Here is a 72,089-nt window from a genome sequence, read left to right as displayed (position 1 = left end):
CCAACTCTTAGTTTTATTAATCAATTCAATAGTTTTTTTACTTTCAATTTTATTGATCTCACCTTTTACTTTTAGAATTTCAAGTTTAATGTTTGACTGGGGGTTTTTAATTTGTTCCTTTTCTAGCATTTTTAATTGCAAACCCAATTCATTGACCTTCTCTTTCTCTATTTTATACAAATAGGCCTCTAGAGATATGAAATTTCCCCTTATTACCGCTTTGGCTGCATCCCATACATTTTGGTATGATGTCTCATTATTATCGTTTTCTTGGGTGAAGTTATTAATTATGTCTATGATTTGCTGTTTCACCCAATCATTCTTTAGTATGAGATTATTTAGTTTCCACTTATTTTTTGGTCTACTTCCCCCTGCTTTTTTGTTGAATGTAATTTTCATTGCATCGTGGTCTGAAAAGGATGCATTTACTATTTCTGCCTTACTACATTTGAGTTTGAGGTTTTTATGTCCTAATATATGGTCAATTTTTGTATAGGTTCCATGAACTGCTGAAAAGAAAGTGTATTCCTTTCTGTCTCCATTACATTTTCTCCAGAGATCTATCATATCTAACTTTTCTAGTATTCTATTTACCTCTTTGACTTCCTTCTTATTTATTTTGTGGTTTGATTTATCTAATTCTGAGAGTGCAAGGTTAAGATCTCCCACTATTATAGTTTTACTGTCTATTTCTTCTTGCAGCTCTCTTAGTTTCTCTTTTAAGAATTTAGATGCTACACTACTTGGTGCATATATATTTAATATAGATACTTCTTCATTATTCATTCTACCCTTTAGCAAGATATAGTGTCCTTCCTTATCTCTTTTAATTAGATCAATTTTTGCTTTAGCTTGATCTGAGATCAGGATGGCTACCCCTGCTTTTTTGACTTCACCTGAAGCATAGTAGATTTTGCTCCAACCTTTTACCTTTAACCTGCATGTATCTCCCCGCTTCAGGTGTGTTTCCTGTAAACAACATATTGTAGGATTCTGGCTTTTAATCCATTCTGCTAACCGCTTCCTCTTTATGGGGGAGTTTACCCCGTTCACGTTTATGGTTAGAATGACCAATTCTGTATTACTTGCCATCTTGTTAACCCCGGTTTATGCTTTCCTCCCTTCTTTCCCCTTTCCCCCCCTTCCAAGTATTAAGGATATTTATTATCTTACATTACCTTGAAATATCAAAATGTGAATATTTAATATTATGTTGTTTGATACATAGCTAAGTAAAACAATATTCAATAAATGAGTTGATGCCTTGATAAATAGTCTTATAAAAATTAGTTTCATCTCTATTGTTTCTTTGTTGAAGAGTATATTTAAGAAATATAGTAAAATTTTAGAATTATATGAAAAAGATGTTCTCCAATTTATATCCTCTGATTCAGGGACCATGCTATGAGGTTTATGCCACAAGGAAGTTAATGAAAAAAAAACTATATATGCCAAAATATTAAAAGCATCACCATTTCAAAAGCAAAATGTGAGAAAAAAACAAAATAAAATTCAATGATTAAGGAATAGCAAGATTAATTGTGACACACAACTATAATAACATGTTAGAAATACATTTGACACTGAAATTCTGGTATCACAGAAAATTTATTAAAGAAAAATCTCAAGGAATCATCTTAATGTTTCTGGCCAAAAGTAGGCTTTGCTCCTCTTTCAAAAGAGGATGTACTGAGCACAGAAGCAAGGGAAGCTTTAGACCTGTTAGCTCTGGTGCAATCTCCTCCTTTCATACAATGGATTGGTCCATTCTTTCCTGGTTTATAATCTTCCTGTTATACCCACTGTATGTTTCCTCCTAAATATGTATAAACATGTCCCCCTTCCTCTTTATACATCCCATGTCCAAAAATGGTGGAAAACTCTTCCTATGGAGTGTGTTGTATAATATTAGATTATCCTATTAAGCAGGTGCAGTAGAGATTTGGTCTCATCTGGTCACTGACCCCAACTAGTTTGAGTTAGATTGGCTATTATTTTAAACTTGTGATTTACTCAAAACCACAAGCCTCTTTCTGATTGGCGGAGTCCATCTGTGCCTTTCTAGTTCCTGAATTCCTGATGTTGCTCAAAGTTTCTGAGAAATTGACAATTGTTTTATGGAAACTTGATCTTCCTTAATTTCTCACATTCTGAAAACTCTTTGGTCAGTGATATTTATTATCTTACATTACCTTGAAGTATGCAACATTCTGTGGAAACCTAACTTCTCAGTATTTTTCACATAATATATTACAACACTGTAAGCCAAAATACATATCTTTTTTTTCAGACTTTCTACTAATCCATATGCAGTAATTTCATGGACAAGAGGATCAGTGAGTATTGCAAGGAGATATCAACATTTCTTAAGAGAGCTGTCAGAGTCAAACTAAATTATCATTTCATATATAAAGATAATTAAATAATATTAAATAACACAATTAAATAGTGCCAAGATCCCTACTTAGTTTATAACTATAGAAAGGTTCTTCCAGCCTTCAACTTTTTCTCTTCTCTCAGTCACCAACTTATATCTTATAGATTTACCTAGTTACCAGTCATATAATTTATTAAACCCATAATGTAAAGACATAACTACAGGTGGCTATATAGATATATAGAAATATAAATAGCTATATCTATATTTGTGGCACAATCAGACAATTCTTATATGAGCCTGTGGGAGCTGAAAGTTCTCCCTGTAAACAGCAAGAAGCCCTCAAGGTTAACAGAGACCAGAGTCAAACAAAATCATAAGTCATGGATGAAGAGACTATATGGCAATGAGATTAAGGCCCTTTTATTCCTCCTTTTTTCTTGATTTCAAGGGGAAAAAAAAACAAAACAGAAGAGAGGTCTTATTTGTTGGTCATATAAAACCTTTTGTATAAAGTTAAAAGCTTTTAAACTTTCCACTCTTCCCCATTTGCAATCTAGTTTTTCCTACACATCTCAAAGTTCCAAATATAGCATAGTTTTTATCTCTATTTCTGCATGAATTAACTTTTAAACCCCATCAAGATGCAAAAAATTGTAAGAATTGGGAAAAATGAAATTTAAAATACTAGCAAGTTCTCTCCTTACCTTTTCCAGCAAAATACGAAGATCACTAAAATGACTGTACTTTAATATAATAAAAATCATATAGTTTTTGTTTTTTTGTCATTGTATAATCAGACCTCTTCAATGTGTTGGCACAATAATCTTATCTCATTACAAGTCTGTATAAGGTATTCAATCTTAGCAGATGAATATTTTGAACTGTGGTTGTAACTTTCTCTGTGTTGCTAGCTGAGCACAAACTTCACTCTTGAATATATTACCCTCCAATGTAACCATGTAAGACTTTGTGCAGTCTCATTTATCAATTACAATAAATTTATTGTAAACTAAGGGGATAAAACATCAAAAAAACTGCAGAATCATAGTTCCACAGCAATTAAGTTTTTCCAAGTTGATACTTCAAGTCTGTATTTCAGGATGCATTCTTTATAGACTGTTTTCTACTTAAAATAAGAGCCAAAGTTATTTCTCTCTAAAATATTTCCCCAGATGTTCAAAGATGACAGTTAATTCTAGTAATCTTTTTATACAGTTTTTCAGTATCTTCAGAAAAGAAATTCTCTTAGTTCCCTCTTGGAGACACCAAAAATTATTCCAAATTATCCAGACAAATATTAATAAACTGACTTGGTCTCAGTTTTAAAACCACAGCTCAAAATATTTATTTCCTATTTCCTGTTTGCTTTTTATAGACTTGCCATGAGACAATCCTTTACAAAATAACATATAACATAACTTCTAAAATTCTATTGCATTTCTTTGAAAAATATATTGGTAACATTCTGTATAATGGGGTTTTTTGTTTGTTTTGGTCAGGTTACATGAAGTATTCAGAGAAACATGGGAAGACTTTCATGAATACATGCACCTAACAAATACAGAGCCAAAATAATATATGATCATGACAGCAATGTAAATACATTTATCATCAAAAGGAAAAAAATTGTTGGAGACTATAAACAAGTTAAATCTTTTATTTTTACTTTTTTTCTTTTTTTTTGCTAGGAAACAATGAACTACAAAAAGGAAGATAGGAAGAACACAAGATCTCTGGATGAGCCTGAGTCCTTGTTCTTAGTGGAGAAGTGATGAAAGCCAGAGTCTCAAGAGGATGATCAAAGATGGAGTCTGGAGTCCGGAGTCGGGAGTCTGAAATCTGGAATCTGCAGTCTGAAATCTGGAGTCTGGAGTCTGGAGTCTGGAGTCTGAGCTCCAGCTCACATACCCTGGAGTCTGCTTATTTCAAATTCTCTCAACCCTAAAATATCTTAGAACAATTACATCACTACAGCACACTGAGCATGTGCCAATTGTAGAATCATTACATTACCATACTAAGTACTAAGTATATGTGAACTAGAGAACTATTATTTCATAAATCACACTGAGTAAACACCCTGCTGTTTCTTCAGGTATGCTTTTCTCAGAGTTCCCCAATATCTGCAGTCCTCTACAGATAGGTACTCCTGTTACCATTTCTCTATTTAAAACTTTTGCTTAGGTTTTCTCTTTATGAGAAGTTATTTAGGGCGATTTTGTTTTGTTGGCCAATCTATCAAATATAAGTACTATAAATACATAAGTGATGTATAGTTTAGCAAGTTATTTAAAATAATATTGCTTTATAATATGCACATGCTCTCAAAAGTGTTATTTCTATTCCTAGAATATATTTAAATGAAATATTACTGGAAATGAGCCAACCATGAGACACTTAATCATTATTTGAATCTGAGCTTAAATGTGACATGCTCTTGTAAAAAGTTCTAATAGGCTCATCCTGCCAGAATTACTTATATGTGAACAGATGATGAGTTATTAGGAAATAGCAGGGTGCAATTTTAACTTGTTTTCTAAAATGCCCACTTCATCTGTGTGTGTGTGTAGACATTTACTAGAAATTTGTCATTTAAGTGGGAAATTTTAAATCATATAATAAACGGAATTGTATTCTGAATGGTAACAAATGGCAATACTTATTTTACTATATACTTAGAAATCAAGCTACATTTATTCTGGATTACTTTCCATAATAAATTGCAGAGGTAATTGCTCACTGAGATAATGAAACAAAACAAAACATAAAATACTAATAAGCAATAAATATTCAGCCATTGAACATTATATGTAGTAAATTTCTTTACTTCCTTTGCATTGGTTCAAAGATCAAAAATAGATATACAAATTAAAATATAGTAGATTTTCAGAAAATTTTCAAAAATGAAACTGTGAGATCAGGACAGATAGTTGATAGAAGATACTCCTAACAAGTAGGAAGGAATAGGAATCATAAGCTTGTTTATAATAGATCTCTCTCCAAGGTCTCTACTCTCTTCTCTTTGATAGAGCAGTTATTATGTGGGACTTTGTTTATGGTCTTTGATCAGCTATTGAAACATGACCTTAGGTAAGTCAATTCTGTTCTTTATATCTCAATTTCCTTATTGAAAAATGAAAATGTCTGATTAGGTCTCAGAGATCTCTTTCCACTCTAAGAGTTGATGAATTAAAGATCAAAAAATACATCACTACATTTCACAATATTCATTGCTTATGCATATCAAAACTATAGTCGCTACAACCCCTTTCGTATCTTTGGCCAATATTTGGCCATCACCTGAGAAGAAAAGTGAAAAGTGTGTGTGTGTGTGTGTGTGTGTGTGTGTGTGTGTGTGTGTGTGTGTGGTGTGTAAAACAATGAGCTGTTCAGATGCTTTCTGTACTTTAAAAATATAATAGGATCATTCTTTCAATTTATATTTAAAAATTATGTATAACTCACTCAATCATTAAATTTACAGATGAGGAAAGTGAGATCCTGAAATATCAATTATTTCCCCCAGATCACACTGATAGAGAAGAAGGGATTTGAAACCAGCTTCTTTAACTGGAATATCCAGAACTTTTTTCATTAAACTACATTATCCTCCAATAGCAATTTCATTGTAATTTTATTTATAAAAAATGAAATTCCATTAATTGAAAAACATCTTTTTTTTTTTTTTGGTGGAGGAAGAAAAAGTTTTTTTTTTTTTCTTAAATTAAGATAGCTTCAAAAATATTTACACTCATTAGTATGTGCTTAGGCAGCATACAGTTATCTTAAAGATATTAAATTGAACGAATTGCCTTACAATAATGACTCAGAATATATATTCTGCTCTAGTAAGTTTGGAGGCAAACATTTCTATTGCATACCAGATGGTATATACTCAGCCCCATGACAGTAATTATGGATGCCTTTTCTACCATTATGTGTAAGCAAACAAGTTTTAAGCAGCTTCAACAATACATTAATGACAGGAAAAAAAACACAAAAAACATTTCTGTGCTAATGTGTCAGCTATTACACACAGAGCTCATTGCATTTAACAATAACATTTCAGATTGATAGAATCCCATAATGTGACAAAACACATCGGAATGCTACCACTCGTTAATCATATGTAATGGTTGAATTCTAAGTAAGGGAGCAATCTAGTGTTCACAGTTTGTTCTGAATAATAAGTTGCTGAGGACAATCTAACTTCAATGTATTCTGTACACCAAGCTGAAAAGACAAGCAACTATACTTTCCATCATGTCTTATCTACTGCTTTTTCTGCAACTGAAATCGATTTTGTTAAGCTAGCTGAAAGGGTAGTTTAATGATATATAGTATAATATGTATCAAGCAAATCACAGAGAGATTGGGGGAGAAGCTGCATTGGATGTAGGGTTTTTCAAGATCTAGAAACCTATTATATTTATGTCACCCTCCATCCTCAATATACTCCAGTGCCTTCCTATCTCAATTACAAAATCATCTGTTTGGCATTCAACGCCTTTCATAGACTAGCTCCTTCCTTACTCCCTGACAGATAATCTGTGATAGAGTGATACAATCTTTCTGATTATTCCATGAACTAGCTATTTTATTTTAATTCTAAGAATTTTCTCTGACTGTTATTCTTTATATATACCCATGAGCTTTCTTAGCTTCATTTAAATCTCACTGAAAATCCCAGCAAGATTTTCCCAACCCCTCTTTATTCAGTACTTTCTCTCTCTTAATTATTTCCTCTTTATCTTGTAGATACTTTGTTTAATTTGTTGGTTGTTTCATCCATTAGATTGCGAATTCCTTGAGGGGAGGGATTGTTTTGCTTCTTTTTGTGTACACCACAAACAGTACTGAACCTGGCATATAGTAGGTGCTTAATAAATACTATTGATTATTGATTGTAGGCCTTCTCTGTATAAGGGTTAGGATGAAGGTTACAGAGGAAGAGTAATCAAGTAATCATTCAAAAAATCAGAAATTATATACAATATGTACTATACGTTGGTACATATATTGAAGCAACAAGCTGTTTGTTCCTTTGCTTATTTCTATGAAGTCATAAATCATTCATTCATTATTGTTTGAGTTACTACTAACAGAGAACACTTTGTTAGGTGTTGTGGAGCATGCAAAATGGAAAAAAAAAATATCCTATTACTATAAAAGCCCTTAAATTAGTGTATTGGGATAAGAAATATAGGCAATTTCCCACAATATGAAGTAAAATATAATGAATGCACATAAAAAAGGATTATCAAAATTCTATAGAAATTCAGAAAAGGAAAGAACCTCAGAAATGGTTATGATTGAAGCAAAAAACTACTTTGGAGCATATTACTAGACAATGGGGAGGAGAACATAGCAAAAAGAGGTAGTAAGGCCTGAGAAGAAGGGATTAATGAAGAGTAGGAATTTAATTATGAGGCACCTGCTGACAAAAATTTCCATTCTTCAATTGTATTTAAAATTACACTTTTTTGACAGGGTCTAGGTTAATGGAAAGTTAGATGTTAAAAGATTCTTTCATATTGACTTCCTAAAATTCTGTTTTTCACTTCTAAAGTATAAGGAAGGACCAATATAAACTGAAATAAGATTTAAATGAACCACATCATTGGAAGACCATTCATGGATGAAAGTGGCAGGAGGACAACAAATGAATAATGGAATACATTTGTTTATAATGATCTGTTTTCAACAGCCACTAAATTTGGACTCCCTAACATATCAGCCCTTGATGTGCTACTCAAAGAAGTAAAAATGGCACTGAGGAAGATGAAACTGGAGAGAGTGGGTGGAAGAAAGCAAATGTACAATCTGAGAATCTGTTAGAAGGCAAAACAAAACTTTGTTCGATAACATTCCATTATATCCGTGAAGGATATTTTGTTAAGGAAGAGATTCCAAAAGAAATGGATGAAAAATTGTGATTCAGATTGATATTCCACAAAAGGAAATGAAGGAATATTTTTATTATTAACTCTTAGGTTTTTTTTTCCCCCAGCTTTATAAAATCTTCATAAAATGAGCTTTATAAAATACGTACTGAGGTTTTCCTCAGTATAAATATGAGAAGGGAACACGTAGATTATTATGAGCAATTTTTAATATTGACAATATTTTTATCATTACATAATTTCCTAAAAGTTGTTGAAATTAAACTATTAGACTGCATTAATAGTATTTTTGCTAAAAAAACAAAAACACACATACAAAAAATAAAAAGCAAAGGAAAAATAGCTATTTTCCTAAAGAGTATCTCCTCTATGAAATCATTCAAGTTTTCTTGATAAAGATAATCATATATTTTAGTTCTCCTTTATTGTTGCTATCAAGCAAAGCATAAAATCAGTAGAAATATCTGCATTTATAGTCTTGGAAAGATGATGTAAGTCATTGATTTCTATAAATGTATCAAAAATAATTCCTCCAAAAAAAGTTATGTTCCAGGCACTGAATATTTATTAAAGTTGAAACTACAAAATTAAAAAAAAAAAAACAACTGAAACACACTGTATAAGGTTAAAAAGATCTATGAAATCAAATTGAGAAGTCCTGAAAGCTATTATATGCTTCCTTAACAACCTGAATAAACCAAATGGGTTCTATGAGTTTAAACAACCTCATAAACATTTACTTCAGGTTATAAATATGTCAGCTAGATGACACACTTGATAAGATACTGGAGCTATAGTCTAGAAATCCTTTCTTTTTGAGTTCAAATTAGACTTTAGACATTTATAAGTTTTGTGAATCTGGGCAAGCCATTTAACTCTGTTTGCTTCAGTTTCCGCACCTATAAAATGGGCTAGAGAAGGAAATAGAATTGTGCGAAGTATTAGAAATGTCAATTGTTTGGAAAGTGAAATAACATATTGTGTTACATGTTTGTAATGAGATCATCTTGTGCCTGAGGAAAACAAAAGGAAATAAATTGCAATTACTGCTACTTATAGTCTTAGAGGTTTGCATGAGGACACTGAGCAGGTAAAACAGTTGGGAACATAACTTATTCAGATACTAAAGCAGGTGATCTGGAAATCTTAGTTGGAGTTCCCTTGAATTCAAATAAAATGTATAAACATGCAAAATGTGAATTCTCAAATGAATGAATCCCATTCCCTCATAATAGCATGGAAATGACACCTTGCTCCTTGAAATTTATTTCATCAGAATACATCTGATGATAGGCCCTCCCAAACCATAGAAACTTTTTTACATAGGTCTAGTATTTCTATCTGAGGATTGGCCTAAATTCAGTGAAGACTGTCAACAGGATTTAAAAAAAAAATACAATGGAATCTATTAAAAAGAAAATCTAGTGATATCAATAGGGTTTGATCTGAGTACTTAGAAGTAATAAATACCTCAAATGAATCCTTGAAATATTTTATTATAAGCCAATTAGAAGTATTTTATTATAAATCAATTGAGAAGTCACTTGTCAAAAAAGATTCTTTAAAACTACAACAATCTGCTTCTGACTTTTTTAATTTCACATATATATTTTATTGATCACAAAGGTAATGGCTGAGAAAGTGTAGATAAATTACTACCACAGGAAAAACACATCAAGACCACATTTTCCTAGAGATTGCCAACCAGTATCATAATGTTTCCCTGTTTATGAGCCTATTCTTTTTCATTATATAACAGATTAGTTGTTCAGTTTACTAACATCACTAACAGTAAAAGGGAACAAACAGATGAGATATAGAGAGAATAAATGAAAAAGCTAAAAGCAACATCAATATTCTAGTAGTTGATAGAATACTGCCTCAAAAATCAGAGGATATATGTTCAAATCCCACCTCTAATGAAATATTAAACAAGTCAGTTAACCACTCTGATGAAACTCAATTTAATCATGTATAAAATGAGGAGGTAAGATTACATAATTTCTGGCATGCCTTCAAGCTTTATTTCTCTGATCCTGTGTTAATATCTAAGTTTCATTATTCTCCTTTTCTGATGCTGCTATTTTTGCTACATTCACAAGAATTTTATGCTGTGAGATTGTGTGGCATGATAAAAATAAATCACAATTTAGCATAAAGATATGATAATAAATTACCAGATATCACCTAATTGCAAAATCTAAGGGTCTTTTCTTAGCCCTCATTCTTTTTGATCTCACTAACATTTGATACCATTGATTGTTATGATATTTAGAAGTGAGCTCCTTACGAGCAAGTTCTGTGTTTCTGTCTGTCTTTAGATTATTAGCTCTTAGAACAGAGTAAGTGCTTAATAAAATGCTCATTGATTGAATAAATGACTAGAGCATTGAAAAATTAAGTGACTTGATTAAGTCCCATCACTGTTGTTTCATAAGTTGATATATTGGCTAGTGTATTGGATTTAAAGTCAGGAAGATATGAGTTTGAATCCTCTCTTAGAAACTTAAGAGCTGTATAACACTGGGGAAATCTTTTAACCTCTCTCAGGTGGTTTATCCATCTGAATATTTTTGAAAGATAATAAAGATACCTATCTCCAAAACTGTGTTGCAATGAGCCCTCTAACAAGCAGATTATTAATTTTTAATGTGAGCATTTATACCTCAGATATCAGAAAATGGTTACAAATAAATCTGGGCTTGATATATTGCTTTCTTGATTGTTGGTACTTAAGAAAGCCATGGGGGAAAAACAATAATATAAAGTAAAAGTAAAGTCTTGGATACTTTTTCTGAGATCTTGTTGCTAGCACAGCCTTGACTACTTCACAAGATTCTTGTGATGTGATGTGAAGATCACATCAAATAATATATATAAGGTGTTTTGAAAAACTTGAAGTTCAATTATGATGACTACTACAACTACTATTACTGCCACAGCTACTTCTAGTGCAAATGCTAGTACTACTGCTATTGTTGCGGCTGCTGCTAAATTATTACTACCATTATCAACTACTTCTACTATTCCTATTGACTTAAACTCTAATAAATTGGCTTTCAGCACTTTTCAAATAGGCATATGATTTGGTACTGCTTAATTTATTGCTATTATCATTCTCTGAACTCAGAGATTATTTCTTCAAAGCACTCTACAATATGAGAGATAGACTAATAAGTCAAATTAGTTAATAATCTAATAACATTTTTAATAGTGCATCTTGGGGATTTCTTTCTACTACATAATACCCTAAAACTAATTTTGCTATGTAAAAACATTAATTTTTACATCTCAAAAGGTAGAGAAAAAGTACATTGAAATACATTGTTATACATGTTACATATTTAAAGACTGTAATTACCACTACAAACATGACTACTTTCTACATGTCAAGGCAATGAATTTATTTGCTTTTGTTTACCTGGAAGAAAAGTTAAAAAATACAACAAAACAAAACCACTTTTGAGATGGAAATTTTGTAATGTGGTTGTTCTAAATTCCATTCAAATTATATTAGTCTTTAGAACTCAAGTACTTTAATTAAATCCAGGTATGTGTCAGTTTACTTAAGATTTATTTTTAATTACACATGATCACTTTTTAATTATTGAAACAAGATTTGGATCTTTCTCTTGTGATTCCTAATAGGATGTGATATCTTAGATGATATTTAAAATTCTCAAAATGACAGGGTTTAATCATTTTTGTCCAACCAGAAATATTAATGAAATAAAGTCTATACACCAGAGAGAAACTATATAGTATATGCTTTTAAATCATAGATCAAAAATGTATTGCAGATAGCAATACATATAGCAATTATATCATTTGGGAAAAAAAGGATATATTCTTTTGTTCAAAGAGAAATGAATTTTGTGGTGGAAAATACATCAACAAACAAAATTATAGCAAGGAAGATTTTGTTATAAAATAATTTCCTTACCAGAAGAGTGAATCAACATAGGATTAAATTAAGAAAGACAACAGAATTTTAAAATACAATGTAATCCACTCTATACAATAGCCTTCATTTTTTTTGGAGGTAAGAGAAAGGGATTGTTAACATATAAAATCAACATATGTATAATAGAATTCTGGTGAGATTGCAGTGAATGAACTATATGGATGGAGAGGTTTCTTTTTTATATCATTTATGAGGAAAGCTAAGCCAGTCAGTGACAGAGGAGGCAAGAGTAAGTAGTACTGGAAACAAGCCAGACTTCTGGGAAAGGATAGCAAATTGTTGTCCAGAGTTCCTGAGCCAGGCCTGAGCTGCAGAGCTACTCTAAATGGAAGCAAACTAGGAATTCAAAGTAGGTCAAGAAATTATATGAACTATAATAAAAGTATCTCACCTGAACTGCTTTGGGATCTCCAAAACTGGTCCACTTAGCAACTGGGACTTTGCTTTTTGGTTCTATGAGTCTATTGTGAAAACATGATCTAAATTGAATCATACTTTTTTCTTATTCTTTAAATGTCACACGAGTTCAAAACTTTTGGTACCTTTAAGGTGATTTTTCGAAGAAAGTAAATATCCTCAGAAGAGAACAAAAAAGGAGAAAAAACAAACAAATATTTCATGAAATATACTGAGTCAACCGCTTATCCAGAGTGTTATATAAAATACAAAACAAAACCCAACAAAACTTCCGAGGTAGAATTTTGAGATTGAAAGTCCAGAAGTCATTGAATCACAGTACCTTAGATAATACATTTCTAAAATCAGAAGAAAACAAAACAAAACTGAAAATCCATACCTGACTATCATTTCTGGTTAATTGGCAATTTCCTAGTGCATGAAAGTCAACCAAAAATATGTTCAGTCTGTGACCATTAGAGAAGAAAAGAATATGAAAGTCAGAGTAAATTTAAGAAACATTTATTAATTACCTGTTGATTGCAATGTTCTTGTATTGGGTATTGGAAATAAAAATGAAATTAAATTGCCTTGAGGGATTTATAATTAAGCTAGAACATACACACAAATACACACATGTATAATGTGTGTATGTGCATATATGAATGTATGTATAGGTATATGTACTTATACAAGTATAAATACACATAATTATAAAATTATTATAATTATAAAATTATAATTTTAATTATAATTATAAAATCATAATTATAAATTATAAAATCATAAATAAGATTAAAAGAAAATAGTATGACAAATTGGATCATGAAACATGAGTTTTAAAATATTTATCAATCACTTAGTATATACCAATTATTATACCAAAGGCTCAGAATACAAAAGTAAAACTGGGATAATCCTTTTCCTTAAGGAGCTTTTATTATATCCTGGAATGGTAGTCAATGAAGTAGAGGTTTTGTGTTCTGGCAAATCACAGGAAACTGAGTGGAGTTAATTGATCTTTCCTATACTGAGAAGCTATTTTTAACTAGATAGTCAGGAAGGATGTATGCAAAACATAATGTTAATGTGAGATGTCAACTTAATGTAGGATTTCAACAAGTCTAAAGGAGATTATTCATTCTAACCCATGATGACATTATACCAAAAAGGACAGATTTGGAAAAGGGCAGGAAAAGATCAGAGGAAGGCAAATTTGACTGAGATTTCTCATCAGTAGTATTATGAGAAGTATTATTAGATAAGACTGGAAGGATAAATGAAAGGCAAACTGTAAAAGACCTTAGATTAAAGGAACACAGAAAAACATGAAGGTCAGGAGATTATATTTTAGTCAGGAAACCAAAGGTTATCCACTAAATGTTTTTGAGCATGAAAATGATGTGATCAAGTAAGATATTAAGAAAATTATTCTAGTATATTTGAGAGCAATGGATTAGAAGACAGAGAGAAAAGTTATCACTGCTTTACAACAGTCAATGAATGAAGCAATTAGAGGCTAAAGTAGAGTGGTTATATCGAGTGTAGAAAAGAGAACACAGATAAGAAAGGTATTCTGAAAGTAGAAAAAGGGGGACATGACCACTGGATTGCTCTAACAGAGTGAGTTAAAGGAAGAAGTCAAAGATAATTAAATATTATCCCAAAGAAATATGGCTTACTTAAAATAGCTTTGGTCTCCATTATATTTCCCAACAAGCCTGGATTTCAATAAAAATATGAAACTTTTCACTATATTATAATATTGAGATAGTTGAAAGAGAAAAACAAAAGGTCCAAGTAATGTGAGGAGGTGGGATCATGATCATGGAATCAGAAGCTACAAACTGCAAAGTTTTTTATAGTAATAAATATCAAATTTTATGAATGGAATGATTCAGATGTTTTATTTGTTTGTCTGTTTAGCATTTTTTTCTTCCTTCTCCCTTGTCTAAAATAAAAAAAAAATTAGAAAAGAGATGAACTGTGATTTTATGGGTTTGATAGGTGGGAGTTCTCTCCATTTTTTCCCCGGAGCAAGGGGGTGTTAGCGATTTTAATGAAGTAGGGGAGATACACTTTGTAGTCTTAAGTGTTTAGTGATGACTAAAATACCAATTAAACTTCTGTTCCCTTAGTTTTTACACAGTAGAGAGGAGTGGCAATACAAGTATTATAAGCAAGAAAAGTTTCTAAGCTGAATTAGTATTTCTGAGTACTTTGAATTCAGATCATTATGTCTCTAGCTTAATGACTATTCAACTAAATTTATCTAGGGACAAAACTTCTGCAAGTACTTTCATAATGTCTTTAAACATTTTCATCAAATATTCTCACAGGTCCCTGATTTTCATAGTTGCAACAGTAAAACAGGACAACAATAATATTACTTAAGCATTCCTTAAATATCAAGGTTAACAGAGAGGTGAAAAATCCTTTGTACAAATCAATTAGGGAACAATATATAAATGCTTGATCTTCATTAATTATAATAATAATTTCTGTAATTATATACAAATATGACATTTCTTAAAATATATTCTTTTCAAATAAATAAGCAAGGCTATGATGCCTATGAGTATAGAATACGATTTTAAGGAACTAGCTAAAAATAGATCTAATCTTAATATATATATGAAAAATATATATTATATATTGAAAATGCATCTAACTTCCAGTAGATAAATAATTCTTGAGCTCTGAAGAGTTTCAGAGTTTCATCAGCTATTAGCATGGAGACTCGTTGATATTTTCAGTGTTTTCTGACATTTCCTGAACTCTAACACAGATATTCCTTCATGAAAAATGACAAAAAGAATGAAAATTAGTAACATATATACATTTATCTGTAATTTATTAAATATAAACTTATATCACATCAATTTCATTTTATCTTCATGACAATTCTTCAAGATAGATATTGCAGTTTTTATGATCCCCATTCAACAGAAGAGAGAATTGAGGATAGAAATAGTTAAATGACTTCATAATAGTTATACAGCTAACAAAAATCAGAGTGGTATTTAAACAAAGGCCTTACTGATCCTTCCACTATACTACACGTTGCTTATTGTTTTTCTGATAAAGTTTTCATGGTCTTTGTGAGGCACATTCATTACAGTCTGTTCCTCTGGGATTCCTGACTCAAACTCAAGGGCCACAGAGCAGTGCTTAATCTTTCTGAACTATATAGTACTGTATAGCTTTTCCCAATCACAGAAAGAGAATGAAAAGTATTTTGGAAAACCCTGGATTACCATAATCCACTGTCTTGCCTTGCTTTGCTTTGCTGCAATCTCCACAAAACTATTTCTCAAAATACCTGATTTTGCTGCAGCATTACCATTACATGTAATAGAGAAAAAAGAATGGTGGATTTATAGTCAAAGGTCTGGTGAGAGAAGTGAGAAGAAAAAAATATATAACAAAGTTAGAGAAGCTAAGTGATTTTCCCCTCCCTTCACTCTATCTCCTTTCCCTTCCCTCACAAGGACTTCACACTGCTACTTATTATCTATGAGTCCTTGGGGGAAAATCAGTTTCTGTCATTTCAGTTTTCTCATCTTTAAAATGATTAGGTTGACACCAAACTTTAATAGCTCTAAATCTAATCAAACAGATTTAAGGAAATTAATAGTCTTACAATCTTCCATGATTCTTTACTCTATTCCATCTGTATATCCAAATAGTTGTTAATTCAGTTCTACCACCATAAAATCTGTTTTATTCCTTCCCTTTTTTCCCAATCCCAAAGTGATCACCCTATATTAAGCCTTCATCACCTCAAGCCTAAATTATTTTAATGGGCTTCTATTTTTGTCTCCTTTCCTCTAGTGTCTCCCTTCTCTAAACCATTCTCTGTAGAGATACTGAAAAAATAAATGTTTTAAAGAAATAGTCTCACCATGTTAATTTTTTGCTCAAAAACATCTAGGCTTTTGTTGTTGTTGTTGTTGTTGTTGTTGTTCTCTATTTAAAATTGTAAATTCTTTTCACTGGCATTTAAACCCCTTCATAATTTAGCTCTTTTACAATCCAGGCACAAATTATGCTGCTCTAATAATTCAGGTTTGATGCTTAAAATGAAATTTTCCACTTTGGATCACTAAGTAGAGTTAAAAGTAACATTAAAAGATTAAAATAAACAATTTAAAAGAATGTGAGTTTACAATAAGATATTACATAACTTTCTCCTTCAGATAAGCATAATGAGCAACTAGGTTAGGGAGGGAGGAATAAAAATAATTCCTTCTTCATTAGGCATGTTATGTCTCAGGCAAAAAGGAAGCAACATAGTTCCACCACTTCCTTAAAAGATCAGTGCATCCTACATATACTAAGTGTTGCTCTTACCAAAAGCAACACCTTACATTCCTAAGCTTATTTCATATTACTCCCCTTTGTGCACTCCACTGTTCAATTAAATTAGACATTTCTTCTTTTACCATTCATTTGACCAACCTATACTCTCTTTCACTGCTTTAATGTATTTTTTGCTCAGTCACATCTTTCATGATCCTTATCTTCCTTCAAAGTTCAGCTCCTGGGCCAAACCCTCTGTGAAGCTTTTCTTGATTTTACCTTTCTTTATGTCTATTCTCACATTACTTTAACTTACCTATCTATGGTGAGGTGAGGTTTTGTTGCCAGGTTGAAGGCCTATTGTTAAATTTTCAGTATGAGCATTTACAGCTCAGAAAATGGCAGACTACAAATCAAGGCTTGATTAATTGTTTTGTTGGTTACCTAAGCTTAAGAAAGTATTGGAGAAAATATTAATTATTCTGATTAAACTTTTAAAAAATGCATCATGAGAGGCTTGTTCAAATTTTACCAGTATACCACTATATGTTGTGTACATGTTCTTGAGCAGAATGTAAGCTTATAGTAATAGAGAGAAACTGTCCATTTTTCCCCTCCTTTTTAACCCATTAACATTGACTTGCCTATAATAGATATTTTATGTCTATAAAAGCATTCTGTGTTTAAAATAAAAGACATTATGTCTATAAAGACATTCAATGCTGAAGTGAATTCAAGCAAATAATGATAGAGCTGAGCATTGTATATGACCATATTCTAAGAATTTATGAAATGGAAAAAAAAATAATTTCTCAGAGATACACACTTGTTCCTATCCTGCAGATTCTTGTAATTAGAGAAGTTGGGAAGTAGCTGGTGGGAACCTGAATACCAGGGGAATGAATTTCAGACTTAAGAAAGGAATTTTTAGGAAGATCAGCATCAAGGATGTTGGTCTTGCAGAAAACAATGTTTTAGGCAAGGAACCAAGATACAAGAAGTGACCATGGGCAGTGTAAAAAGCAGTAAACAACTAGACAACTTGGAAAGGAGAAGTGTGTATGTGTGTGGTTGGGTGGGTGCTGGTGAAGAAAGTTAGAGGGGTTTTGTATAGGCACGCCAGCAGCCAAGGAATTTTATTTTATTTTTTTTCTTTTCTTCCTTCATTTCTTCTTTCCTTCCTTCTTTCCACCTTTCCTTCTTTGCTTCTACCACTACCCCTCCTCTTTCTTTTTTTTTTTGCCTCAAACCAAAGAAACTAACTAAATTAACTTAATTTTTCACCAAACTAAATTAAATTGGCCATTAAAAATAAATTTTGCTGGGCATACCTAAAATGTCCCATATATAAACTATGGGTGGGAAACTTAGAATCTGATTAACACAAAAGAAGTACCAGGCTACCAGCTCAATGGTGAGTTGTCAACATTATTAAACCATAACCTATTAACATTCCTCCCAGTTTGGTACCAGATTTGTCTGAAAGCTTAGATCAGGGCTTTACATATTTGTAGAGATTGAATGATTTCATCTTGGGATTAGAACCATCTGGGGCATAAGGCCACAATGGTTCTTAGAAAAGTTAGCTTTGTCCTAATGTTATGAAGAATATACTGTAGTATGATACATTTAGCAATGATGTTGTAGGTTTTCAGGTCACTGGAAAAAGGAGAATGATTTATCGTTGGATTTCCTTAGAATGTTGGAAAACTGAAATAAGTTTTAAATTGAGCTTTTATTGAATTTATTAACTTATGTATCATTAAATTTTATATTTCCATAGGAACAGATGATAAAATTACTGTTTTGATAGAAGAGATGGTGCAGTATATTAAGATAAAAGATATCAGTTCCAAGAAATTTTATGCCATAGAAGCAACTGTCACAAGTAGTACAACTACATTATCTAGAAATACGAGGAAACTGTGTTCTTGCCAAGTACCAGTTATTCATTTTTGCTGATCTTGTTAGCATCTAGATGTGCAAATACCATTCAAACACCTATGGAATTCTTGTAGTTTTCTTTCAACTGTACCTAACCATGCTGTATCATAAAGTAGCTTGTTGGCTATAGAAATTTTTAAAACTAATTTGTCAATGCATGCTTCCTTGTAATAATATTTTCTATTGTTCTTTTACTTACCCTCAATCAGTCAGATAAACCTTTTCATATTTCTCTTTGTACCATTCTCATAATTCTTACTATAAGTCTTATTAATATTCCTTTCACATCAATGAAATAATCTCTACTGAGCATGGGGAAGTCACTTTCTTTCCCTTGTCTTTCTGGCTTAAATGGTGGAAAAAAATACCATCACCTATCTCAAGTCTCTCTTCAATAAAATAAATATTCCTTCTTAGAATTCATATTTTAAAAGGTCATTAAATCATTCAATAAATGAACTTATATCTATAAGTGGCATTTTAATAACATAAAGTATTAAAATATAAATCTGCAGGAAACATAAATTAAATCTCTGTTCTTTGAATAAACAAACAGTTCTTGATAGTTGTTCTTCATAGCATCCAATAATGATGGTGATGATAATAATTAGGATAAGGTTACTAATTGGTATTACTGATATATCTATCTATCTATATCTATGTATATACATACACACACAAACACACATATCTGTAAATATATCAGTTGATGCTCTAAGCAATCCTGGGAGATAGGTACTTATATATGCCAGAAATAATAATCTCATTTTAAAGATAAGAAATTTGAAGTTCAAAAAAGTGAAAGGACATTAGATGTGGACTGTCAAAGATGGAATTCTGCTTTTATGCTTAGAACCCATTCATCTAAGATAACAATATGTTCAGTAAACTTAAAACAAGAAAGAATGATTGGAAAATAAATTCATTATTCTTTTGTGTAGTTTTCTATTCAAAATTGCATTTTTCATTTCTTCAAGACTTTTCTGCTTTTATCTGTGATTTTCCCCACACAAAAATTTGTAATAAGCCTGAATTATAAGACTTATGAAAAGCAAACATATTTATTAAATGTCATTATTTTTCACTCAATCATGTCATAACTAATATAATTCCTTCAATTTAAAAAATAGCTTAGGGAGGGACTTTAGTTATTTATTATTTTTTCTTATTATATCTATAAACTATTTTGTTACAAGAAAGTGTTTAATTAATGGGTTACTGAAACTCAGTGAATTTGTTATAGGTAAAGTTGTTATATTTCTTTGGAAGAAAAAAATTCGATTGTGACAAAAATCATATAATTGTTGTCCAAATTCAAGGGATTGCAAACAGAATGCAGTTTCATCAGATTTTGGCAATGTAAAATGTTCTAGTTGCAGGAAACTGACACGATTAGCCATGTTTTCTGCTTCTACAAGAAACTTTTACCCTAGAAGAATATCAGGGAGGGCAATAGAACTGAGGTGGTAGAAGGGGAAAAGGGAAAGGTTTTCTACTATGCAGGGTATCACTACAGGTGGCATTTCTAGCCATCACCCCAGTTCTATACAATGAGAAGAATGAGATAGTGAACACGTCCTGATCATTCCAGATCATTATGTTTGTTCCATCATGTAAAAAATCCTGACAATTTCCCAACTTCTCTATTGTTTTCAGCCAGTGGACAGCTTCTTATTTCTCAGGTCTTCCTCTCTCTTTGGGATAATGTTACCTCATTATCTATGGCTGAATGGAATTATTGATTTATGCAATAAGAAATAAATTCTTGAGTCCATACTGAGTCCTTACAATAAATTCTTAGTTTAATGGAGAGTGCACTCCAAAAAAAGGGCACATGTTTAACCAAATACAGTGTTAAATAGCAGAGAATTTGCACAAAGTAGATAAAATAAAAAATAATTATGTGATACATAATAAACAATTTTGATGATTGTCTATGTGCATAACTTTCTTTTTGATCTTAGAAATTTTCAGATAGTACAAAATCATCTTTGAACAGGGTTCTTGGGAATAAATATTTCAGTTCTTGTTCAAGAGCAATAGAACAAACAATACTATAGTTCAAAATTTGACATTTGGCTTGTATATCTAGCAGGGTCAATCATCAGATAGGTTTATGAACCCATAAGTTTATGACCTATAAAGAATTATTTCTTTTAAACCATATAAGAGCTTCATGAATCCATAGGTTTATGACCTATAAAAAGTGCCTCTTTTAAAACAACATAAATCTTACACATTATAAGAAATTCATATACCAACAAGCACAACATTGTCATGGAGGTGCAGGTGATAGTCATGGCTATAATGTGAGATACACTTTATTGAAATTTATTTCACCACAAAGACTAACTTTAAATATGAACAAATTTGCATGATTGAGAAGAGATGGAGTTAGGAGAATTTGGGAAAAAAGAAGAAACAAAGAAGTTACTGTGTAATCACCAAAATATATAAACCCATTCCCTGCACATTTAGTTTAATCATTATTAATGTCTATGAATTATACTTTAAAAATTCAAAGTATAATATGATGGATCAATTATCTCATGGGAATTGACAAAAATATAGTGGTGCATATTGGATTCTATTATTGAATTATTTCTTGACAATTCTGGTTCATGTCCTCTAGTAAATTCTCCATAGGTGGTATATCTAATATGCTAACGGATTTTTTCTAGGTCTCTTAATATTATATTAATTCCAAAAGAACAATGGACTGTCCACTGAATGCCCATTTGCTGTTTTTATTCAGTCAGTGTAAACTCTTTTCTGGTCATACATCTTCTTCATAGCATCCTTTATGTCTCTTCTCAAAACAAAATTTCAGTGATCACTGATTGCAAGATGGTCATGCTAACTATGTACTACTAAGTATTACCCTTCAGTAACTGAAATTTTTTGGAAACTGATATTCTATGACTTATTTTTATAGTCATGGAATGAATTTATATCACAAAGAAGGACTTTGTTTCAGAGAAAAACTTGATGTCATTAGAACTACTGTGGAAATTCCCAAAAGAAGAAAAATCTATTCTCTATCCCTTTTCAATATGAGACCCAGGTCACTGTCTTTCTGCAGTATCAATCAGAAATCTGATAGATAATCTCTGTAGGTTACAAATATAATTGTGAATAAATAGGTGGAATTCATGATGCTCTGGGAATTAAAGATTTGGAGTTACCAGTCTTATTTTATGGATAAAGAAACAGAGACCTAGAAATGACAAATAAGAAGTGGCAAAGCTGATATCTAATTTATGATAATATTTTTGTGTTGTTGATAGAATTAAGAAATTCATGTGGAATATGTGTGTGTGTGTATGTGTAAGAGAGAGATGAAAAAAGAGAGAGAGAGAGAAAGAGAGAGAGAGAGAGAGAGAAAGAGAAGAGAGGAGGGAGAGAAGAGGAGAGAAGAGGGGGAAATAGACACAGAGAGATACACACACAGAGACAGAGACAGAAAGACAGAGAACAAAAGAACCATAGGTTCAAAATTGTATGCTTGAACATTACATATGATAGACTTAGCTGTAGTCAGCAATTCAATGCTCCAAGACAATTCAAAAGATTTGTGATAGAAAATGCTATTGACATTTAGAGAAAGAACTAAAGAATCTGAATGCAGATTGAAGTATGCTATTTTCACTTATTTTTGTCTTTCTCATTATTTTTCTTTTTTATCTGATTATTCTTTCTCAATGTGACTAATATGGAAACATGTTTAACATGACTGTACATTTGTCACCTATATCAGATTACTTGCTGTCTTGGGGAGGGAGGAAGGAAGAAAAGAAGGGTGAAATTTTTGAATTCAATATCATAAGAAAGTGAATGTTGAAAACTATCTTTATGTGAGATTAGAAGAAAAATAAAATATTATTAATTCAAAGTTGGATGCTTGCAGAATTCAGAATACAAATTTTTCCTACTCAAGGGCTGAGTTAATAAAGGATGCTTTTGCTACACAGTTTAGCAAATGTTTAGTCTTTCCTATTTTAGTAACACCCAAATTTAAAAAGATAATCAATTAAGAGGATTTAAGCAATAATATTGTCAGAAATATAAAAATGGAAATGACTAGCAAAATCACAACATATCTCATCATAATATTTTCATTATCTTTCTAAATGTGCTATACTGGGACAAGAAATTTGCAGTAGCACGATAGTCTAATATAACGAATGCTGGATTTTTACTTATCTGAGTTCGAATTTTTGGCTATCCACTTGCTACATAATTTTGGTCAAGCTTATTAACTCTCTGCCATGTCTCCTTATCTGTTTGTTATGTGATAAGGATAATCAGATGATCTTTAAGTCTATTATCTTATGCTCTTATAACTGAAAGCTATATTCATAAAATATGTATACAATATAGCTACAGAATTCTAAAACTTGAAACTTAATTCCATCCCTCTAAGCACAGTTTCCATATCTAGTACATTTTAGTTTGAACTAATTGGCACTTAGGAATCAAGTATTAAAAATACTTGACTATTAAAATAGTAATGTATAAAATGAATAAAAAATCTAAATGATAATTCCGAGCTTGAAGCTGTAGGGTCATCTTATTTATCAATAGAAATTGGGACAGAAATATGATTATATTAACAAGATACTTATTAATTATTAACTAGTATGATTTTTAAAAATAATCTAAAATATATACATCAAGAATACATACACACACACACACGTGTGTGTGTGTGTGTATACAAAATAATTAGCCAAAATCAGTCAGTCAATAGACATTTCTTAAACACTTTACTATGTGTCAGGCATGTTTCTAAATGTAAGGAACATAAATATTAAAAAAAAAACCACACATAGATAGTCCCTGCTTCCAATAGTTTATAATTTAATGGGAGAAAGATAATACACAAAAGGAAGGTAGGAAAGAGTGATGGTAGAAGTATCAAACTTAGGGGCCTGGGGGAAAGACCCAGAGAAGTCTAAAATTAGCACACCTTATGTAAAATGGGGAGAAAATCTGTGCTTATTCCCTCTTTTAAATAAGGTCCATGGATCTTATGGCCCAATATGTAAAAAAAAAAGAAAAAAATCAAACAAAGGAACAGTAGATGTAGGTATTCCAGCAAGCTCACATAGGAAATGTTACCATATTCAGAATCCAACATGAAGATATTGATGCCCTGATTATATTAATAATTTCATAAATTGTACAGGAGAGTTTCTGATTTCTACATCTTATTTTCTCAGATATCAACAAATTTTATTTTTGTATAATGAAAATGATCTATATGTGATTTTCCATTATAACATGCAAATCATATTTAAAACCTTTCCTAATAGAATGGCGTCATTTGATGATAGGATACTTATAAGAATATATTCTCAGTTTTAGTAGGGAAATCTGACAATCTGTGACTTTAGGAAGTAATCTATCCACTTGAATGAAAGGTTATTATTAACATGAGGTGGTGAAAAATGTAAATTACAAATGTCCATAGAATGCATCAATAAATTAATTTTAAAAGAATCAGTGATCTAGGCAGAGTCCTTAATTTTACAAATGAGAAATCGGATATGCAGCAAACAGAAAAGATTTATTCCAAACTGCATAGATTTTAAATAACTGAACTGGGACTTCAATTGAAATCTTAAGACTCCAAAGTCCTTAATTCTTTTCATTAAATATTTTGTACTTAGCCTAAATTAAGGCATGAGGGGCCAGTTAGAATTCTCTCTCTCTGACAGCTCTTAGACCAAAAGCTGAGGTACTTGTTCTTTCTTTCAATCAATCCCTCTGTTTTTTTTTTTTTTAACTGTTTTCCTAAATGTGAAAGTAAAATGAAGCTTTTAGAATATATTGACTTGGAAATCTCACATGGAGAGTCTATGATGCATAATTTAATTTATTACTTTTAAAATGTTTTAATTAATTTAACATTTAATTTTTTTGAGCTGAAGATTCTCTACCTTTTTTTAGATCATCCCCTACCAATGGAAAAGACAAGTAATATGATATCAATTATAAATGTGAATGTATATTTAGCCATATTACAAAGAAAAAGGCAAAAAAAATAAAGTGAAAAAATGCTTAAATTTGCACTCAGAGTTCATGAATTCTCTCTGTTCCTTCTCTGGACATAGATAAGAAGTTTCATCATGAATTGTTTTATAATTATCTTGGGTGATTTTATTGATCAAAGTAGTCAAATCTTTCATAGTTGGTCAACCTTATAATATTACTGTATTGTTTATAATATTCTCCTGGTTCTGCTCACTTCATTTACATCAGTTCATACTGAAAAACTGAAGTTTTCTGAAACTATCTTGCTTGTTGTTCTTATAGTAAAATAGAATTTTATCAGAATCATATACCACAATTTGTTCATCCATTTGGGCATAACCTCAACTTCAATTCTTTCATCACCACAAAAAGAGCTTCTGTAAATAGTCTTGTACAAATAGATCACCTTTCCCCACTTTTGTTTTTTTTCTTTTGGATATTGACCTAGATGTGATATTGTTGAATCAGAGGATATACATGTACAGTTTTATAGACTTTTGGACTTAGTTACACATTGTACTCCACAATGATTAGATTACTTCACAATTCCACCAACATCCCTCCTAGCATTAGTCATTTTACATTTCTGTCACAAAAAAGTCACTCTAAAGGTGTTTGATACTTCAGGATTTTAATTAGCATTTCACTAATCAATAATATTAATTATTTGTAGCAACTTTTTAAAATGTAGTTGTGAAAATTTTGAAATTCTTCTTTTGAAAAATGTGAAAGAAAAAAATACTGAGAAAGTTAGAATGTATAGGGGCAATCAGTTTAGGGACTGCAGTGAGGGAAATTTTATTTTCTTTAAAAAGACTAAATACATTTTGACTTCTAAAAATAGATATAAGTTTATGTTTCTTGTTCTAAAAGTTGTTACCAATAGTTCAGCTTTTTTTCTGTAATTTATTCTTTTTTGGACAAGAGGACCTGAGTGAAAACTTTGGTATTATTGTTTTAAGTAGTTTGAAGTTTGATAAATATGAGAATCCTTTATTGTAACTTAGAAATTTTTCTGCACATTATCTAAAATATATTCTACCTATGTGTGTGCTTGTGCATGTGCAGGGGTGTGTATGTGTATGTGTGTGTGTGTGTGTGTGTGTGTGTATCCTCATTCTTAATTCTCATATTTGATTTCTAAGATCATATGATATATCTTCTAGAAACTCAATTCTGAGTTCCAATTTAGGTCACTTCCCAAAAGTTTATGTTGCTGTAAACAAAATAAAAGAGAAATAGATAATATGCCTGTCATATTTAAGATAATAGATAAATTCTTGACCAAGCAAGGGACGGAGAATAAATATAAAGTAGAAAATATTTTACATAAACAAAATGACCCAATCCAGGATGAAACCGGAAAGAAATCAATGAGGTAAGAAAAAAAAGTATGAAATATATGAAAATGAGTTTCTATTAGTCAACAAACATTTGTTAAATTCTCACTACATGCCAACCACTGTTTTTAAACTGTTTTTATTTTTGTTTCTTGTTTCTTATAACATGGTAGTTTCTTTTCCCTGAAAAAGTCTGAAAACATATGTAATATACAGCTGTATATTCCACCTCCATATATGGAAGGCTAGTTTGGAAGTGTCTTCTCATACTTCTTCACTTGAATCCTACTTGATCTTTTTAATTTACTTTCATTTACTTTTGATTTTTTGGTGTATCATTTTTCTTTCCACTTATATCATTTTCTTGGTTCTGTTTTCTTTCCATGAATCAATTCATATAGATCTTTTCATGTCACTACCTTTCAATTCTTATAGCACAATAATATTCCATGTTCTTTGTTTATAACAACTTGGTCTTTCACTAAATGATTTACACCTAATTTGTTTCCAATTTTCAGGTAACACATGTAAAAAATTGCTCTAAATATAAAAAGAGTCAGTTTTTTTATCAATGGATTTTTAAAATTATATCTATATATCTTTCTCTATAAAACTCTCTGATTCAAAGGGTATAGATAATTTAGTTTATTTGCATAGCTCCAAAATGCTTTCCATTTTTTAAAAACCATTTTATAGTTCCAACAACAATATATCGATCCTCCTATCTTTCTACAATCCCTCCAATAGTAACAATTGTTATTTTCTTGGTCATTTTTATTTTTTATTTTTGGTGCCAATCTTCAGTATGTGAGGGGAAAGCTCAGGTTTATTTTGATTTGAATTTCCTTTATTGGTGGTTTGGAGTATTTCTAAAACTGTGGTTGTGAAAACTTTGAAGTTCTTAAAGTTCTTTTGAAAAGTGTTATTCATATCTTTTAACATAAAACTATTGTTTTTCTCTTTCATTTTTCTCTCCCATATCCTTAATTCTATATGACAACTTAGGAAATTTTTACCCAGAAATATTTCATTAATAGATTCTATGAAATATATTATCTCTCAAATTTTGAAGTCTCTTGCTAGATCCAAGTACTTACTCTTTATCCTGGGTCTTTCACAGAGCTCAGTCCTTAGCCTTCTCATTTTCAGCCTTTATATACTTGTTCACTGTGTGATCTCGTTGTCTTTTTTGGATTTACTTATCATCTTTACCCACATTTTATTCTCAGATCTATTTGTCCAGTCTTAATCTTTCTGCTGATCTCCATTTGCCTATTGAACATCTCAAATTTGAAATGCCCTGGACTGAACTCATTTTTCCTACAGTCTTTTTTTTAGATTCTTTATTTCTTTTGAGGATATTGCCATCATCCTAATAATCCAAACTCACAACCTAGGTGTCATCCTTGACTTGTCACATTTTTCTACATGTCACATCTTTAATTTATTGTCAAAATTTGTCAATTTTGCCTTTATACCCCTTCTATCCTCTTAACACTGCAACCATACTGGTTCAGGATCTGAACACCTCTGACTTTTTTTTTTTGCAAAAGCCTGGTGCTTGGTATCTCTGCCACAAGTCTACACTAAGTTTATGATACACTAAGTCATTAAAGTGACTTTCATAAGGCATATACAAAATGATGTTATCTATAACCCAATGAACTTTACCATTTTTTTTCACTTTTAGAATCAAAGATAAAATCTCAGATTTTGAGTTCAAAGTTTTTTCCATTTTTTCACTTTCCATTTTTTTATACTTTGAAACTCCTTTCCATCACTAAATTATCTGTTTCTCTCTCATATACACATGTGCATGGTCTCACACACACACACACACACACACACACACACACACTGATCCAGTGATACTTGACTCCTTGCTGTTCCTCAAACACAATTTTCCTGACTGGACATTCAAGTTCCAGTTAAAATCTCATTTTCTGCAGGAAGTCTTTCTTAATCCCTCTCAATTCTTATAGTTTCTGTGTGTTTGTTTTAAATTATGAGGAATGTGTAAGGTAACCATGTGGCGCAGTGAATACAATACTCAAGAAGATGGAACTTCATGAACTCAAATATCATCTCAGACACTTACTAGCTATGTGACCCTGGGTAAATTACAACCCTTTTTTCCTTAATTTCCTCATCTATAAAATGATCTGGAGTAGAAATTGGCAAAACACTTCAGCATATTTTTTCTATGAAAACTCCAAATGGAGTCACAAAGAGTCAGATGTGCATGAACAAGAACAATTTAATCTTTATGTAGGTAATTTGTACATAATTGTTCATATGTTGCCATGGCATATTTGTATGCTATGGCATGTAGTAAATGTTTATCTACTGACTGACTAAAAATTGGGAGAAAATATATCTCATGGAGTCTAATACTGAAATATTTTTGAGTAAAAATTTTCTGATTTGCTATAAAGGTGTGGGGGGGAAGGCAGGAAAATATAGAAAAAGGAAATTTTGATTTTTTATTATATACCATTTTTCTCACAAGATATTAATGAACTAAATCTTTGTATTCAGCTATTTGCAAATGATAGGCTCTAATAAATGGTGAAATGGGTTCCTTCAGAAAGTAGTGAAAGATCTTCTACTTACTAGTAATCCTTAAGCAAAGGCTGAGTGATCATTTTTTTTAGTGCATTGCAGAAGAGAATTCTTGTTCAGACAGAAATTGGCCAAAAAGACATCTGAGATTCCTTGCTAATTTCAGTTTTATAATTTTTATCCACATGCATGATTGTGCCATACAAAGAACAATGGAAGGATCTACCAATTCTTGGTTTATACAAGATAATCTTGATGACACAGAGGAGAGGACTACTGCTTTCAGGTAATTAAAATTATGGTATCTGGAAGGACCCATATCATGTATTTTGCATGGATATAAAGAATGTCATCTGGACATTTTAATTAATTGATGGAATTTCAAATATCTATTTTTTTATTTGATATAAGAAAACTTTTCTTAATAATTAAAACTCCTAGAAAGTGGAAAGTATTAGTTGATTCAGCACACTGAAATCTTTAAGCAGAGATATAAAAGCTATTTCTCAGAGTAGAGGGGGTTCTAATTCTAGAGCCTCTTCAAAGTCTAGAGTTTTCAGTTTATCCCCTTAGTAGGTAGACAGAAGACTAAATCCTTATATTTAGGCTACAGACACTATAAACACTCTAAATGTCCAATTATCATTGAATTTGAAATCCCAGTGGAATCATATCAATATTAGACATTTTCACATTAAATGAAACCTGCATATGTACAAAAAAACTACCACAAGAGCATTGCTTCTAGGCACTAACATGTATTTCAGAGGAGAAAAAAACATAAAAATTATATTTAGAACTGAGAAAATTCTTTAAAATAATCAAGATATAAACTGACATTTTGCAACTACAGTGCTAAAGGAAAGCATGGGAAAATATGATATAAAATATATTTTAGTTTTAAGAAACATATTACATTCAAGGTTTGGAGACTACTCTAAAGTCTCAAGACTTTATATTAGGAATACATTCTTCTATAAAATAATCTGAACATGCTAGACCTGAAGAACAATACAGAAAAGACAGAGAATGACTACTTGCAATATGAGAATTCTATCAGGATCAACTATGTTCAGGCACATTGTTAAATTTTTTAGCAAAAATTAAATCAAAATCATATTAAGAAAAAGATAAAAACATCACAATAACTACCATAACTTATTCATGTTATCTATTTAAATCATCACAATACCTGAGAACAGGGAAGAGGGAAGGAAGGATATACAAGACACAAATGATACCTCTTTTCTTTGCTTATTAAATTTTCATGTGTTTGCTTTAATTCTAAATATGAATTCAAGACCCTTGATAAGCATTCTCCTCTAAAAGGAGATGTGAGCTAAATTTAACTGAATAATTATGTCTCCTTGTTCTAGAATGCTTCATGATTTCTTTGGATATTCTTCTGAATAAAGTTGATTATGAGAGTGAGAGAGAAAGAGAGAAGAGAGATTTAACTTTAAATTTCAATAGAAAAACCAATGAAATTTAATTCATAATCATTTGCATTTCAATAAATGACTTTCAATATAAAAAATGCCCATAACAACTTATCAGTTTCTCCCTCTTTGTCCCCTTCAGCTTTCTTTGTTGAAAGTCATACATAGACAATGGCGCAAATATGTCATTCTGTCATGTCAGCTACCATGGAAACAGATAATTCACTGAATTTGAGAACAATGTAGATAGAAATCTTCCTCATACAAGAAGATATTGGTATTCTGGGATTGTACAAAATCTTGGTTAAACAGGTTGAACATAATGCAAAATAGTCCTGTTGGATATGAATGAATGTATGCAATTTCAAAGCAGAGATAACATTTTGTTTTTATCCACCATGACTTTTGTCACAAAGTTAAATCTTTAAACCTCATCATTCTATCTTCTGTTGGATTTGAAATGAAATGGCACTGAAGCAACTCTCTTTTAAAATTTGTTATAAGTTTTATAAAGGAGATCATAATAACCAAAACTTTTTGGTAAAGATAGCTTCTAAGGGATTATCATTCACATTTTTTGAAATAGCATATAAAATATTTTAACAAACCTATAAGTTTTCAGACAGATTATAAGGTAGCCACATTTATCATAAATGTAAACTTCTTGAAAATAAGGATCATGCCTGATAATTCTTTTGTTTACTATTCAGAAGTTTGGTCCATGTTGGATATATAGCAACTATTCAAATTCTTCTTATGTTCAATTGGAGGACATTCATTTTCACCTTCAATTCAGGTTCTTAAACTGAAATTTATGACCTCATATGAGGTCCCACAAATGAATGTGAGTGTCATAAAATTCTAATTTATTGTTAGAAAATTTTTGACTTTTATACTTATTTTATATACTTGTATATCTGGAAACACATAAAAATTTCTTGGGCAAAAAGGGGTCACATATGAAAAATCTTTAAGAAGCTCTGACTTACAAGACTTGTTTTTATCCATCTGAAAAAAATATTAAAAATACTACTCCTACTATATTTTTGAAAAGTTGTATTTGAGATCTTATGTGCTTATAATGCAGATATTCCTTTGAACAATAGTTTCTTTTTCATGTAGAAGAAATCTTAAGAAAAAAATATGTGATTAATAATTGGTATGTGATATTATTAATCCATTATTAAAACAATCATTTTCAGAATGCAAATAAATTCTATAGATCCTCATATATCTAGATCTATAAAGATCTAAATATATACATATAAGTACATATGTAGATTTGTCTTAGTCTGAAACAATCTCAATGGTTCTTTTTATTTTCTGTCTGAAAAAAACAGTAAATTTTAAAATGAAGAAGGAAAGAGAAGAGAATAAATATTTATCCACTTTGTGCGAAGCACTTTGCTTAGTGCTTTACAAACATTACCTCATTTTAACTTACAAGAGTCTTGCCAAATAGGTTCTGTTATCTTGATTTTATATTTGAGGAAACTGAGGCAAACATAATAAATGACACCTAAAATCATGTAGCTACTATATATCTGAGTCTGGATTTGTATTCTGATCTTCTTGGCTTCTGGGCAAGCAATATCCATTGTGCTACTTTTCTGCCTCAATATTTTCTTACTTTGATAATAAGCATTAATATTTTGGGATTATTTTTACTGACTAAGCACAAAGCAATACCATTAGTACTGTGACTTTTAACACAGTGAGAAACATCCCTTGGTTCCTTGCACAGAGAACTTGAAAAGTGTCTGCTGAAAACATTCAGCTAAATATGCATCCAAATAGCATGATAAATTTAAGTCTGTTTTTAGAATTTATTTAAAAACAACAACAACAACAACAACAACTTGAACTTTTTTTTCTTTTTGTGGAAATTTATTGACTTTTTGATGTGTTGAGAATCCTTAGTATCCTTGTTCCCTTGCTCCTTGTTACTTTCTAACTTGATGCCTAAAATTAAAAAAAAAAATTCTCTGTTGGCATTTATTTTTCATTGTATAATGAACATGCCCATTCCTCTCACAATAGGAACGAGTAGGATGTCTTAAAACTATAAAAGAGCACTTGTGGAATCCACTAGTGCCTTTATTGGGAAAACATGTCAAAAAGGTACAGGGCAGGTTTCAAAAGTATGCCCCTAGGCCTAAATTCAAGGTACACTTGCTAGCAAGACTAATCTTCTATGAGGGCCTTCAGCAATATACACTTCAAATAGACTCACATAAGCCTCCCTTCTGAGCTTTATGCAGCTAAGGATAAAGTGCAGGAAGCAACTGAAGCATATTCCAACATATCAGTCATAGTTTCTGGCCATACGCTTAATTTTCATGATTACTTTATAAATGTTATCAATAGGTTGCCATGGTCATTTTTAAAAATACAATCTTTTTTTTTTTTTTTAACCAAACAAAAACCAATTCTTGTTTTCATAGTCTAATGGGCTGACAACATTTAAGCAATCATATACAATTCAATCCACAAACAACTTTTATCCCAAAGTTCAGCTTTCTTTGAGGGATATACATATTTCAGATACACAAGCTTATTGTCCTGCTATGTTGGCTGCATCAGATATACATACTGATGTTTACAGGCTCTTTTGGATATTTAATGCATGTTAATGTGATCTATGTTAAATATTGTTAGTGAAAGCTTGTTCCCTACTATCCTCCTCCAGGATAAGAGGATTTTAATTGGTGGATGGATGACTGTCATAAAGATTTTATATGGATAAAAGAGTAAGCATATAAGTTGGTGTTGTTAATGTCCTGTCACTTTTTTTTGATATCAATAAATTCAGAGACCTTTCTGTATCTGTAGTATCTTCTCAGCCTTTAGCTACCTTGTAAATCAGTCCCTCAATTTCTTCACAATTGTATCACCTTCAATGTGAATGTCCTCTTTATATACTCTACCAAATCCATGCATTTCTCATTATTATCTTTTTTTAAAAATAATTATAACTTTTTATTGACAGAACCCACGTCAGGGTAATTTTTTACAACATTATCCCTTGCACTCACTTCTGTTCCGATTTTTCAACTCCCTTACTCCACTCCCCCCCTGCACCCCAGATGGCAAACAGTCCTATTCATGTTAAATATGTCACAGTATATCGTATACAATATATATGTGCAGAACCAAACAGTTCTCTTATTGCACAGGAAGAATTGGGTTCAGAAGGTAAAAATAACCCAGAAAGAAAAACAAAAATGCAAACAGTTTACATTCATTATTCATTTCCCAGTGTTCTTTCTTTGGGTGTAGCTGCTTCTGTCCATCATTGATCAATTGAAACTGAGTTAGATCTTTTCTTTATCAAAGAAATCCACTTACATCAGAATACAGCCTCATACAGTATCATTGTTGAGGTATATAATGATCTCCTGGTTCTGCTCATTTCCTGTAGCATCAGTTCATGTAAATTTCGCCAATCCTCTCTGTATTCATCCTGCTGGTCATTTCTTACAGAACAATAATATTCCATAACATTCATGTACCACAATTTACCTAACCATTCTTCAATTGATGGGCATCCACTCAGTTTCCAGTTTCTAGCCACTACAAACAGAGCTGCGACAAACATTTTGGCACATTTGGCATACCTTTCCCTTCTTTATTATTTCTTTGGGATATAAGTCCAGAAGTAACACTGCTGGATCAAAGAATATGCACAATTTGATAACTTTTGGGGCATAATTCCAAATTGCTCTCCAGAATGGTTGGATTCGTTCACAGCTCTATCAACAATGCATCAGTGTCCCAGTTTTCCCACATCCCCTCCAACATTCATCATTATTTTTTCCTGTCATCTTAGCCAATCTGACAGGTGTGTAGTGGTATCTCAGAGTTGTCTTAATTTGCATTTCTCTGATCAATAGTGATTTGGAACACTCTTTCATATGAGTGGTAATAGTTTCAATTTCATCATCTGAAAATTGTTCATATCCTTTGATCATTTATCAATTGGAGAATAACTTGATTTCTTATAAATTAGAGTCAATTCTCTATGGATTTTGGAAATGAGGCCTTTATCAGAACCTTTAACTGTGAAGATGTTTTCCCAGTTTGTTGCTTCCCTTCTAATCTTGTTTGCATTAGTTGTGTTTGTACAAAGGCTTTTTAATTTGATGTAATCAAAATTTTCTATTTTGTGTTCAATAATGGTCTCTAGTTCATCTTTGGTCACAAATTTCTTCCTCCTCCACAAGTCTGAGAAATAAACTATCCTATGTTCCTCTAATTTATTTATAATCTCGTTCTTTATGCCTAAATCATGCACCCATTTTGATCTTATCCTGGCATATGGTGTTAAGTGTGGGTCCTTGCCTAATTTCTGCCATACTAATTTCCAATTATCCCAGCAGTTTTTATCAAATAATGAATTCTTATCCCAAAAGTTAGGATCTTTGGGTTTGTCAAACACTAGATTGCTACAGTTGACTGTTCTGTCTTGTGAACCTAACTCTATTCCACTGAACAACTAATCTATTTCTTAGCCCATACCAAATGGTTTTGGTGACTGCTGCTTTATAATATAGTTTTAGATCAGGTACAGCTAGGCCACCTTCATTTGTTTTTTTTTTTTTTTTTTTCCATTAATTCCCTTGAAATTCTCAACATTTTATTGTTCCATATGAATTTTGTTGTTATTTTTTCTAGATCATTAAAATATTTTCTTGGAAGTCTGATTGGTATAGCACTAAATAAATAGTTTAGTTTAGGGAGTATTGTCATCTTTATTATATTCGCTCAGTGTATCCAAGAGCGCTTAATATTTTTCCAATTATTTAAGTCTGACTTTATTTGTGTGGAAAGTTTTTTTTGTAATTTTGCTCATATAATTCCTGACTTTCCTTTGTAGATAGATTCCCAAATATTTTATGCTGTCGACAGTTATTTTGAATGGAATTTCTCTTTGTATCTCTTGTTGTTGAATTTTGTTGATGATGTAAAAAAAAATGCTGAGGATTTATGGGGATTTATTTTGTTTCCTGCAACTTTGCTAAAGTTATGAATTATTTCTAATAGCTTTTTAGTAGAATCTCTGGGGTTCTCTAAGTATACCATCATATCATCTGCAAAAAGTGATAGTTTGGTTTCCTCATTGCCTACTCTAATTCCTTTAATCTCTTTCTCGATTCTTATTGCTGAGACTAGTGTTTCAAATACAATTATTGAATAATAATGGTGACAGTGGGCAACCTTGCTTCACTCCATATCTTACTAGGAAAGGTTCCAGTTTTTCCCCATTGCATATGATGCTTACAGACAGATTTAAATATATGCTCCTGACTATTTTAAGGAAAAGTCTATTTATTCCTATCCTCTCAAGTGTTTTTATTAGGAATGGATGTTGGACTTTATCAAATGCTTTTTCTGCATCTATTAAGATGATATTATGGTTTTTGTTAGTTTAATTATTGATATAGTCAATTATGCTAATAGTTTTCCTAATATTGAACCAGCCCTGCATTCCTGGTATAAATCTTACTTGATCATAGTGTATTATCCTGGGGATGATTTTCTGTAATCTTTTTGCTAATATTTTATTTAAGATTTTAGCTTCAATAGTCATTAGGGAGATCAGTCTATAATTTTCTTTCTCTGTTTTCAACTTCTCTGGTTTAGTGTCATGTCTGTGTTTTAAAAGGAATTTGGTAGGACTCCTTCAATCCCTATTTTTTCAAATAGTTTATATAGCATTGGAGTTCATTGTTCTTTAAATGTTTGGTAGAATTCACTTGTACATCCATCTGGTTGTGGAGATTTTTTCTTAGGGAGTTGGTTAATTGCTTTTTCTATTTCTTTTTCTAAAATGGGATTGTTCAGTCTATTTACTTCTTCCTTTGTTATTCTGGGCAAGCTATATTTTTGAAGGTATTCTTCCATTTCATTTAAGTTGTCGAATTTCTTGGCATAACGTTAGGCAAAGTAACACTAATTATTGCTCTCATTTCCTCTTCATTAGTGGTGAGTTCTCCCTTTTCATTTTTAAGACTAACAATTTGATTTTCCTCTTTCCTTTTTTAAATCAGATTTACTAAGGGTTTGTCTATTTTGTTGGTTTTTTCATAGAACCAACTCTTAGTTTTATTAATTAATTCAATATATATGTATATTTTTACTTTCAGTTTTATTGATCTCTCCTTTTATTTTTAGAATTTCAAGTTTAGTCTTTGACAGGGGGGGGTTTAATTTGTTCCTTTTCTAGTATTTTTAGTTGCAAGCCCAATTCATTGGCCTTCTCTTTCTCTATTTTATGCAAGTAGGCCTCTAGAGATATGAAATTTCCCCTTATTATCGCTTTGGTTGCATCCCACACATTTTGGTATGACATCTCATTATTGTCATTTTCTTGGGTGAAGTTATTAATTATGTCTATGATTTGCTGTTTCACCCAATCATTCTTTAGTATAAGATTATTTAGTTTCCAAGTATTTTTGGTCTATTTTCCCCTGGCCTTTTATTGAATATAATTTTCATTGCATCATGGTCTGAAAAGGATGCCTTTATTATTTCTCCCTTACTACATTTGAGTTTGAGGTTTTTATGTCCTAATATATGGTCTATTTTTGTATAGGCTCCATGAACTGCTGAGAAGAAAGTGTACTCCTTTCTGTCTCCATTTAGTTTTCTCCAGAGATCTATCAAATCTAACATTTCTAGTATTCAATTTACCACTTTGACTTCTTTCTTATTTATTTTGTGGTTTGATTTATTTGAGAGAAGATTGAGATCTCCCACTATTATAGTTTTGCTATTTCTTCTTGCAGCTCTCTTAATTTCTCTTTTAAGAATTTAGATGCTACACCACTTGGTGCATATATGTTTAATATTGATATTGCTTCATTATCCATGCTACCCTTTAGCAAGATATAGTGCCCTTCCTTATCTCTTTTAATTAGATCAATTTTTGCTTTAGCTTGATTTGAGATCAGGATGTCTATCCCTGCTTTTTTTATTTCAACTGAAGCATAGTGGATTCTGCTCCAGCCTTTTACCTTCACTCTGTATGTATCTCCCTGCTGCAGGTGTGTTTCCTGTAAACAACATGTTGTAGGATTCTGGCTTTTAATCCATTCTGCTAACCATTTCCTCTGAAGGCTGAGAGAGAGCCTTCTCTGTCTGAGACTCCCTTAAATGCATCAGTGCAATTACATCACTACAACCTACTGAGCATGTGCATCCACTACAACACCACAGAGAATGATTATCTTACATTGAGTAGGTGTTTAACCAAAAGTCCCTTTTTGCCCTTGATTCAAGTACAACTTTTTCAGAGTTCCTGGCCCCTACATCTCTGGCTTTCTTTTGTTTTAGAACACAGGTGATCACAGCCTCCCTGACTTTTCAGGAAAGGAGTAGCTAAACCTTATAAATGATATGAATGGACAGTTTTGCCACAGGGAATGAAAAACAGCTCTATTATGTATATATTGCTGCTGTTTTTACTCCAGTAAGAAAAGCATTTCCAAAAGTTATCTTGTTACATTACATGTATCATGTCTTAGGGTGTGCATCTGAGGACCAAATGTTAGAAGCATGTCTACAAAAGATCATAGAAATAAATACTAAGGAACTATAAATTGTATAGCTCCAGAAAAAAATTCAAATACAATCTCCTTTTTAATATTTAGGATATGAAGTATACCCTAAGGTGCTTATACAATGAAAAAAAATTCTTTAGGAACAGAGAAGTTGAACACTTAAATGACTTGCAGAAATTGATAGGAGATATCCAATGGATATGTCCAGTGTTAGGCTCAACTACCTATCAATTATAACCTTAATATGATATTTTAAGGGGAGATACTTCTTTAAACTCAACATGCCAGCTTACAAAAGAAGCTCAAGAGTCTCTAAGAAAAGTTGAGCTGGCTTTATCCAATGTGGTTGAAAGAGTTACTCAAAAACCCTTGGAAGTATCAGTTTTTGCTAGAAAAGGCACCCATAGCAGTCCTTCATCAAGAATACAGTATTATAGAGTGGGTGAACCTCCCACAACAACCAGACTAAAGCCTTACTCTTTACCCAGTGCTTGTGGCTAGAATTTTATTAAAGGCCATTAAGCAAGTAGTACAATTATCTGGGATAGTTCCTGACAAGATATAAACATTTTATACCAATGCACAAATTAATGTATGCTGTGAAACCATTCCAGACTGGCAAATTTTATTGGCCATAGATCCAAATTTTACATGCAGGTCTCCATTAAAGATAACCTGGCTATTACATAATTGGCTATGGAGTTTTGAAGAAAATGTTTCTAAGGTTCCTCTTAAAGGACCAAATATCTATACAGATGCATTGAAATACAACATTTGTGGTGCATACTCTTATGATTTAACTATAAAGAAAGTAGTCAGAACTCTTTTTCAGTCCACTCAGCAGAATGAATTGTATACAATCATTGTAGCTCTTACTTATTATCTAGGACATGTAAATATAATATCAGATTCAGTCTATTCAGTAGGTGTGGTACAAAGAATTGCCACATCCCAAATAAAATTTGTAGCTTCTAATAATATATTAGCTCTTTAAGGAACTTCTAGAGCAAGTGAGAAAGCATCCAGGTATGATTTATATCTTGCATGTCCACTCACATACTGAACTTCCAGGTCCTATTTTTCATGGAAATTCAAATGCAAATAGCCTTCTATCTATGTTAGCCAATACTTCTTTATTTCAGGCAGCCCAAGAATCTCATTAAATATCACCAGGCTGCTCGAGCTTTATGTTTGCAGTTTGGGGTAACAAAAAGCTAAGAACATAGCAAAAGCCTGTAAGCTTGCCATCTTTTCTATGCTCCTACATTCCCCCCAGGAAGAATCCTTATAGTTTGAGACCCAATGAAACTTGGCAAATGGATGTGACCCATTATAAATCTTTTTGTTATCTGTCTTTTATCCACATTTTAGTAGACACCTTTTCAGGATTTACTTTTGCAATAGCAGCAAAAGAAACAGCGGGAGTAGTCACTGAATTCCTTGTACAAGCTTTTGCAGTTATGGGTGTGCCACAAGCAATAAAAACCGATAATAGACTTGAATATACTTCTAAACGTTTTGCACACTTTTGTGCACAGTATCAGATTTTACACACCACTGACAATCCTCAAGGCCAGGCAATAGAAGAAAGAAGAAAAAGAGACATCAACATGCTTCTCCAAAAATAAAAGAAAGGGGGAGGCATAGGTTACCCTAGAGAACTTTTAAACTTACCTCTTTACACTATGAAATTTTTTTTTATTATTTTAAATAAAGATGCACTGGCTCCAACAGACAGGTTTTATAAATCATTGGAAGGGATCCAGTGCGAGCAGCTCCACTACCTTTAGATAATCGCCAGTTGATGTGGAGAGACCCAGAAAGTGGTGAATGGGAAGGGACCAGATAGGCTAACTGCTTGGGGGAGAGGGTTTGCTTGTATCTCTACAGATGGAGAAGGAATCAGATGGGTGCCAAAGAGTCATATTCACCTTGTCCATCAGGGAAAGATGGAGAAGACTCTTGAAATGAAAGAGAAGAGCCAAGAAACATCGGGTAGTTCCATCACTGACTGTGCCTCCCATTGAAAGAGCCTGGCAGTGATGGTAATTGACTCATGAGCATCAACATTTGCTGATAAGACTGATGCAGGACTTCAAAACTTGCAGGAATCATGGATTCTCTGACAAGTGAAGTAATGAACAACAGATTGGTTTTGGACTATCTCTTGGCTGCTGAAGGAGGTATATGTGTGATTGTTATTTATACACCCTCCTTCTAGGACTTATGAACATGTACATTCAAATTGTTTGTTATATCACTATGTTGATTCATGTTGTTTGTTATATCACTACTTGCCTGAGTTATGTTATAATGTGCTTTTGTAATATCTCCCATCCTGGATTTATGTATACCTCTTTCAATTTCAGCCCAGAGGAAATCTGTTAACAATATCTGGTTTGACTTCCCACTTCCTTTTGGTGTTTTTACCTTCCTTCCTGAGAAATCAGGGAGGGCATGCCCACCTGTGTTCTGAAACAAAAGAAAGTGGGAGATGTAGAGGGCTGGAACTTTGAAAAGTGTTATGGGCCAGAACTCTAAACAAGGTGCTAAGTCAGTGGAATTGATAGAGACAATGGTTATTTAGCATGGTGCTTAACAGTTCTCTAGTTCAGTACATGTACTTAGTACTTACTATAGTTCTACAAGATTTACACCTTTAATAAGAGACTGTATCAGCTCGGACAAGCTCAGCCAGAATCAGAACGAGGGAAGACCAGAAAAATGGTGGCTGTCCTCCTTCGTTTCTCCACTGAAAGCATTAGGCCTCTAAGAAAACTAGCCAGCCCTAAGTGAAGGAGATAATAATGGATTTGGACTTTAACTCCTGGCTGCACTTGTGGTGATTACTGAACTGAAACTAAGGCTGCCTCCAGAGACACCAAGAAAACTCCAAGAAGAGAATATTACATTTTAGAGAGAATATTACATTTTGGCATCCAAATATGGGATAGACACAATCCTGATTTCAGTGGAAAAGTCTCTTCGACTCAGAAATTAGAATGAGTACAAAAATAGACAAGGAAACTTTGTTAAAGGGTTAAAGTAGTACTTCAGCTAAAATGGAACAGATGTTTAAAAAACCGCCTTCTTTTCCAATTCAAGGAAAATGTGTAGAGATCATTGTCAGACTTATGAAAAGCCAAGGTTTGATTACAATTTGGGAATAGATCACTGAACTTTTAGAAATTGTACAGTACAAATCTTCTTGGTTCTCTATGGAAAAAGAATTGGATGTAGTAGAAGAGCAATTATATCAATTCTACAATGAAAATGGACCTGACTCAATTTCCAAAGAAACACTTTATACATATGAATTGATTCAACTGGCTTTAGAAAATTATATAAGTTATAGAACAAGGAAAAAGAAAAAAGAACAGGAGGGGGAGGATCCAAATAAACTAGGTGAAAAGGATGAAGAATTATACAAGAAAGGAGTTAAGTAGAATTCTTATGGGCATTCCTCATCTCATGACCCTCCCCCCCTTAATGGGTGGAGGATGAAGGAGGAGGAGGGGAGGAAGTAACACAATCAGCACCTCCTATGAAGCAGCTTATGACAAGATTACAAAAGGCACTGGTTAAGGCCAAAAAAGAAGGACAGGATATATCTAATTTAATAAATGCATACCCTGTTATTGAAGAGTTTGATTCTTCAGGTCAACAAAGGAGAAGGTGCACTCCTTTTGATCTGGAAAAAATTTTATGGGGCTATGTGGTCTTATGTTAAGATGTTACTAGATAATTTGGCTTATGAAATCTTAACCCCTAGTAATTGGAACTCCATAGCAAAGACATGTTTAGGACCTGGACAAAACTTGTTGTGGCTTTCAGAGTATAGTGAATTATGCAGGATACTAGCCCAACACAATAAGCAAACTGGAGTTAATGTACAAATAACTTTTGACCAACTAGAAGGTGAAGGTCAGTATACAGAGAATTCAGCACAGATTAGTTACACCATAGGAGCATATGAACAAATTGCTACTGTGGTATAAAAGCTTGGGATACCTTCCCAGGGAAAGATTGAGGGAAAGCCTTCACAAAAATAGAGCAAGGTCCCAATGAACCTTTTGCGGATTTTGTGGGATGTCTGCAAACAGCTGTCACAAAAACCATCGGAGAAAATGCAGCTACAAGAATAATGATCAGACAACTGGCTAAAGAAAATGCCAATGAGGTTTGCAGAAGAATTATATAGGGACTACACAAAGATGCTCCTTTACAGGTACACCTAAGACACTGTACCACAGTGGGCATAAATACTTATTATACCTAGACTATGATGAACATGGGAAGACAGGGTCCCTCTTAGCAAGGCACTTCTAGAGAGAGTCATCAATATTTTCAGTATGGAAAGATAGGACATCTGAGAGCCCAATGTAGGCAAAGAAACAGTGTGAGAGGACAGGATGAGAAAAGATCTAAAACACTATGTCCAAAATGCCGCAAGGGCTTCCACTGGGCCTCAGAATATAGACTGACCCAGGGAAATGAGAGGCAGGGCCCAGCTCCAAGATATCATACAAAAGGCAGGTAGGGCATGATGGCAACTGAGTTTACACCTAGAGAATCTTTAGAAGGTCAGGACTCTGATGTGAACAATCAGCCAAAAAGCAATCAGATGGCAGAAAGGGATTACAATTGGAGAGAATATAGGCTTTTTAAAACTCAACAGAAGGGCAGTGTCCATTTTAATCAGCTCCAATATAATTGCCAGGTGATGAGGAGAAATCTAGAAAGTGATAAATAGAAGGAACTAGATAGGTTAACTGCCTGGGAGAAAGGGTTTGTTTGTATCTCTGCAGATGGAGAAGGAAACAGATAGGTGGTAATGAGCACCTGGAGAGAGACAGAAAAAGAGAAAAACCTCGAAACAAAGAAGACCTAAGAACAAAATCTGCAGGAATCATTGGATTCCCTAACACAACATAAGACTATTGCAGGATTTCAAAACTCGCAGGAATTACTGGATTCCTGGCACATGAACTAATGGACAATAGATTCCTTTTGGACTATTTCTAGTACTTATAGATATGTATAATTCCTCATGTTGATTCATGTTATTTATTACATCACTACTAGTCTATGTTGTATTGCTATGTGTTTATGTAATTTATGTAATTATATGTAATACCTCCCATATTGATGGATTTATGTATACCTGTTTCAGTGAGCCCCTTAAGAAACCTGCTAATCTGATTTGATTCCCATTTCCTTTGATGTTTTCATCTCCCTTCCTGAGAAGTCAGGGAGGGTGTGACCATCTCCTTTTTATGGTGTTTTCACCCCTTTTTTAAGCAGTCATAGAAGGCATGATCACCTTCTTTTTTGGGGTTCTCACCTCCTTGAGAAGTCAGGGAGGTCATCACCATCTATATTCTAAAAACAAAAGAAAGCGAGAGATGTTATGGGCCAGAACTTGAAACAAGGTGCTAAATTAGTGAAAGTGATAGAGGCAATGATTATTTAGCAATGTGCTTAACAGTTCTCTACTTCAATACATATACTTAGTACTTACTATAGTTCTACAAGATTCACATCTTTGATAAGAGACCATATAAGCTCTGACAAACTCAGCCAGAATGAGGGAAGATCAGAGAAATGGTGGCTATCCTCCTTTGCTTCTCCACTGAAACCAAGATCTGGAAAACCTCCAGAAAAACTAGCCGAGTCCACAAGTGAAGGAGACAAGACTTTGAAGGAGACAATAAAGGATTTGTACTTTAACCCTTGGCTGTACTCGTGTGGTGATTACTGAACTGAAACTAAGGTTGCCTCCAGAGACTCCAAGAAAACCCCAACAAGAGAATATTACATTTTACAGAAAGTATTACAGAAAAGTTTTAATTGAATAAAGGACAGCAGGGTGCTTATAGTTAAGCACCTAGTCAATGTGAGATAATGGTTCTCTAAACATATACTTAATGCGTATGGTGATATAATGGGACATACTCAGTGTGCTGTAGTAATGTAATCATACTGAGGTATTTAAGGGAATCTCAGACACAGAAAGAGTCTCTCTCAGCCACAGCCGCAGACACATAGAAGACTCTGGACTCCATCTTTGATCATCCTCATGAGTCTCCTGACTCCTCTACTCTTCCATTAAGACTCTGGCTGATCCCAAGGTCCTCCAAAGAGTTAGTTTGGACATCACAGGATGGATGGGTGAGGCTATAAAAGGACCTTTTGTTGGTCTAAAAGGACCATGATATCAGAAAAAGGATGCCATGATTTGAAGTCAACTGGATTTAAATGAAGGAAGATTAAGCAAAGTCTCTAGCCTCATTCTCTCCTCTGGAGCTTTGTGGATATAGACTGGAGATGGCCAGTCACGTAGGGGGAGACCTTGGTCTTTTTATTAAAGTCTTTCCCAGGTATAAGTTTGACTGAGGCCACACCCATTCAGTGATTAATGAAAAATAAGGAGAGGCAGAGAATGACCTCTTTAACTTAATTAAAAACAACAACAAAAACAACTACAAAAATGAAACAAACAAGAAAACAAAACAAAACAAAAAAAAAAAAAAAACAATTTGAGAAGGAAAGACCCCAAATCAGTAGCAATTGCTATTTATATTCACTCTGAGATATCAGGGCCAAAAACAAAAACAAGTGAATATTGGGACCCAATTGATCAGTACCAGTTGAGCAAATATAAGAAATGAGTAAGATTAAATTAGTTAGTTTACACAGATCAATACTATCCCAATGGAGATAAAAATTTTAATAATAGAATTGAGGCTCAAATGACCCAAGCCTATTTGAGTAAAGGGGGAAGGTAGTTGGAGTGAAGGGTAGAGGAGTCACAAGACAAACGCTTTATTTTTAGTCAGGTTTCTTTGGAATGCAAGTAAATAGCGAAGTTACAAAGGCAAGGTTTAAACTCAAGATGGCATGGGAGAATATTAATCTACTAAGACATTAAAATGAAATTAATATCAGCTTTTAATTTGTGCATGTGAGTGTATGCATGCATGCATGTGTATATAATATGAAGTATATGAAGCTTAATCCTGTACTAAGAATTTTTGAACACTCCACAATTACATTCACATATATTAGCATAGAAAAATGAAAGAATTAACCTCATTGTATAGAATTTTTCAAAATAATCATATTTATATGATGTCAACTGATTATCTTCTTCTGTCAGGAAGAAGCCCATCTGGTAATTATCAGATATAATCATTTCCAATAACAGTATCCTGTTGCTATAGTGTGATTATGAGAATGCAGTTCTTTGTGAATTTGTTTATTCTGGGTATAAGATCTTAATTTGATTTTAATAATATAATAATTTTAATAATAATAATAAATTTGATCTAATGTTAAGCTAAAAACTGGGCATTAAAACAAAATTATCTGATAATTTAAGGAGGTCATATATAGTTTATCTCCTAATTAGTTGAAATATGTTTATGGTTTAATATTGCTTTCTAAATTGTATATTGTGCTTTTTGTAGAAATTGTATGAATTATATTTTTAAAATATGCCAGCTCTGCTGGATATGTGCTTATTTAGTTTTGTGAAGTTCAGCTCAAAATTTACCCCCTATTATCACCTATATTCTGAATTTCAGAATTGTCTTCTTTCTTTAACAAAAATCAGACTATTAGTTGAATCTTCTCAGCAAATATTAACTGAATTAATGGATCCTTTTTGAGATTATAGTACTGGGATATATTATTCTCTTGAGTTATATGAAATTGGTGACTTTTAAACATAAAATATGCTCTTATCATATGTGGGAAAGAATACTGTGAAAACTTTCAATTAGCCCTTTCCTTCCCTTATGTTTGGGGGAAGTAAAGAGAAAAAAACAACCAAACAAACAAAAAAACCAAACAGAACCATTCTTTCTAGTAGCTAGCAAGGTCCTAAGGCTTAGGCTATCACTTCCAAAAATCTTAAGATTTTTGGTAGTTCTGTGAAATTGGTATTAAAAGTATATATGAATTATTGCATAATGTCATGATTTTATTTTATATTAGTTGAATTATGAGGACATAATATAACCTTCCCTTTTTACATAGTAGGGAAGTATCTAAGACCCTCATCTGAATGTTCTTCCCCCACTCATTCTCAGAGTGGAGGAGATATTTCCAGAAAATCCCTAAGGTTAGTTGAGGTGAGTTGGTAGGCAACAAGAACTCTGCCCTCCGTGGGATATCCTATATTTATATGGTATTAATAACTAAATATTTAGTTTTATTTTTCAAGTTTGTAGTTACTTTAAAGCAAAGTCATTTGTAATGTTGTTTCAAAAGTTTTTACTGCTTAGCAATGTAAGAAACTTCTGAGAAAAGTTTGTTAGATTTTTTTAGTGTTCTCTAACCTCAAATTATCTCAAAATTATTACCTCAGCTATAGCTTACATGTGTCCTCAGCAAATTATTTAACATTTATTTTGTACTTCATGGTGTAACTGTTTAAGTAATATGATCTACACTTTTCTTAAAATACCTAAAACAGGATTTTCAAAACTCATAATTTTCCTTTTTCCTTTTTGCATTAAGTTTTATCTGTGTCTTCTTCATAGTGTTGTGGAATTGAAATATTCTGTTTTTACGTTCATATGCAAAGGAAATGAAAACATCCTATGAGAATGCCTAGTTTAGAAGATGCAGAATTATTTGAAAGCCTTCTTTTTAGATTGAAAGCCTCTGATATGGGAATTGGCTATTTGAGAGAAAATCTCTTGGGACTATAACTGATATTCTTTTGAATTTGGAATTTGGATATGATTGTATGATAGATCATTAAGTCAGTCATCCATCATTCAAGAAAAAGGCCATAAGTTTCTCAGAGAGATACTGTCATTGTCAAAGAGTTGGGAGGACAACCTTAATCTCTGCTTAAAATGAGATCCTTTTGTCTCAATTTCCTTTGAACACAAATTTCCCACCTGATTATTCCTGAGTGTGGCTATAAGGTGGAATTTCTACTGCATTATTGTTTGCATAATGTTATGATTTATTTTATATTTGTTGAATTATGAGGACATAATACAACCTTCCCTTTTCACATAGTAGGGAAGTATCTAAGACCCTAACCCCATCCCCCCCTCATTCTCAGAATGAAGGAGATATTCCCAGAAAATCCCTAGGGTTAGTTGAGGTGGGTTGGTAGGCAACAAGGACTCTGCCCCCATTGGATAACCTATATTTATATAGTGTTAATAACACCATATAACAACAGACAAACCTGAAATCAAATAGCTTAGGATGCTTTGTCTTGTAATCATTTCCTTCTTCTTCTTCTTCTTTTTTTTTTTTTTCTCTTTTAGCAAATCTTGCTATTCAGAGCAAATGGTCAGTTTAAAAGTAATGAGCAAAAATACAAGTATTATATCTTCCTGTTTTCTACTGAAAATGACATTAGATCAATGGCTGTTTTCCATTATTGGGTAAAAGAATATTTGGCCAAATCATCTGTCTGTCACAAGATATATCTTATTAGAAATATGTTTGTATGAAGTCTCTAAATCTTTCAAATTATAAGAACATTTAGATACCGATGCAACTGTTTGGACAGCTTCTACTTTCCTAAGTGCAATTTAAAATAGAAAATTTTAGTGTTAACTTTATTTTTTTTAAGAAATGAAACTTAGCCAAAATGTTTGTGGCAGCCCTGTTTGTAGTGGCTAGAAGCTGGAAACTGTATGGATGCCCATCAATTGGAGAATGATTAAGTAAATTGTGGTATATGAATGTTATGGAATATTATTATTCTGTAAGAAATGACCAGCAGGATGAATACAGAGAGGACTGGCGAGACTTACATGAACTGATGCTAAGTGAATTGAGCAAAACCAGAAGATCATTACGTACCTCAACAATGAGGATGTATTCTGATGGAAGTAGATCTCTTCGATAAAGAGAGCTAATTCAGTTTCAATTGATCAAGGATGGACAGAAGCAGCTACACCCAAAGAAAGAACACTGGGAAATGAATATAAACTGCTTGCATTTTTGTTTTTCTTCCTGGGTTATTTATACCTTCTGAATCCAATTCTTCCTGTGCAACAAGAAAACTGTTTCGTTCTGCACACATATATTGTATCTAGGATATACTGTAATCTATATAACATGTAAAGGACTGCTTGCCATCTAAGGGAGGAGATGGAGGGAGGGAGGGGAAAAATCGGAACAGAAGTGAGTGCAAGGGATAATGCTGTAAAAAATTACCCCGGCATGGGTTCTGTCAATAAAAAGTTATTTAATTAAAAAAAATGAAACTTAGAATTGTTTTTATTACATCCTTGCAAAAAGTCAATTCCATTTAATCTAACATGGGAATAGCATCTGTTTGTCTTGTATCCTGTGGCACAAGTATGTTTTCTTATAAATAATTTATTTGGTATACACAAACTAAGGCACAGTAAGTTGACTTGCTGATGCAGCCACAATCTATTACATTGCCCTTTTTTACTCCTCCAGTTCCTACAACAAAAGAAAGGGAATATACTTCCTTGCAAAAAAGAGAGAATATACTCTCTCCCTTCTGACATCTGTTATAAAACCATTATGTGAATACATCCCTGATGGAATTCCCCCTTTATTAAAATTGTTTTTGGGTTATAATGTAGTCTCTTAAAAGAAATGATTCCTAACTAGATCTTTATAGAATTTCCAGGGAAGATATAACCAAACTTCCCATGAATGAGTGCTGTCTCTGTCTCAAGCTTTACCTATTCTACTCTGTGGCCTACTGCCAGTGGAGCACAGGATACCTTTTCTTCAAATTAGGACAAATCCTGTTCTCAATTTGTGATCCTTTCTACCCTTTGCAATGATATTGTTCCTAATCTTTGCTTCTTAGGCTTCTTTTCTTCTAAGCTTTAGTCATTTCAAAGGATCAGGACAAGACAGTCCATCAACCAGCTTCAGGGATCTGACTCCTGGAACACCCTCCACTCAAATTCACTATCTCTCCAGTCTGGAACCCTCTGGAATAATTCTACACCCAATCCCAGCAGGTAATATTTTCAGAAGATGAGATCATTGCCCCATGCCCCAAAGGACTTTGGTCCCCATTTGTTTGGGAGAAAACAAATTGGCTTCAGCAAAATACTATCCAATGTCTGAATGGACTTCTAATAAGGAACAAAATGACCCTACACTAATCTCCACTATTGTGCTTTGGTATCAAACTTATGTATTTCTTTGGCCTGAATTTCTCTTTTATAACGCTGTTCCTTATTATATTTCACTCCCAGTTTCAAGGGAGCTTCTATACTTGTTAAATATAACTAACAAGTATCTCTTCTCCATTATCTCCTAAACCTCATCCCATTTAGAGATTACCCCTCCTCCTTTCCTGAAAGATTTCTTTTGCTAATCAAAGATTGGGGTGTGATGTGAACACTCTTCTTCTGTCAGGAAGAAATCTACCTGGCTATTATCAGATAAAGCCAATTCCAATAACAGTATCCTGTTGGTATAGAATGATTATGAGGATAGAACTCTTTTGTCTACCTCCAAACCTCTGTGCATTTTAAAACAACCTTTGAGGTATTGATTAGTACATCTTTGAACAGATCTGGGACATGATCTGCCAGGTGCCCTCCATCTGGCTTCTTGATTCCCCCACTTTGAGCTCCCTGGCACTTGCTTTCTTTTATTCTCCCTCTTGAATTCGAGTTTTTATGCTGAGAAACCCCCAAGGCTATGTTTGTCCTATAAGGAATCTGCTTATGTGGAAGAGCTTTGTTAAGTATTTTTCGGGACTAAGCCCACTATGAGGTATTCTCTTTCTCTCAAGCATAGTGCTTTCCCTTTAATGGCACCTTTCTATTTACTCAAGCTAACTCTAGTTAGTCTAACTATATGTTCTTTTAACTGTTTAATGTTTGCCACTTCTGGAGCCTATTTTACCACTTAATTTTTTCTGTAATCACTTCTCCTAAACAAATATTCCTTTTGGCAAAGAGAATGGCCATTGTGAATTTTTCACATGTTTATTTTGAACAGGGCATTGCATATGACCTTATAATATATATCTCATTTATTTGGAATGTTTGCATGTTGATTTTTTTCATCTCTGCAACACATTCATTTTATTAATTTGTTTTAAAAAATTGCAATATTTTTGCTAATGGTTCATATTTAACACTATATGATTAGGTTTTGTTGTATATCATTTTATTCTAGGTTCTAGGTACAGTTCTTTTTCTTCTTGTAATATTCTATTCTAATATCTGTACATAGCTATAGAACAATCCTAGACTACTGAAACTTATATTCTGTTAACAAGAAACTCCCTAGGCCCATAAAAGAAGCTGAAATGAAACTGTTTGTTATGCCAATGAATTTTTTTTTATTGTCCAAGAAGAAAAACTTGTAAAGGAAGTACTTACAAGGGAGCAGAGAGGGAGAGAATTCTTAGCTGCTGTGGGAAAAGTGGTGAGAAAATATGGTTTCTAGAGATTTCTAGAGTAAGCAGGAGTTGTGAGGTGGGGAGAGAAGGCATTTGTAGACATAAAAAGCCAGGATGTTTAGAAAGTCTTGAGAAGGTCTTGAGTCTACAGCTGTGACTTAAGGATGCACTTGAGGAGGTCGGTGGTTTCTGGCAGCTATAGACATCTCCAAATCCGGCCAGAGTTAACCCAAAAAAGATCACTGATATGTCAAGCAGCTGTCAGCCTTAGAAATCCTTCTAATTGGCTGCTTGTTATGTAACTCCACTGTCCTGTATCCCTGTGAAGAAGGGAAAGGTTTTTGTTTGTTTGTTTTCACAATAATAGCTTTTTTATTTTTCAAAATACATGAAAAAATAATTTTCAACATTCACCCTTGAAAAATTTATATTCTAAATTTTTCTCCTTCCCTTCCTCCTCCTTCCTCCCCTAGAGAGCAAATAAACTAATGTAGGTTAAACTTGTGCAATTAGAACATTTTAAAACATAACATAGTCATTACAGTACCCATGTTCACCCTTCCACTAGTTGTAGATCATTATTCTAAATACTTTTAAAATTTGTTGTTTTACATTGAAATTTTGAAATTCAAATATGAATTGAGGTGGAGGTTCAAGTTTTTTTTTTTTTTTTTTAACCCCATTCCCATTAAATCTGAAACTGAAAATTATTTTTAAGGCCAATGAGTCATATAGAAGGTAAACATAGACTATAACAAAAATAAATGGAGAAAATATACAATAGAAGTATTATAGGTAAAATCATTTCATAACTAGAAGGTAAACTGATCGACTGATTATAAAGAAAGAGCAAGGTTGTAATATAGACTATATACTCTTAGTGGCTATGAAATATACTGTATGTAGAGATACAGAAAAAATAAAGAATCTAGGTTTCTGAGTGAATACTTTGTAGTTTAATGACTTTATGAAAATGTGTAAACAAAAGTTTTATGATGGGCTAGTCATAGATTGACTATCAACTGATAAGAGAAAGATCTCATCATCCCATCAATGTGATTATAGATTCACTAGAATATTCATGTTTCTATGAATATGCATATGTATTTTGAGTGCATAATAATGAATGTATATATGTATTCACATATAAAATACTGTCTTGAGCTTTGGTATCAATATCATATCTTGTGAATGTAAAATTATACTGAAACTTCTGTTTTTGGAAATATTTATTCAGAGTTCAAATTGTCATCTATCAGGGAAATGTTGCAAAGGGGATGTTGATAAAGGATGACAGATTAGAGGATGATAATCTTAAAGATAATTTCTAAGATTTTATGGAACAATATCAATATGATGCATTTTTGGCTAGATTCCATTGTTAAATATGTATATGTGTATACACACACTCACACACACACACACATATATATATATCACACTTTGTCGAAGCCTGATTATTTTATTTGATATTTTATTGAATTGTATTTATTAAAACTAAGAACATCAGCTCTAATAATCAGTCAACTCAAAACACATTCTTTTATGACAACATAGCATTGTTTTTTGATTTACTTAAGAAATATTTTTTGAACATAAACTTTGTGATTTGTCCTATAGGAGATTTAAAGACAAATAAGATGCAGTTGTTGTCCTTAAAAGTTAAAAAAAAAAAAAAAAACACCTCGAGGAATGTAACATTATTGCATGTTTGCTTTCTTTGTATAAGCATTTGGAAAATGAAATAGAGTTATATCAAAAAGAAAAGAAAATAATTTTGCTGTAAGATAAACAGAACAAAGTATACAAACCTAGAATAATTATTTTATTGGTCAAGAGAAGTTCTCCAATGGAGCTCTTGCAAGAAATACCTAAAAGAATATTTGATAGATAAATTATGGAAATAATTCTTTCTGGGTATGGGTTACACAAAATTGGCTTTCACTTCCATTTTGTCTGTGAAAGATTGACATTCTGTGAATAAGTTTGCATATGCTCAGGGAATAAGAGTATTCCAGATTACTTGAAGCAATTGTAGGATACATAGGGGATAGTTGTGATCAAGTAAAGGTAGGCTGATATTGATCAGATCATTAAATGTCTAAGAAGTTAATGCTTCTCTTGGGACATAATAAATTATGATTGGGCATTTTTTTTTCTTTTGAATTGGGTAGTGACATAATTAGAACTGTATTTAAAGAAGCTTAATCTATTTGACACTTACTAGCTTTGTGACCTTGGACAAGTCAGTTAGGCGCAATTGCCCTACTGTCTGATCCCCTGAAAAATGAAATTAATCTGGCACCAATATGCAGACTGAATAACAACAGGGAGAGACTTTAGTGGTTGTGAGACCAATTAAAAAGCTATGGATGTGGTACAGGCAAACTGATAGCCTGACCTATTTGATGGCCATGTTAATGGGAATTAAAAAGAAAAATGGAAGTGATGTAACAGACATTTTGAACATAGCACTGGTTGGATCAGCAATGTTATTCTCACACATGTAGGACATTGTTTAAGAAAACTAAAATGTATATCATTGTTCATTAACAAACTTTTAAAGAAATATTTTTAAAAACTTTATGGGTATTAACATTAAAAAAGGAATACTTAAAATACAAATATTTAAGAATTATTCAATTAGTTTGTAGTGTGACATGTGAAGAAGGAAAGCTAAAAGGCAAGATAGTATCACCAGTCACACAAGGCACACAAAGCTGATACAATAATATAGATCTCCATTTATATTCCTCTGGAATCTATGCTTTATGGCTCTTGCTAATTGACTGTGTCCTCAATGACAAACCTGTAATTGGCAGTTACTGAACCGCAAATTCTCAAAGGTCATGCAATCCCAGAAAATGCTGAGCAAGAAATCTTCCTCTTTAGATTTATCTATTTCTAAGGTCAGCATAAAATCCATGCTTTTGTAAAATATTGAATTTAATATTTTAATAGTTAAACATGCTATCCTAAATGCTAAAGTAGAATGACATTTTATTATGAAAATGAAGAAATTCCAAAAAAAGAATGTTGTCAAAATTTGTTCAATATATAGAATGCTTGATGATTAAAAATATAGCATTGGCAATTTAATTTATGGATAAATTATTAACAATTTTAATGTTACATCATTAAAATTGGAACTAAAATAACCTAGTACTTTAAATATTATTTGCAGCACTTTTATTTTGCAATGTAATTGTATCCCTTCACTACCACCCCAAAGTCATTCTATGTAATAAATATTTTAAAAAGTCAAAAAAAGCAATTCAACAAAATTAACCAATACATTAAACCAAGTCAAATGAAATGGAATCGTTGTAAAAAATAACACACTTTATATAGAATTTTTAATTTTTTAAAAACGCTTTACGTATATTATTTCATTTCATTCTCATAGAAAACCTGACAAATAGATAATGTTATCACCCCCTTTTTACAAATGAAGAAACCAAGGAAGGAAAAAGTTATTAACTTGCTTAGAGTTATACAGCTAAGCGTCTGAGGTCAGATTTGAACTTACTGTTTTCTGATACTTAGATACTGTTTTGGCTTAGCTGTAGTTTGCCAGAACCTTAGTCCCATCTTTGTCAAAATTGGGATGAACATCATATCTCTTCATTTGGGCTTAGCATCATTAAAATTATACAGGGCTTATTGTTTTTGTTGTTTTATTTATTTATATTGTTGGGGTAATTGTACATATTGTTTATTTAGCTCATTTTATCTTACTTTTTACATTTAAATTTGTCTTCCCAGGTACCTATATATAGAAATGGCATGAAAGGAAGAATGGTAGCTGCTGAATGATAGTGGTAGATGAGAGACTGAAGGTATAAGTAGATAGGAAAAAAGATACTAACTCTTCCTCCTGGTCCTATTTGTCAGGGGATATGAAAGGAGGGCCAGTTTTGATGTGTTTTACTTCTGATCATTAACTTTTGAAACTCTTCCCTTTCCATCTTCCCTTGTCTCTTATCCCCATCTCCTTTTTCACTTCCATATAGGATAAGACAGATTCCTTTCTAAAACTGAGTGTATGTCATTCCATTTTTGAGCCAATTTTGATAAGAGAAAGAGTTAAGCTTTTCTCTGCCATGCTTCCCTCCCTCGTGTTCCCCTCCATTATAAGAGTCCTATTATGCCCCTTTTATGTAGTACAATTTAACCCCCCATTCAATCTCTCCCCTTATTCTAATGTCATTTTCTTTAGTACCTCTTTATATCTTGGGGGGATATTATCCTGTTAAATTCACCTTATGTCTACACTCTATATACCCATACAATATGTTCCCTTCTGCTTGTTCTTATAGTAATAAATAAAATATAGTATACACATCTTATCTTGCTATTTAGAAATATAAATAGTTAAATCTAATTGAATTTCTCGTTTCTCACATTTGTTTGCTTGTTCTCCCTTTACCCCCTTTTTTTGTTTCCCTTGAGTCTTGTACTTGGAGTTGAAAAATTTTTATTCAGCTCTGGTCTTTCAATTAAGAGTGCTTAAAAAACTTCTATTTTTTCAAATATCTATTTTCACTTGATGGATTATATTCCATTTTTGCTATGTAGGTAATTATTGTCATTCTAACTCCTTTGCCTTCCCATAGATCACATTCTAAGCCCTTCAGTTTTTTAATGTGAAAGTTGCCAAATCTTGTGTAACTCTGACTGTAGCTACACAATTTTTGAATTTTTTTTCTTTTTGACTGCTTGTAATAATTTCTCCTTGATCTGTGAGCTTTAGAATTTGGCTATAATATTCCTGGAAGTTTCTATTTGAACCCTCTTTTAAGTGATATTTGGTAGATTTGTGCAATTTCTATTTTAACCTCTGATTCTATTATATCAGGGCAGTTTTAGTTGATAATTTCTTGAATGGTGTTTTCCAGTTTATTTTCCAGGTAGTCCAATAATTCTCATATTACCTTCCATGAATTTCTTTTCTAGGTCAGTTGATTTTCTAATGTTACCTCTCATATTATCTTCTGTTTTTAAAATAACTTTTTCATTTGACTCATTTTGACTCATATGCTTTAGTTTTGACTTCTTCAATTCTAACTTTTATGGAATTTTTTTTTAGTGACCTTTTATACTTTCTTTTCCATTTAGCTAATTCTGGTTTTTTAAAGATTCTTTGGTAGTTCTGTAATTTATTTCATATCCCTAAATGCACATACCTTGATTATACAACTCAACTAGATTCAACAGTCTGGACCAAAAAAGTCTATCTCACTACTTAGGTCAGTTTGGCTAGTTTCCTCTATTAAGCAAATAATAAAACTTCCCTTTGTATAAGAAGGGAATGTGATGGAATCAGCTCTAACAGTCAACTGTTAAAATTTCATTGTGAACATTTATACTTCAGAAAGATTCAATCCCTGTAAATGTCAGGGTTTAATTTATTATTTTGGTGATTGTTAAGAATTAAGAAATTGTTAGTGCTCCAGATTAAACCTAAAAGTATGTTTTCATAGAAGAGCTCATTGTTAAAAATTTGCCAGCACACCCTTCTTTTATTTTCTGAGCACTGCTTGGGTTTCAAAGTAATGTAGTAAAAGGTACAAATAATAATCTTCATCATACTGAAGGATGCTAATAATAATTATTGACATTTATGTAATTTTAAAGATTTGCAAAATGTTTTACATATTCTTTTTTAAAAAATTGGTCCTTCCTGTTCTTAAGCACATAAAAATATGCCAAATAAATAAAGTATCTCAGAGAGGGATGGTACTAAAATATATATGTGAGGGCAAAGGTCTGGATAAAGAATAGATTTATGTGCAATGTGATATATGAATTGAGTCTTATCGGCACAATTTTGGAAGGAGCTCAAAGTTTTTGGCCAAATAATAGTGATCGATAATATTAGTTTCCTACCCAAAGTAACATATAAGCTATATTGTATTTATATCTTTATTTTAAAATGATTGAATGTACTATGTTTTGATCTGAAATGATTATGCTAAAGTTACATTTTAAAAAAAAATTAAAATAGGGCATAGAATATAAATGTGTCAATTCATGTGTTTTAGCAATGTGCCCTATCTGAAATATGAAAATGAACTTTTTTCTTATTTGCAATAATATGTATATACTCATAGTCACTGGGGGGAGATGATTAGGTTAGTCATTCACATCATGCTTATCATTATGCTCTCTAGTATTTTTCTGTCCTGCTTTTATATTCATCAAGTGATAGGGCCTGTATAAGTTCCTTTGGGAAGACATACTGACTATTTGGCAGTTTCTTGCTTCAGGGTTAATACTACTTTCCACTGAAGTGAGTCTTGCCTTCAAGCAATTTGCATCAGTAGGAGGTTATGATAAGCACTAAGATTGCTAGTCTATGTCTCATGGAATTTAAAAAGTTTGGGGGACTTTTCTTTTGTAAAATATAAGACTATATAAAGAAAGTTGAATATTTTGACAGATGAAGTCCTTGTGTGGATTTATTTTGCTTACAAGGGAAGACATAGAGAAAAAAATGAATTATATAGGGCATTCTAATTATTAGTTCAGTATTAGTGTAGTTCTAAATGTTAATGGCTTTTGATTATAATAAAACTTTTGTAATATCTTATGTAGTTTGAAAGCCCTGGGATGTAAAAATAAAAAGTATATAAATATTTTTATTTTAAAAAGGAACTCTAAAATTTTTATTAATAACATTTCTTATAATGTTCTGGTTAGCTTTCTGGAGGTCTTTGGGCAAGCCTTCATTTCAAATGAGTAATTACTATGAGAATAGCTAGAGATAAAATCAAAAAGTATTTATTATCTCCTTCACAGTCTGTCTCCTTGCCTGAGGCTCTGCTAGCTTTCTGGAGGCCTTTCAGATGGCCCTTAGTCTCAGTGGGGGAAGCAGGATAGGCCAGCCACCACGAGGCTAATGAAGATGGAATGTCTCTTTGAGTCAGAAGGCTTGAGCTCTAGCCTTCAGTTCTCTGTCTTCTCTGAGTCTGTTTCCAAGTCTCTCTCTAAGTCTGACTCTGACTTCTTACAATTAAATCCATTCATCATACTGAGTATAAGCCAATCATTATGTCACTAGGGAATCATTATTTGTTGTAAAATTAATTCAATCATACTGAACTAAAAAACTATTAATCACTATGCTAAACGAGATAACCATTGTCTTATCAATTCCACTGAGTTAACACCTTGTTGTAAGAATCCTTCTTTCAAGTACACTTCTCCAGAGTTCTGGCCCTTTAAATTTCTAAAATTTTTAATTTATGGAAACAACATTATGGATCACTAAAACCCAAGAAAAATCATAAATGTTTGTAATTATTCATTTTTATCATTTACAAAAATAATACTATACAACAAAAAGAAATTAAAATATGGAGAATGTTCTTTATCAGAACAAAAACAAAAAACAAACAATGTCTAATAATGACAGTATACTTTGAAGGTTGTACTGTGATGATTGCAAATATATTATAATGTGCTGTAATATAGATGAAGCTGCAATATTTTAAGCACAGGATGTCCTTGATTTTAGAAGTCTCATGTCTGATGATTATACATTTTTTTTGTGTGTTTTATTTTTGTATTCCCCTTTGGTACTTACACTTGTCACTTCTTGAAAATTATTAGCATGTATGAAAACAGGATTTTTTTGTTTTGCTTTATCTATTGTGACAGTGAATTTTTGAACTTAAATATATGAGTTTATCTTCATCCCTATTGAATTTAATAATCTTAAATTAGAAAAAATAAGCAGTTTGATTTAGTTGTTTAAGGGAGGTATAGAAAGGGTAGAGCAATGGTCTTGGAAACAGGACAACATGAAGAACATTTGATCTCAAAGTTAATTAACTATGTGCTCTTAAACAAATCATTTAAATACTTCATTTGAAAAAATGGTAATAATATTCAAAGGATATATAGATTTCACTACAAAGACTGTTTTTCTGACAAGTGTTGTCAAATTTTCTTCTTTTTTCACTGTCTCAAATGCAGGGAAAACACCAGATATCAGAAAGGTGGGAAATTTCGTCATATAGTTGAAAAACTCTTCTTTCAGATTACAAAACAGATCCAATAAATGTTAAGGGTCATATAGAAAAGGTAAGATAAGTGTGGCATGCTGGACTTGGAATCATGAAGATCCAGTCAACTTTAGATTCCATATAATTATTGTCTTCATCAACAAGTTATTAAACATTGATTTCCTCATTTACAAATGAGAATAGTAATATTCATAGCCCTTAAAGTTGTCAACATGTTCAAAAGTGTGTATCAAAGCTTTTTGCAATCTTTAAAGCACTATAGAAGTATTAATTGTTGTCATGTAATTATAAGATAGTAACCACTATAGAGTCAACCAGGACAAAAACAAACAAATGAACATACAAAAAACTTCTAGATATCTAGAATACAGACACTCCATGAAGGTCCTATCAACCAATTTTATATAAATTGTGACAGATGACCCACAATGTGTAAAATATAGATAAAATTTTATAGGAAAAGGTAATTATATATTCTTACATTCCTGATCATTGAAAAAAAAAAAAAAACTGACAAGGCTGCCTCAGTCTCGTAGGGATCAGTGCTCAAACATGTGGTGAGCTTTTTCTTCTCAAAGCACAGCCAGGTGATAAAAGTTCAGATCTTTTATTATCCCAATATAGCCCGGTTAGCTTAGAGGCCTATCTCTCTGCTTGGTTCCAAGAGCTCTCTCCGAATGTCACCAAATCCAAAGGTCTGGTCCTTCAGCCTCTGCCTCTGCTTTCTTCAGCCTCCAGCCAGCTCCAACTCTTCATGTCATTCCGCTGAAATCTCGACTTGTAGCATCTTCCTCTCTCAAGAAGTCTCCGACTGGCCCATTGGCCTATTTATGCTCCTTCCAGAGAGAGGGATTATGGGTAGTTCTACTTCATGAAGCCAATTTAAAAAAGAAAGAAAGAAAGAAATGAACGAAAAATGTGGTCACTCTCTTGAACAAAAGGAGGGATCTTAGGCAATCTCATTCTATGAAAGAAATAACAATTCTCCAAAACAGCAGCAATAGTGAGAATCTGGAAAACATCCTCAGAAGAAAGTTATGAAACTATTTAACAACAGAATTGTCATAGAAAAGAAACTTTAAATGATATGATACTTTGGAAAAATCAGAAACAGAATATGCTAAAAACATTCCTTGTTTTCAATAAACATAAAGCAAATACCAATATAGCATAGGGGCTGCTCATTGCTTAGTTCTTTTGCCCTGTGCATAACCAATCCATCTCCCTTTTCAATCATGCATTTACTTTATTACATTATTTATAATAGTTCCCCTAAATATTGCATTTTAATACCTTTTTCAGTTTGTTCATGTCAACCACGTGCCTCTTCACTTACCTTTGAGTAATTGTCAGTATCAGAACTTCAGACAAAGCACTCTGTCATAAGTTGCAATCATACCACACAATTAGAAAAAAGTCAGGATTTACAAATTAACTATTTTAGGAAGAAATTTGAGAGTTTAAAAATTTTGAAAATTTACAAAAATAATTTAAAACATTTATTTTCTATATTATTGAAATCCTAACTTGTTCTCCATTTGCAATTCTATTCATATATACTTACATAAACACATATACATAAAATGTATCTGAAATATATGGGAACCGCTAAAACTCATTATCAAGACACATCATATATATGCATATATGTACCTATGCATATACTTATATATTGATATATCCCAATATCTATCTATCTATTGTCATATATACCTGTATGTTGATGGATTGTTATTATTTATATTATTATATTATGGCTGAATTTTAGAATGCAGTATGATAGTTGGTATATTATATGTTTTCTTCCTTCACAACACTCCCCAAATATGTGTACTGCATCACAGTTGCCACCCTAGTACAGGTTCTTATTTTTTCACATTTAGACTTGCTTGGAAATAGCCTTGTGATTTATTTCTCTATCTTCAATATGTTTCTCCTCAAATTCATTCTCCTGACATCTGCAAAAGATATTTTCCTAAAATGTAGATTTGATATTATCCCTCTCCTACATCCAATAATCTCCAGTAGCTCTTCTAATATCAAATTTAAAATGCTTTTCATTTAGACACCTTCCCAACCTGCCCTCTCCCTCTCTTACCAGTATTCTTATACTTTGTTTCATTTCATGTATTATAAAATCGAAATATATTGGCCCATTTGTTGTTCCTAACAAACAACACTCTACCACTGCTTGTCCTCCACACCTGTCTTCTTTTGATCTGTGGCTTTCTATGGGATTGAATTTAAATTGCATTTAATGTAAAATTCTTCTTTGTCCCCCTTCCGTGTTAGTCTATAATTTAGGAGATTATCTCCATTTACACTGTATTATGATTAATTAGATATTTTCTTTCCCACTAGAATATAAGCTCTTTAAGGTCAAAGATTCTTTTCCCCCTTTGTTTGCAGGTTCAGAGTTTAGCACAGTATCTGACACATGATGAGCAATTAATATTACTGAATGATTCCAATTTTTTAAGGGGGAAAAACAAACAAATTCCTAATACTTTGAATTATCCAAAAGTTAAAGGAACTGCCTTTGATCTGACAAATATTCACTATTTAAAATTATATACCTACATACAGTATATATAATGTTCTATTCTTAACCAAAAGTTCTAAATGTAGTTTTTTTAATTTTTAGTTCAAAATTCAAGTTATTTTATCCCTTAGCATTTTCTTTACTTCATGTTAATATAAATTTCACAACTCACTTTTCTTTTCTGACTTCCAATGTCTATTTTTAACCAATAGAAAACAAGCATATATGTTTGTATGGTGCACTCCCACTTCCAGCCACCAATGATTGGTAAAATCTTGTAATATTTTTGATATTTTTTTCTAATTTTTGCACTCTTAAGAAGTGAATGAGAATTATCAGGTCTGACTAATTTCAAGACACTTCCAGATCTACACCACTGGAAGATATATTTTCTCTCATTTCTTTATTTGAGGTGCACATATACCTACCTCAGTACTTCTCATGAGTCATCTGCCACTATTGCTTATCACTTTTTTCTCATCCAGTGATACCTCTTTCCTGGTGGCAGCTATTGATACAGATGATTATCATCATTTCTTGGAATACAAGAAACTAATTCAAGCTCAAAATGCTCAGCTCCACTATTACACATGCATAGATTCAAAATTTTGAGGGTCCTAATTTCTTCTCTTTCCTAAATTGTTTTGTTTTGTTTTGTTTTGTTTTTGAACTTCTAGTCTCTTGACACTGGTTAGATATATGGATCTTAGGGTCATTACTTACAAAGCTCTTAAAACATATGACATATCTGTCACAATTCTGAGTCACTTGGGAAATAAGAATTGGTGGGAAGCTAGTAAGGGGAGGGGAAGGGAATCCCTCACTAAAACCTACATCATCACAATATATCTTTGGGGAAGGAGATTGTCTACTTGCAAATCAGCTTTCCTTTTGTGCATATGAAATATGTTATTTGGCTAATGTGGAAATAAAATAAAATCAAGTATATTCTGAAAAGAAGGTTTTAAAAGTCTAAATACTCTCCAAATTTGTTGGAAATGATATTTACAAATCTCCACCATTCTTTTTACTGCCATGCATCTAATAACCATGTCCCAGTATCTGTTTCTATTCTTGATCACCATGGACTTCGTCACTAGAGGCTCCTGAGAAAGGCTTCATTTATAGGAGGCTTTATTTTGTAATGTGATTTTAGCATATTACTGTGCCTTTGGTATGTACTTAGCAAGTTTATCTCCAAAATTTTAAGGCAAACTAAAAAAATTTGTTCAGGTCTTCTGAGATCTTATAATAAGTTTTAAGTGAATATTCAACTTCTAACCATTTCTCATATCTTTTTCCTTCTTTCTCTTCAGATCAGACTTCAAATATTTATTTTAGTCTCACTGCTTCTTAATTTCATTTCTTTCTATCCCTACCTAGTAGAATCTAGAATTATTTAGAATTGCTAACCACTTGAAAATTGTTAAATATGTTCTTTTATCACTTAAAAATAAAATTAAAAAGATGATTGTAAAAAGGACTTTTTGTCATTTTAAAATGAGAACACATTGTAGCTGTAAGATGCTTGGATTTGGCATCAAAAAAATTAAAGCCAAATTTTGGGTTTTTCACTTATTAACCATGAGCACAATTCATTTAACTTTCTTCATTCTTAGTTTTCTTATCGGTGAATTTGAAGAGAATAGTGTGCCTATTAACTATATTCTAGCTGCGTGTTGAGGAAAGTGTCCTCTTAACTATGAAGCACTGAATGAATAATAACGTGTATACTTTTATGAACTCTTTAGATATTCAATATAGAAAATAATTTTCTATAATAATTCATTCAATTTCCACTTTACTCTTTCTATTTTTCAGTACTTAAATAATATCTTATGGTCCCTCTATACCCTCCCAATAATATATATGCTATTTATCACTTAAGGCATTCCATCTCCTATATACATGCCCTTATAGTAGTTATCCTTCATCACCTGTCATCTAGACTACTGGACTACTGTTGATTTTCCTACTTCAAGTTTTTTCTTACTGCTATTTGTCCTCAACATAATCTCCAAGTTGCTTTTTCTAAAGCATAGGTATAACCCTCCTCAGTGAGCTTCAGTGGCTTCTTATCACCTCCAAGATCAAAGTTGACACTGAAACTCTTAATTACTGAATCGATCCTCTTCTACCTTTGAAACATCTTATATTTCATTCTCCTTCATGAAATTCATGATTCTACTAAATTCAATGACTTTCAGTTATTTGAACACAACAATCCCCCTTTCCTTTGTACTGGTTATTTGTTATGCCTGGAATGCTCAACACTTCCCAGCCCACATCTCTCTCTTTTGCTTTCTATAATTTTCTTCAAAGTACAGCTCAAATTTTGCTTTTAACAAGGGCATAATTCTTACCTTTTATCAAAAGGTCTTATTTTGTTATTAATTATTAATGTCTTCTTTTCAGATTATCTCCATTTATTTTGCATATATTTTCTCTTCTGGTTATTTACATATTATCTTCCTTATTGGAATTGTTTTACCCTATTCTTGGAAACTGGCCTTTAGGCCTTGGCTTCCTGGAATCCTTTTTTCCTTCAATAATTATCTCAAATGCCATCTTCTGAAACATGAATTTCCTGATCCCCTAAGCTGCTATCATATTTATATTTATATCCAGGATCACCTGGTATCTACTCTATATATGTATTATTTTATACCTAAAGATATATGTGTTATTTTTCTTATAAGATATAAACTAATTTATGGCAGGTATTGTGCCACTTATGTCTTTTTTATTTCAAGCACTAATCACAGTGTCTACCACAAAAGGAATGCTAGATAAATACTTATTGATTGTTTCATTGATTGATTCTTTTTGGAGACACTCTTTTTTACATCTTAGAAGAGCTGGGAGGCAGGAAGGCATCAGTGAAATACTTGATGGTAATAATAATAATAGCACTTATATACCACCTCAAGCTTTGGGAAGTACTTTTCATCTTCACAAAAATCATTTGATGAAGGCTCTAGTATTATTTCCATATTAAAGATAATGACACTGAGGTTGAGAAGGCCAAGGTCAACCAATTAGTCAGTTGTAAAGGTAATGTTTGAACTTAGGTTTCTCTGTCCCCAAATCTAGTACTCTCTTGTACCTAACAGCCTTAGAGACAATTTCAATAATTATTTCCTAATATAAATATAACTTCCACTTGCCTAGTGAAAGCAGAACATTTAACTTGATAAGTTCTGAGAAAAAGGTAAAACTTCTATGGGTCAATATTGCTTATATTCTGTTTTATTTTTAACTTTAAATGTCAAATGTGTTAATGTTACTATATGTTACATTTTATATTAGCAGCCTTCATAAAGAAATCTAGAAATGATAACGCCTACTATCCACTATTATACAGTACATTTGTATAAAGAGATTCACAATCTATTAGTAACTTATCAATACAGAGCTCCCAAAGAACCATTATTATAAAATAACAAATCAGAATACAATTTCATAAGACATTCTAAAGGATGTAACATAACTTGGAGCTGCCTCTTTAGTACGCCCAATCTAATTATTCCACAGGAGACTTGATGAAGAAAGGTTACATGTTGATGTTTCCAAAATATTTCCCTACTTATTACCTTAGGTAATATATAATTCAAAAATAGCTGTTAACTGTATTTATAGGTTAAAATCTATTTTAATAATTTTACTAAATCAAATTTAAGTTGCTGTGTTTTGGATCTCAATGTTAAATGTTAGATGGTGGAATATATGAGGGCAACACAGGAATCTAGTCTTGTGCTCTTATACCCAAGTTATATTTTATGTTAAGGTACTTATCTATGTAAGTAACATAGCTATTAAGAAACTTGAATACTATGCTGAAGGAACAAAGTTTTGACACCACCACCTTCTCGAATATTTAGATTTATTTTTAATTTAAGCTCATTTTTGACATAGGTAGAGCTGAACGTTTTTCAACTTTGTTTATTTCTTTGTTATTTTATTTTATTTTAATTTATTCCTATGGGCTTATGTTGCACCTAGACTTTCTTCATAAATTAGTTTCTTTTTCTATGTCTTCAATAAAGGACATTTTTATCTGCTGTAAGTTCTAACAAAAGCAAGAGTGATGGAAGTGCCAATAGCAATAGAGTGGCCGTGGCAGTTATAGTAGTAGTGACTGCAGTAATGATGTTGGTGGTAATGGTAATGGTAGCTACAGTGGTAGCAGAAGTTGTAATGGTAGGAGCAGTAATGGTAAAGTGATAGTGGAATCACTAATTAACCATAAATTGTGACTTCAGTGATATATGGAATTTTAGGTAAAGAAACTTACCCTAACAATGCAAATTGGGAACTGTTTTAATTTTTTTTTAACTTCTTGAAAGACAGAATACAAAAATATCACATATCTCAGTTTGTGACCAGTCAAAATATGCTTCTATCTATCTGTTTGCCACTCTTCACTGATTTTTATAGAACAATAATATGTAAAGGGCTGAAACTCTGAGTTGATGCACTGAGGTCAGACAACCAAGCACAAGGCTAATTATCAATTGGACAATACTCTATTAACATATGCTTGGAAAATGGCCCTTCCCACTATTCTGTGCTGGTTCATTCTATCGGTGTATACAGAGAATTGTGGGAAGGATTAGGGGGTGGAGTAAGACAATCCAGGGCACCTTTGGTGGTAGACGAAGAAAAAGGAGCTCATGGAGATTCTGCCTGCATCCATCCAATTCACTTCTACCCCTAAAGACCAAGAATAAAGACCAAGGACTTTTGCTTAACCTGACTCTGGCTGATTCTAAGGTATCCAGGGTGCTAACTTGGTCTTCACATCAATATTCCAAAACATTCATATACCATAATTTATTCAAGCATTCTCCTATTGATGGACACACACTCAATTTCCAGTTTCTTGCCACTACAAAAAGGGCTGCAAGAAACATTTTTTACATATGTGGGTCCCTTTTCTTCCTTTAAGATCTCTTCGGAATATAGGCCCAGTAGAAACACTTTTGGATCAAAGTCTATGCACAGTTTGATAACTTTTTGAACATATTTCGAAATTGCTCTCTAGTTGTTTCCATTCACAACTCCACCAACAATGTATCAGTGTCCCATTTTTCCCACATCCCATGCAAAATTCTTCCTTGTCTTTTCTTGTCATCTTGTCATCTGAGAGTTCTTTTTAGTGGTATCTCTAAGTTGTCTTAATTTACATTTCTCTGATTAATAGTGATTTAGAGCACTTTCTCATATGGTTAGAAAAAGTTTTAATTTCTTCATTTGAAAATTGTTTATATCCTTTGAGAACATTTATCAATTGTAGAATAGGTTAGATTCTTATAAATTGGAGTCAATTCTCTACCTATTTTAGAAATGAAGCCTTTATCAGAACCTTTAAATGTAAAAAAATGATTTCCCAATTTATTGCTTCCCTTCTAATCTCATCTGCATTAGTTTTGTTTGCACAAAAACTTTTAAACTTAATATAATCAAAATGATCTGTCCAGTTCTTTGGACACAAATTCCTTCCTTCTCTACATATTGGGAATTTTTTTTCTTAGGGTGTTGATTAATAGCTTGTTCTATTTCTTTTTTCTAAAATGGTACTATTTAAGTAATTTATTAATCTTCTGTTAATCTGGGCAATCTATATTTTCATAGGTATTCCTCCATTTCACTTAGGCTGTCAAATTTATTGGCATAAAGTTGGGCAAAGTAACTCCGGATAATTGCTCGTTTCCTCTTCATTGGTGGCTGGTTCTCCCATTTCATTTTTGAGGCTAAAAATTTGATTTTCCGCTTTGTTTTTCTAATCAAATTAAACATTAACCTATTTTTTTCATAAAAGCAGCTCAGTATTATTTATTAATTTGTTTTTTGAGTTTCAGTTTTATTGTTCAAGTTTGGTATTTGACTGGGGGTTTATAATTTATTCTTTTTCTAGCTTTTTTTAGTTGCAAGCCCAATTTATTGATTTTCTCTTTTGCTATTTTATGCAAGTGAGCATCTAGAGATACAAAATTTCCCCATATTACTGCTTTGGCTGTATCGCACAAATTTTGGTATGTTGTCTCATTATTGTCATTCTCTTGGGTGAAACTATTGATTGTGTCTATGATTTGCTTTTTCACCCATTCATCCTTTTTCTTTTTTTTTTTTTAATAACTTTTTATTGATAGAACTCATGCCAGGGTAATTTTTTACAACATTATCCCTTGCATTCACTTCTGTTCCAATTTTTCCCCTCTCTCCCTCCACCCCTTCCCCCAGATGGCAAGCAATCCTTTACATGTTGAATATCACCCATTCATTCTTTAGGATGAGATTATTTAGTTTCCAATTTCTTTTTTGGTCTATTTCCCCCTGGCCCTTTATTGAATGTAATTTTTATTGCATCATGATCTGAAAAAAATGCATTTATTATTTTTGATTTTCAGTTGTGTTTTTTTTTCTTGATGAAAATTTGAAATCCTTCAATTTCACTGAATAAACATTTTTTTTTCTTTATTGAAACATTATGCTTAAGTTTGCTAAGTGAATGAGGCTTGCTTGTAGTCCTAGCTTTTTTTTTTTTTTTTTTTGAATCCTCTAATGCTATAGTTGCTAAATTTTGCTGCCTCTCATATTGGAATTGTTTCTTTCTGTATACTTGAAGGTTTTTGTTTTGTTTTGTTTTTTAACTTTACCTGATAGCTCTGTCATTTGGCTCACTTTCTTTATCTCATCTATTTTTTGGCTTTTTCCCTAGTTTTTAAATTTGAACTCTGCTAGTAAGGCTTTCTGGGTTAGGGGCTGAAGACTGGTATTTCCCTGAAGCTTATGGGGACCTCTCCTGTCAGCATTACATTGACGGGTAGGCTGGCATGTGGCTGGTGCTGTGTAAGGTCATAGCGATTTGACAGCTTTTCTGGTGCTGAGCTGGTGTCTTAGTGCTGGTGTCTGGTATGTAATGTGGCTAATGTGCGTATTTCTGCAATTCTCTAGGAATATATTGAAGCATGTGGAAGACTGGCTACTGCAGGCTGTTCATTTTCCCAGGAATAAGCTAAAGTACTTTGTTCTTATAGTTAGAATCTGTTTGTTCCCTCTTGATATGTTGGGGCAGGTGGGTAGCTAGGGTTACTATGGTGTTAGTTTTTGTCTGCTTTATGGATTTTGGAACTCAGTATCTCCTTATTGTTGTTGAGTGAAGTTTCTTACTGCTGGCTTGCTGAAAAGTTTCCTGTTCTATATGGTCCTCCAATTTTGCCTGAGTTAGACAGACTCCCCTCCATTCTCCTCCCCCACCCCACCCTTGAACTTCCAAGTTTCTTGGACTAAAAGATGATTTTGTGCCATCTTTTTGCTGCTTCTGCTATTCTAGGATTTTTTTTATATCATTCTATGATTGTTTGCAGGTGAATAATGAGGGATTATGGTTATTTACGTTTACTTCATCATCTTGATTCCTAAAAATTTATTGTGTCCTCTTCCATTCTTGAAAAGGGCAAAAATTTATTTTTTTCTAGACTTCTCTTCAGTAGTCATAGTGAGTGGATAAGTTTATGATCTTTTCTTTTGTTATACTTTGTCCTTTCTGAATGCTCCCTTTCACCTGAATCCTGTCCACTTGTGAGATTTCCTTTAATCTAGAGCAAATATAATCACCCATATGGTCCTTTTAATTGAAATTTATGGAGTTTATATAAAATGCAAATTATTAATGTAATTATATATACCTCTAGTCACCAGTTGAGAAAAGCCCTAGTGTACCAAGATAGATTTTGCTCTTTCTATTAATTTAAAATGTTTACTTCATATATTCAAAGTGAATTCAAGCTATAAGAAATATTATATTTAGATTAAATTATGAAAGCAACTATGTCGAAGTTCAATGTACTGGACCAACAATGAGGAGAGAAAAAGAGAATAGATCTTTAGAAATGTCTGCCACTTCTAAAATATAAGCTATGATATAGTCTTAATTTTATGTTCTGAGTTGAATCTAAGTATCTGATGATTTCCATTGATCTTTCTTTTCTCAATCTCACTTCAGTAGATCTTTCATTTTCTCTTTTGTTTGTTGTCTCACATCTCCAATTTTTCCATTGTTATTTGTTAAGTTTTGGGTTGGAATAGGTATTCTTACTTTTCTACTGCTGTTGCTACTAACTCCTTACTCTTGGTGAGTCTTCTCAAAAAATTGCTGTGTGATGCTTTAAATACTAATTGTCATGCTTCCCTTTAAATACTAATTGTCATGCTTATTTTAAAGATTATGAGAATCTAAATTTTCTGGGCTGAAAGAAAATGATTGTCCAGCTGAAATAAAAATTCTAAGATGCTCTTCATTTCTAAAACCTCTAATTCATTTTTTTAAGCCACTTTTTTTCAATCACATCCAATTCTGTGATCCCATTTAGAGTTTTCTTGGCAAAAAAAAAAATATTAAAATGGCTTGCTAATCACTTTTTGGGCTCATTTTTACAGATGAAAAAATTGAGGCAAATAATGTTAAGTGATTTATCCAGGCCCACACAACTAAGAAATTTCTGAAACATGTTTTGAATTCAGAAGATGAATATTCCTGATTTTAAGCCCACTGCACCACATAGCTATGGTCAACAAAAAAGTATCAAAATGAAGACTGACAATTAAAATAAGTAACTCATTTTATTATCTGAAGTGACAAAACCACATATAAATAAAAATTTCATCTAAAATAAAAATAAAATATTACTTTTTCCTTTACTTCAATGGTGAATCCTTTATAAATACTTTTCTTGATAGTTTATAATTAAGCTATCATTAGGATCTTTTCTTTGCTAATTAGAATTCCAACTTTGAATGTACTGTCTTCGGATATTGGTGACCCGAAGTGCTTTTTTATCCTTTTCAGTAGTTAAAAGGATGTTATCAATCAGTTTATTCTACCCAGTGAGGTGATTACACAGATAAATGTCTTCATGTGTGCAGTATGTGCTCCAAATAAATAATAAGATTCACATACTGAATGCTAATAGATTTATATATGGTTATTCTTCAAAGAGACTACAGGGATAAAGAGTGACCAGAAATTCTTGTTGGCCTTAATAGCTCTAGAGTTTAATTGAGAAATATTGCACAAATAATAAGTGCTGACAACAGATGCTGTCTGTGTGTACTTGAACCCTGAAGTAGGCTAACCCAGTATAATTGGAATCTGAAGAAGGGGTAAGAAAATGTAGTTTGCATGTTGTGTATGTATGCCTAAACATATACAAAACATACATATATGCATACATGCATACTTATAATAGATCTATGTTGCATGTGTGCATATATGCATACATGTACACACATATGTATTTATAAAGACAGAGAGATTTTGTGTTTGTAAATGTGCTGATAAAATGGTTGACACTTATTAAACCTTTTAAAATCAATAACACTGTTATTCCAAAGCTATTGACCACTCAACTTTTGCAAATCTTTTTGATAATATTTTATGTGAAACAGGTCAATTCAAATAAGGAAACAATAAGCATCTTTTGCACAAATGTGTAGTGGAATTATAAAAATAAAACATTTTAAAACTTTTAATCTCAATGATTTTAATTCTATAATATATTTTCATTTAAAAAAATTCACATGTATTTACTTGCAGAAATATTATTAAATAATTTCTCACTAAACAAATAAACTTTATGAAAATTGATCTTTATGTCTGATTTAATATTGTCATTTGACTATTTTATTTTAATTTTATTATATGGACATTTAACTTGCCAAATTCACTATTTTACTTCTTTAAAAAATATGGCTATCTTTTATATCACCTCACCTCCAGTTCCTACTCTACTTCTTCTCCCACCCAAGCCCCATGAATAAAGACGAATTTTCATGTAAAGTGTGAGGGAAAAATAATAATGGTTTACCTGCTTTTAAGAGAGACTTGAAACATAGCTGTCATTAAAAAGATCAGATCTTTACTTAAAGACTTTAGAAAATATGCCTTATTCTCCTTAAAGCTTTCCTAAAGAAACCCAATTCAGATATAGCTTTTGAAATTATTTCAGTTAAAGATTAAAAGCAAAAAAGAAAACATATTCAAGCTCTATTTTGCCTCAACTTTGGGAATTAAGATATGACCAAGTAGGTCCAGACACTCCCTTTTATTCATAGGATATTACTACCTCCTATTTACTTCCATTAGCTCCATTGCTACACAAATCTTTCACTTTTCCTATGAGGGAAACAAGGGAGAAGTATATATCTGTGGAACAGGAAACTTAACCAGATCACCTTTACTCTTCAATTAGATATCCAAATCACTATGGCAACTCACTTGCTTTAGCCTCAGGGAAGAAAAAAAAATATTTGGACCCAGCTTTATCTCAATTAGAATGTTTATAAAATTAATAAATCAAAATTCTTGTCTTTAATCTCAGAGCTGCCAGACAGAGTAGAAGGCTAGCACTTCAGAATAAGGGTTCAAACTAATGTGCTTTTTATATATTTATATGATAACACTATCATAGTCTATTTTCTTTTTGCTTTGCTTTCCTAAATAATTAAGCATATATTCAGAAAGTTAAGACCTATTCTTTATCTCAAATCAGTGGACTTCTGGTGCTAATTAAAATAGCAATTAGATGACTTTAAAGAATAAAAATTCTCATCCAACCTTTTGAATACCAAAGAGAGGAAAGATTTCTATTGATCCATCCATCCATCCATTCAAATGTATGTATGCATACAAGATTTTTTACACATATAATTGTTACTCATATACCTTTATATACATATAAACACACACACACACACACACACACACACACCATACATATTCTTTTCAGGAAAAGTTTACTAATAATTGGACATTTCCCATATTTTGTGATTCCAATTGATTTGTCAGCTTCTGTGGATGAAGGCTGTGATGCACAATAGCCATTGCTGATTATTTGTCTTCATTTTCTCTCTCTAGAGTCTATATCTTTCCTTCTCTCAAATTTCTCCCTCAGTCTCTTCTCCCAACTACATATCCAATTACACTTCCAGTACATTACAAGAATCTCTCAGCTTACTTGGGACACCATTTTCCAAGAATTTTTTAAAGAAGAAAACAACTTTTCAGTTCCCAGAAGAGAGAATAAAAGTAGAATTATTTGATCTAGATATAAATAGATCTCTTCTAGTGATTCTTTGAATATCTCATAATCATTGTCCACTAGGCATATGTTCTTGAAACAGAACATGTTTAAAAAAGAAATATAAAATCATATCTTCATTAAAATTTAGGTGTATGACATTCAGATGGATATGAATTATACAGAAGAGATAGACATGCCTTATGAATATTGCTTGCAAAAT

Source organism: Antechinus flavipes, chromosome 3 (assembly GCF_016432865.1).
Source record: "Antechinus flavipes isolate AdamAnt ecotype Samford, QLD, Australia chromosome 3, AdamAnt_v2, whole genome shotgun sequence".
In the NCBI taxonomy this organism is placed as follows: domain Eukaryota; kingdom Metazoa; phylum Chordata; class Mammalia; order Dasyuromorphia; family Dasyuridae; genus Antechinus; species Antechinus flavipes.
Note: the sequence above shows the minus strand (reverse complement) of the source record.